This window comes from Onychomys torridus, chromosome 1 (assembly GCF_903995425.1).
Source record: "Onychomys torridus chromosome 1, mOncTor1.1, whole genome shotgun sequence".
Lineage (NCBI taxonomy): Eukaryota > Metazoa > Chordata > Mammalia > Rodentia > Cricetidae > Onychomys > Onychomys torridus.
The window spans coordinates 162,850,375-162,917,133 of NC_050443.1; the positions used below are offsets into that span (position 1 = coordinate 162,850,375).

Below are 66,759 nucleotides of genomic sequence, written 5' to 3' on the forward strand. Positions count from 1 at the left end.
TGGAAGGCACATCACACTACCCAGGCCTGCCTACTTCCACTTGTGACCTCTAGCTTTAAAATGACTGCCTGGCCCATGTTTTTCCCATACCTGAATTATCCCTGTGCCAACTGGTTTATTAAACGGGTAAAAGCAAGAGCAGCGGCAGAGGCAGGCTGAGAGGCGTCGTAATAAAGACCAGAAACTGAGCTGCTACACGCTGAGGAGTCAGTGAAAACAAGGAGATTAAGAGCCTGAAACAGGGACGCCTTAATCCCAGCACCCGGGGAAGGAGCCATCTCTGTGAGACACGACCAGAACGGGTAAGACAGGACTAGAAGGGATCCGAACACTCTGTCTGAGGCCAACCCAGGGCCCAGCTGCCCAACCTTCGAAACCCAACAACTTGGAGGTATTGGTGAGATTACCCTACTAACTTATCTGCTCAGCTGAGATCCATCTGGGAGAGGATTCGGAATCCTACAGTCTGCAGTCTGAGGAAACAAGATCAGCTGAGGAGCTGACGAATGAGCAAAATGTGACCTGAGAACACAAAAGAAGGCGCCGCCCAGCCACCATACTGGATCACCAGAATCATAAAACTACACTACACCGACTGGGGGGAACAGGTAGCCCCCATCTCCGGACCATCAGATCAGGTCTCTAACCCCTAGGCCTTACCCATCAGAGTCCCAGGGACCAGACAGCTACCTCTCCCTGCTCCCCCACCAAAAAAAAAAAAAAAAAACCAAAACCAAAACCAAAAAACCCTACAAACCTAACAACCACTGAAACCATAAGCACACCCTGCACCAACTGGGAACAACTGCTCCCTGAGACAGAACCCACTAACACTGATTGAACTAAGGGGCTCCCGAAGAGACAGAGCCCCACAGCACCGATTTAACCAAGAACTCCTAGTGGACCAAGACTAACAATTAGAACAAGAGAGGCACCTTCAGACACAGACACCGTTTACACCAAGCAGAGGAAGAGATGAGTAGACTCCAGTGCAAAAATACAGGCAACAACATAAAGACCTATATGACAACATCAGAACCTAGTGATTCTACACCTGCAAGATCCGAACATACCAAGGCAGAAGAAGCAGAAGAAATCAATCCTAAAAATGACTTTCAAGAAGATGATAGAGGCCCTTAAAGAGGAAATGAAAAACTCCATTAAAGAGGAAATAAAAAATTCCCTTAAATAAATGGAAGAAAAAACAAACAAAAAATTGGAAGAAATCAAAGAAAGCCAAGAAAAAGTAATTAAACAGGTGAAGAAAACAATTCAAAATTTGAAAATTGAAATTGAGACAATAAAGAAAACACAAACTGAAGGAATGCTGGAAATAGAAATCCTGACTAAATGAACAGGAACGACAGAGGCAACCATAACCAACCGAATCAAGAAATGGAGCAGAGAATCTCTGACACTGAAGACACAATAGAGAAAATAGATTTGTCAAAGAAAACACTAAAGACAAAAAAGTCATAACACAAAACATCCAAGAAATATGGGACACCATGAAAAGACCAAACCTAAGAATAATAGGGATAGAAGGAGAAGAGTACCAACTCAAAGGCACAGAAAATATATTCAACAAAATCATAGAAGAAAACTTTCCTAACCTAAAGAAAGAAATACCTATGAAGATATAAGAAGTTTACAGAACACCAAATAGGCTGAATCCAAAAAAAAAAAAAAAAAAAAAAGTCCCCTAATCAAAACACTAAACATACAGAACAAAGAAAAAATATTAAGAGCCACAAAGGAAAAAGACCAAGTAACATATAAGGGCAGACCCATCAGAATAACACCAGATTTCTCAATAGAGACTATGAGAGCTAGAAGGTCCTGGACAAATGTTATGCAGACACTAAGAGACCACAGACGCCAACCCAGACTATTATACCCAACAAAACTCTCAATCACCATAGACAGAGCAAACAAAATATTGCATGATAACACCAGACTTAAACAATACCTATCTGCAAATCCAGCCCTACAGAAAGATGTAGCATGAATCTTAACAGGTCTTATTAATAAAATCAAACCTGAGGCCAGTTATTGTGGTGAATGCTGGAAGATCAGAGACACAGAACAAGCCACAGTTTCCTCACCTCACCAGTTCCTCAGCTGGTCTTGTTTCCTCAGACTGCAAGCTTCTGTGTCCTCATCCGAATGGGTCTCAGCAGAACTGTGTTGCTCCAAAGCCTTAAAGCTTAACCAGCCAAATGCTTCTAGTTTCTGGTCTTCACGCCTTATATAATCTTTCTCTTTCTGCCCCCACTTCTGGGATTAAAGGTGTGAGTCACCATGCCTGGCTGTTTCCGATGTGGCCTTGAACTCACAGAGATTCTCCTGGCTCTGCCTCCCAGTGCTGGGATTAAAGGCGTGTGCTACCACTGCCTATCCTCTATGTTTAATATTGTGGCTGTCCTATTCTCTGACCCCACATAAGTTTATTTCGGGGAACACACAATATTTCGAGGAACACAATACCACCACAGAAAGCACTAGAAGGAAAAATCCAACCTAAAGAAGTTAAACACACCCATGAAAACTCAGGCAATAGATAATCCCACACCAACAAATACCAAAAAAGGAAAATGCAACACAACCACAAAAAAAGTATCAGGAATTAATAACAACCACTGGTCATTAATATCCATCAACATCAATGGTCTCAACTCACCTATAAAAAGACACAGACTAACAGAATGGATAAGAAAACAGGATCCATCCTTCTGCTGCATACAAGAAACACACCTTAACTTCAAAGATAGACACTACCTCAGAGTAAAGGGCTGGGAAAAGGTTTTCCAAGCAAATGGACCCAGGAAGCAAGCTGGAGTAGCCATCCTAATATCTAATAAAATTGACTTCAAACTAAAATCAATCGAAAGAGATCAGGATGGACATTACATATTTATCACAGGAAAAATCCACCAAGATGAAGTCTTGATTCTGAACATTTATGCCCCAAATACAAAGGCACCCACATTCATAAAAGAAACACTACTAAAGCTTAAAATGCATATTAAACCCCACACATTAGTAATGGGAGATTTCAACACACCACTCTCACCAAAAGACAGATCTACCAGACTGAAACTTAACAAAGAAATAAAGGACCTAACAGATGCTATGACTCAAATGGACTTAACAGATATCTACAGAACATTCCATCCTAACACAAAAGAATATACCTTCTTCTCAGCACCCCATGGAACCTTCTCAAAAATTGACCACATGCTTGGTCATAAAACAAATCTCAACAGATACAAAGACATTAGAATAACTTCCTGTATCTTATAGGACCACCATGCTTTAAAGTTAGATTTCAACAACAAAAATTATAGAAAGCCTACAATCTCATGGAAACTGAATAATGCCCACCTGAAACATCAATGGGTCAAGGGAGAAATAAAGAAAGAACTTAAAGATATACTAGAATTCAATGAAAATGGAAGTACAACATACCGAAACTTATGGGACACTATGAAAGCAGTGCTAAGAGCTAAATTCATAGCTCTAAATGCCCACATAAAGAAGATGGAGAAATCTCACACTAGTGACTTAACAGCACAACTGACATCTCTAGAACAAGAAGAAGCAAACTCACCCAGGAGAAACAGACACCAGGAAATAATCAAATTGAGGGCTGAAATCAATGAAATAGAAATCAAGAGAACAATAAAAAAAATCAATGAAACAAATTAGTTCTTAGAAAATATCAACAAGATAGACAAACCCCTAGCTAAATTAACCAAAACTCTAAGAGAGCACCCAAATTAACAAAATCAGAAATGAAAAGGGAGACATAACAACAGACAATGAGGAAATCCAGAGAATCATCAGGTCATACTTCAAAAACCTCTACTCCACAAAATTGGAAAATCTGGAAGAAATGGACAATTTTCTGGATAGATACCACATACCAAAGGTAAATCAAGACCAGACAAACCATTTAAATAGGGCAATAACCCCTAAAAAAATAGAAACAGTCATCAAAAGTCTCCCAACCAAAAAAAGCCCAGGACCAGATGGTTTCAGTACAGAATCCTACTAGACTTTCAAAGAAGAACTAATTCCAATACTCTTCAAATTGTTCCACACAATAGAAACAGAAGGAACATTACCAAACTCTTTTTATGAAGCTACAATTACCCTGGTACCCAAACCACACAAAGATGCAACAAAGAAAATTACAGACCAATCTCCCTCATGAACATCGATGCAAAAATGCTCATCAAAATATTAGCAAACTGAATCCAAGAATACATCAAAAAAAGTATCCACTATGACCAAGTAGGTTTCATCCCAGGGATGCAAGGATGGTTCAACCTATGAAAATCTGTCAATGTAATACACCATGTAAACAAACTGAAAGAAAAAAACTACATACATGATCATCTCATTAGATGCTGAAAAAGCCTTTGACAAAATCCAACACCCTTTCATGATAAAGGTCTTAGAGAGAACAGGAATACAAGGAACATTCCTAAACATAATAAAGGCAATTTACAGCAAGCCAACAGCCACCACCAAATTAAACGGAGAGAAACTCAAAGCGATTCCATTAAAATCAGGAACAAGACAAGGCTGTACACTCTCCCCATATTTATTCAATATAGTACTTGAAGTTCTAGCTACAGCAATAAAACAACAAAAGGAGATCAAAGGGATACACATTGGAAAGGAAGAAGTCAAACTTTCACTATTGGCAGATGATATGATAGTATATATAAATGACCCCAAAAATTCTACCAGGGAACTCCTACAGCGATAAATTCCTTCAGTAAAGTGGCAGGATATAAGATCAACTGAAAGAACAAATCAGTACCTCTCCTATATATAAATGATAAAAGGGCTGAGAAAGAAGTCAGAGAAACATCACCCTTTACAATAGCCACAAATAATATAAAATACCTTGGGATAACACTAACTAAACAAGTGAAAGACTTTTTTGATAAGAACTTTAAATCTCTAAATAAAGAAATTGAAGAAGATATCAGAAAATGGAAGGATCTCCCATGCTCATGGATAGGTAGGCTTAACATAATAAAAATGGCAATCTTACCAAAAGCAATCTACAGATTCAATGCAATCCCCGTTAAAATCCCAACACAATTCTTCACTGACTTGGAAAGAAAAATACTCAACTTCATATGAAAAAACAAAGACCCAGGATAGCTAAAGAATCCTGTATAATAAAGCAACCTCTGGAGGCATCATGATCTCCAATCTCAAGCTCTACTATAGAGCTATAGTAATAAAAACAGCTTGGTACTGGTATAAAAACCGACAAACAGACCAATGGAATCGAATTGAAGACCCTGACATTAATCCACTTACATATGAACACCTGTTTTTTTTTTTTTACAAAGAAGCCAAAACTGTACAATGGAAAAAAAGAAAGTATCTTCAACAAATGGTGCTGGCATAACTGGATGTCAACATGTAGAAGATTACAAACAGATCCATATCTGTCATCGTGCACAAAACTCAGGTCCAAGTGGATCAAAGACCTCAACATAAATCCAATTACACTGAACTTGATAGAAGAGAAAGTAGGAAGTACACATGAACGCATTGGCACAGGAGACCACTTCCTAAATATAAAACCAGCTGCACAGACAGTGAGCACAACAATTAATAAATGAGACCTCTTGAAACTGAGAAGCTTTTGTAGGGCAAAAGACCCAGTCAATAACACAAAAAGACAGCCTACAGAATGGGAAAAGACCTTTACCAACCCCACATCTGACTAGAGGACTGATCTCCAAAGTATATAAAGAACTCAAGAAACTAGACAGCAAAATACTGAACAATCCAATTTAAAAAATGGGCTAAAGAGCTAAACAGAGAATTCTCAAAAGAAGAATCACAAATGGCTGAAAGACATTTAAAGAAATGCTCAACATTCTTAGTCATCAGAGAAATGCAAATCAGAACGACTCTGAGATACCACCTTACACCTGTCAGAATGGCTATGATCAAAAACACTAATGACAGTCTACGTTGGAGAGGATGCAGAGCAAAGGGAACACTACTTCACTGTTGGTGGGAATGCAAACTTGTACAACACTGTGGAAATCAGTATAGCAGTTTCTCAGAAAATTGGGAATCGATCTACCTCCAGATCCAGCCATACCACTCTTGGGCATATACCCAAGGAATGCTCAATCATACTACAAAGATACATGCTCAACTATGTTCCTAGCAGCATTATTTGTAATAGCCAGAACCTGGAAACAACCTAGGTGCCCATCAACTGAAGAATGGATTAATAAAATTTAGTACACATACACAAGGGAGTACTACTCAGCAGAGAAAAAACAATGACAACATGAAATTTGCAGGCAAATGGATGGAAGTAGAAAATATTATCCTGAGTGAGGTAACCCAAACCCAGAAGGACAAACATGGTATGTACTCACTCATAAGCGGATTCTAGATATAAAGCAAAGAACAATCAGACTGTAACCCACAGAACCAGGGAGGCTATATAGCAAGGGGGACTCTAGGATGACTGTGGCTAATAATAAGTTTTGGTTTTACTCAGTCACTGGGCAAGCCTCAATGAAACATTTCACTATTAGGATAAGAATTTATATTGTATCAAGCTGATAATAGAAAAATAAATAAATAAATAATAATTAAAAAAACATGTAAGAGCAATTTAGAGTGACGTGATAAATGGCCCGGGCTGTTTATTATTTTAGGCATGGTTTCACAATGTAGTCTAGGTTTGTTTTGAACTCAAATTCCTCCTGTCTCAGCCTCCCACGTGTGAACAACGGCACTTAACTCTTTTTTTCTTTTTCTTGCAGGGCTGATAGAAAGGGGCTTTGCTCATGCTGGGCAAGCACTCAACACCGATCTACACCCAGCCCACAGCTTATTCAACGATACACTCTTAATTTATCTCCTAAGAATAATGAGGTGGAAAACAAAAGATACCAAGGCCCTAGCAAAGAGAAGAAACACCCATATATATGGGTTTATAAAGCAAGCTAACTGAACATTTCAACACAATGAGACTAGATTGCTCCTTTTACCTTGACACACTACCTTTCTAAACTTGAAAACTAAGTCTTGAGAAAGAATTCTCAAATGGTTCAGAGTTCTACTGCAGAAAAGAATGAATGGGCAGAGCTGACCTTCAGCCCCTCTCTCTAGCCCCTTCCAGAAGGAGGATTCCCAGAGACTTCGAAAGAGCCCCTTCTTCACCAACCAGTCACCTTCCTCACTGTACTTGGGATCCAACACTCCAAATCAGGCTGCTCCTCCAGGAGTGGGGGTTGGGTGGGGTGAAGTGTCCTTGGCTTTTTCCACTCAGGCTCCAGAACCCAGTGCCAAACAGCATCTTGAACAAGGACTCTTCAGTGGCTTACACAGCAGCACCGAATTCTAGACACTTCTGCACTCCGGAAGCCCAACCACTCAGAGGACAAAAACTTTACTTATCTGATGTCTTTGCATTGGTTGTTCATGAAGGAAAGGAATGGCAGAGGAAGGAAGGGAGGGAGGGAGGGAGGGAGAGAGGGAGGGAGGGAGAGAAAGAAAGAGAGGAAGAAGAGGGGAGGGAAATAGAAGAGCGAATAAAAAGATGACTATTAATTTACATTCCTTATGGACTCATGGGAAGAGCCTGACCTAACTTGGCCTTAGAAAATACTCTGAACATGCTAGGTAATAATAACTGCTTACAGTAATTTTTATTCTTCTCTCTCACTGAGAATAATGAGTTCACACTGTGACAGCCGCTTAACATGGAGAAACTGAAAGGTGTTTCTCCAGCAAGTGCTTTGCTGCACTAGAATGAAGCCAGCTCACAGTCAAGTACGTGGCCCTCTCCTCTTTATTCTCTTTGCCTGGCTAGTTCCTGCCTTTGGCTTAGAAATGAGCGGTAGAAAGCATGCTTCAGTGTGAGACTGACTGCAAGGTCCCAAAGTGATGTAAGACCAAAGCCTCTCCATTCATGTGCCCTACCTCCACTCTCCACTTCTCCATACCTAGAAATTCCTGACTTGTCTTCCTGGTTGAGAAGTAAAGAAACAGTACACACTTGAAGGTGCATCTTTTCAAAACAACCTTTGCTATAATGCTCATCTATTGCTTAAAAGAGAATGGTCCTGGAAGGATAATAAGGAGGTAATATTTCAAATATCTCCTATTTACGATGGATGTAACAAATTCAATGAACAAATGCCCACTGAAAGCCCCTCTTGGGTCAGGCACTCAAGCCTATGTTCTCTGTAAATCTCAGTACAAATGTCAGAAAAGCAGAAGCCACAAAGGCCTTAAAGAGCACATGACATGGAGAGCCAGCCTGGTAAACCATTGGGTGATTTAGAAACAAAACCAAAAAGAACAACCAGGAATCAGTAAGGTGGACAGTGGGTAAAGGCTGAAGGGGCAGAATGCTCTAGGCAAAAGGGAAAGAATGTTCGTAGGTTTTAACAGTGAAATATCAAGGGATGGAAGAGAAATGAGGACATTTAAGGTAAATACATAAGCAGGGAAGGTCCAGGGTCAGGAGGGCCTCCAAAGTCATGGAAAGAAGTACAGGCTATTTGTCTCTGTGCTTTTTCCAATCATGGTCTCGATATCTCTTGCTCATATAACCCCTCTTCTCTCTTGCCATTTGGACTCCTGGAGCTCCACCTGGGGCCTGGCTGAGGATCTCTGCATCTGCTTCCATCAGTCATTGGATGAGAGTTCCAGCATGACAGTTAGGGTGTTTGGCCATCCGATCGATCATCAGACTAGGTCAGTTCCGGCTTTCTCTAGACCATTGCCAGCAGTCTATTGTGGAGGTATCTTTGTGGATTTCTGGGGACCTCTCTAGCACTTTGCTTCTAGTCAAACTAGCAGAAACACATGAACTATGAACCAATAGCTGAGGAGCCCCCATGGAACTGGATCAGACCCTCTGGATAAGTGAGACAGTCGATTAGCTTGAACTATTTAGGAGGCCCCCAGGCAGTGGGACCGGGACCTGTCCTTAGTGCATGAGCTGGCTGTTTGGAACCTAGGGCCTATGCTAGGACATTTTGCTCAGCCTAGGTGAAGGGAGGAGGGGACTGGACCTGCCTCAACTGAATCTACCAGGCTGAGCTGAATCCCCAGGGAGTCCTTGCCTTGGAGGAGGTGGGAATGAGAGGTGGGCTGGGGAGAGGGGGAGCGGGAGGAGGGAGGACATGGGAATATGGTTGATATGTGAAATTTAAAAAAAAGAAGTACAGGATTCATCCCATGACCAATAGGAACTCCCTGTAATTAAAATTAACTTATTTATTTAAGATGCCTAAGTAGGGGGCATATTTTATGATTACTCTCTTGAGTTGAAGGGTCAAAATTAAAAGTGCCATAAGATCGTGTGTCCTGTTTCATAGTGGAATGTTACAGCTCACTTCCTTCTTCCAAGCGTACACTGTGCACTGCTGTACCAAATAGCTCTTGTATCACTGCAAACTCAAGTGTAGACAAATGTTCATCACATACCACCGAGAACTTTCAACTTGATGGCCACTTAATACTTGTTGCCAAGCCTCATACTGCCCCATATCATTCCTACCTCATGGCTTTATTTTGTGCGCAGTCAGGGATTCCTGAAGTTAGTACACATGGGATGAACCAGACAGCGGCCTCTCTAGCTGTTCAACATTGCTTCTCCCTTCTTTCTCCCTGGAGTTCACTCTCCCCATAACTCAGCACTTACCTAGGCTCCCAGGGCTTTCTCCCTAGGGCAGCAACTTGTCTTGGAGAGAAATGTAGGACTCTTGTTCTACACTGCTGTCTTGGCAAGCCTCCCCTAGCTTTCTCTGAAAGATAATGAATGTAATAGCAACTGGCTTAAGTAACCACGGAACCAGCTCTAGGTTATCACTGCCAGCAGCACTGTGGACCGCAGGCTGAGTATGTGCGAGGGCCAGTTTGTCTCAAACGTAATGCTGTCTTCCGCAGCAATCAAAGCATCCCAAAGGAAACCCTGCATCTTCTACCTGAAAGAGTGCAATACTTGGAAATCTGAACTCTTATGGTGAAACCTCATCAGTATTTGGAACAGTGGCTTGGAAGGTGATGCTTCACCCTTATGGATGATATTAGTGTCCTTATAAAAGAAACCCCAAGGGCTGGAGACGTGGCTCAGCAGTTAAGAGCACTTGCTATTCTTCCAGAGGAAGAGAAGTTTGGTTCTCAGAACCCACATTAGACTGCTCAACTCCAGCACTGGGGGATCCACCACCTCTGGCTTTCTCAAGTACCTGCATGCACACATACATCCACACAATTAAAATTAATAAAATCTTTAAAAAAGAGAAACCCCAGAGACAACACTCACTCCCTCCCATTGAAGACAGAGAAAAGATGCCCAGCTATGAATCGGAGGCCTGTTCTTGGCAGATATCAGACGGCTGGTGCTTTGATGTAGATGCCCAACCTACAAAACAGTGAGAAACCGATTTCTCTTGTATATGCCTCACAGTCTAAGGGAGTTTGTTTTAGCAGCCAAGGCACAGCTGATAAAAGAACCAAGCAGATCAGACATCACACAGACAACCAAGGGGTAGCGCTTACAGAAAACTTCACACAGCACTTCTGAGCCACCACAGCCCAACTGCTATTTGCTGAGAACACCTGGTCCCATTCAACATTCCTAGCTAGCACTGGCCTTGAGTTGAGGTGTCCGGTCCCTAGCTAGAGAGCTGGCAAGCCCCAGAGAACCAGAAGGCAAGAGGTCTGTCTTGCTCCTAGGAAATGCCTGCCTGACATCTCTCTTTTGAGCAGCCGGTCACTGCCTCAATCTCTATTGTGCCCTTTTCCTAGAGGAGGTGGGCAATAATGGGGTGACCTGCATACGAAAGAAAGCAGACTCTGAATGCACAGCCTGCGAGGCAACAGGCTCTCTTGATAGCACTAACACAGAACCAAAGAAGATGGGGCCGTGAAGGGGAGGTCTGTGAGATCAGAGCACCTAACAGTCCAAGGCCACGGGGTCCTGAGGAGGGGCTGAGAGCTTGGGCATCAGTTTCACACGGCTGTGCTTTCAGCCAGCTCCACCACTTACTGGCTGAGGAGACCACTAACAAGCTATCTCATCTGTGTATGTCACGTTCCTGTTCCTCCGGTTTAAAAGTAGAAGGATGGAGTACCCACTGCGCGGTCACAGTGAGCCTTAGTCATTCAGCATGCTGTTTCCTGGTCTTTTCCATAAAGAAAACTGCAGAACTCCAGCCTGCCAGAAGAGTCTCCCAAAGGTGCCACGTGCATTTGGAAAGCATGAAGATGGGAGTGGGGTTGGATACTGCCGACTGATCGTGGCTGTGTACAGTGACCTCAGTAACTGCGCCTTGTGTGTATGGGCAGGCCACAGATCTATGGAAACTTGATTAAGGCACCAGAGCTCCGAGTATTATCTGGTAAGCATCCTGGAGCTGGTGGGCGAGGCAGAGCCATTGTTCCAGCAGGGTCTACAGGGGCGCCCGTTGGGGAGGGAGGCGGGCCAGCAGGCCCGGCTCAGCTTTGCTCTCTGTCGGTGGTAGCCATTTCTCCTCCCATGCGCCTCTGGAAATGCCAAGACCGGATGGAGTTATGAGTGGTCGGCGCTATCGTGGCTTCCCCAACTGTGCAACCTTTATGTACCTCGCAGGGTCTTCTTGGCCTGGAAGCCAACCCCCACTGCTGGATTGAGTCTTCTCTCCCAGAGAGAGCGCCGAAGCGCCCCCGTGGCAGGGTGGGGGCTGGGTGGAGGGTCAGCGGGGGATGGGTGAGAAGCCAAGTGGCAGAAAAAGAAGGCAGGAGGGGGAGGAGTTGGAGGCAGAGGGAACAGCAGATTGTGCAGAGCCAATGAGAGCAGCAGACCGAGGTGGTACCAAATTCCCGTCGGCCAATGATGAGCCAGAGTTTACGAAAGCCTCATTAGCATCTCCCCCCTCCGCCTGGCTGGGGATGGGACAATGCGGTGTTGGTGTCTGCAGTATTCCGACTCCTCAACACCGGTGGCTGCAAGCTGCGATTTTGGCGGTCCTCTCATTTCCTATCTTTATCTCCGCCCGCGGCTGCGCTGGCCAGCTAGCTTTTGATTTTGGATCTGGTCATTGATCAATAAAGCAACCTAAGGAAATATAGGACACGATTACCTCACTGCCAGCTCTGGCCCTGGGCTTATATAGTCTCTGCGCCAGTGGGCTGCAGAAACTTAGTCCTAGCACCTTCAGTCCCTGGGGGTCTGAAGCTCGCTGCGCGTTCTCATCCCTGGGAGCGTGACCCCAGCACCCGACGCAGAGATGCCAGCCCACATACTGCAGGAGGTGAGCTCCCCCCAAACGGCCCCTCCCTCTCAGGTTGGTGGGTTCGGATTGGACTTTTGCAGATTAGACACCTAGGTGGGTGGCTGGTTGGGGGTTGGAGAGAGTTCAGAGCATCTGGGAGCATTTAGCCATCATTTCGGAGTTTTTCTACCTTGAATGATTGTTTCTCTACCGGGTGGTAACCAGACTTTTACTCAGGGCAGTCTTTAAAGTAAAACCTGACCCTTTTTCGATACTTGCAAGGTTTCCTTTGTGAGTTGCTAAGGGTGCTGCTAATAAAACATCTGTCCTGCCCCTTGAGCGTAAGGTTTATCGCCTCCACTCTGCACATTTCAGGAAACTTCCCCTTGTTCCATTTCGTGGTACTGTGCAGTCATGCAACCTTGGCACTGGGGTATGGCCGGTATTGCGTCTTTCCCGCAGTTACATTAGAGGAAAGTACCCCCTGCTGCCCCCACGCGTTTGCAGACCTAATTCTCCACCCCCTCTCCTGGCAGATGTCTGGCTCCTACTCAGCCACCACCACTATCACAGCGCCCCCCTCTGGGGGACAGCAGAATGAAGGAGAGAAATTTGAAAAGAATCCTCACCACTGGGGAGCAGATGTTCGCCCCGAAATAAAAGATGACTTATATGACCCCAGCTACCAGGATGAGGAGGGGCCCCCGCCCAAGCTGGAGTACGTCTGGAGGAACATCATCCTCATGGCTCTGCTGCACTTGGGGGCCCTGTATGGGATCACACTGGTTCCCTCCTGCAAGGTCTACACCTGCCTCTTCGGTGAGCAGCTCCCCGTGTTCTGGGCCAGTACCTCAGGTTTCTTCTTGCTCTTTAATGAGGTAGCCTCTGACCCAAGGCAGCAGCCCTTTCTTTTTGGTTCCCTATGGACCAACTGGGCAGGGAAAAGAGCCTAGTGCGATTAGGATTGGGGGTGGGGAGGGCGGCTTGAATTTTAAGAATCTCTTAACAGTGATGCTGAGGCCACTGAATAAGCTTTTCTGTATGATTCACGTGACGGCACCTGTCCCAGCCCTGCCTGCCACAAAAGATGCAGGCCCTGCTTAAGGAACTTTGGAACCAAGAACTAGACCAGGGGCCTCATGGTGGCACCGTGTTGAGCCCAGTGAGGGTAAGAGCCGCTCGATACTATTTAGAAAGAGAGAACAGAAGGGGGTTATAAGCTCAGCTGTTTGGAGCCCTCTGCCTGGCCAGCCAGAGCAGGCCTCCTGTATATCCAAGTGCAAAGGGTGTATGTATGGCTCCAGGTTTTGGCACGAGCCAGGCAACAAACCATTCTTAAAATAAAGTAAGGTTGCAGGAGTGTTTGCCCTTCTATTCTGCCTGCTCATCTGCTGTGCCCACACAGTGCTAGGGACCCTTCCCCACCAAACACCATACCTAACACAGGCCTCCTTGGCAGGGACAGAGCCTTGAGCAGCCCCAACCTTCAGACGGTTGGCATGTATGAGTGTGCCACCATGTCACCGAGCTGCCTAATTCAGCTCCACGGGTACAGGCTGGTGGTGCTGTTGCCTCCTTGATACACACATGTACTTCGCGGGTGGTTCCACCTCTGAACCGGAAAGGAGAGCCTGCTCCCTCTTGCTGCTCTCGGAGGGGCCATGAGCAAGGGGTTCTGAGGTGGGAGGTTTTCTGGAGCACATTGGAGTATGAGCACTAATGGCAGCTCTCTTGGAGGACAGTGTATATACAGAAGGGCTGGTTGTCTGAGTGTTAGCTGCCTCCACCTCAGTCCTCCCAGGTCTTCAAATGTTCAGATATGGTCCTTGAGGGTGTTTCAGGTCCACTCCTGATCTTGACAACACATCTTTGTTGAGAGTAAGAATGGGATCCTTCAGTAGATTATTAGCCTTGTGTCCTGCCAGCCTTGTTCCTGGCTCGGCTGTTTGAAGAGTCTTCTGTACCTTCGTGGACTCTAGAACCCCAGAGCTGAATAGACATCTTTGGCAACACTGAGAGCCTTAATGGGCAAAACTCCCCCCAGCCCATTTCTGAATTGAAAGCTATGAGGTGTTTCCTACCCACTGTTGTGGACACTTTCCTCTGGGAGACAGGAAAGGGATCTAAGTCTCTTCTGTGCTAGACTGGGAGGTATACTAAGGAGGCTTAAGACTGCCTGGGTTCTGTGTGGGCTCCCATGTGTCCTGTGGTCCACCCTCCACCATCACCCCCTGCACCACCATCACCCCCTGTTATAGAATATCTGTGCTTTTGGATTCAATTTGTCTGGGTCATCTGCAGCATGAACCACGTGCACGTGTTTCCTTGGTGTTCCACCGAGGACGTCTGCTTTGCCTAAAGCTCCCCTGTCTGGTTCCCTTAGGATTTTCCAGACATAAGTATGGTCAGAGTTTCCCTTAGTAGGTTGTCTGTTGCTCCCCTGGGATCATGTAGGAGGGACAGGAAGTGAGGAAGGAGAAGAGAGTCTTCTTAGGAAAGTTACTGTGTCTGCAGAAGGGCATAGAGCACTTTGTGCAATGTGTGGTGTCTCCAATAGCAACTAAGTTCTGTAGGCTCCGATGGTCCTTTGTTTCCTGGTGTTCTTTGGGAGGGAACCAGCATTAGCCATTTCTACCAAGGCCCCAGCCTGTTTCCTAGTTGTGCTAATGGAGGGTTCATGTGGATGAACTGCTGCCCTCTTTCCCAGTCGGACTGTGACTGGTACTTCCTCAGGGACAGCGAGGCGGTGCTCATCTGCCAGCCTTGAGCATTTCCCATAGACAGGAGCATGGCCAAGGAGAGACAGGAGCTGGGCACACAGATCTTGGGGGCTGGATAGTAGAACTGAAACAAGGGAGGGAGACAGAAAACCCACCTTCAAACAGTAGACAGACCCTTCCCATCCAGAATCGGCATCTTTAACAGAAATGTATGGTACCAGTAGCACACACCTAGTTCGAGGTATGTGGAGAATATGGGACTTATTATCCTTGGTAATGTTTGAGCCGCTCTGCAAATCTGACTATTCCCTATACTGCCACCGTGTTGAAGTGGCTTTGTGCCCGCTGGAAAAGCCGCGTGTGTACAGTTCACTGATCAGCGTTTCCTCCAACTAGCCGTTGCCCACAAGGCTCTGGCTGTTGTTTCACATATGCCCTTGGTTGTGGGTTCTAGGTTGAGAAATGCAGTTCCCTGACCAGAATACCTTCAAGGACAGCTAGAGGTCAAAGAAGATAGGCCCTAGGAGGATGCCCTGATATACTCGTCACCACCGGTGGCATAAAGTGGTAAAATCACCGAGGTTTCACAGACTAAGGCATCTCAGGGCTTCAGAGAAAACCAGACCTTTACCCAAAGGCTAAACAAGAACCTGACTGGTGCTCAGAAACTGTCTTTGGCATCCTTCCCTTATGGAACTGGTCTGTTGGTGACACCCCACTTTCTCGTCCTACAGCATATTTGTACTATGTCATCAGTGCCTTGGGCATCACAGCCGGGGCTCATCGCCTGTGGAGCCACCGAACTTACAAGGCTCGGCTGCCCCTGCGGCTCTTCCTCATCATTGCCAACACCATGGCTTTCCAGGTGAGAAGCTGTGCTGTTACTGTGGACAGTCATCACCCTTTCTAGTCCCCTGTGGTCACCTAGAGCGCAGACTCAGTGCTGAAATCCATATACCGTAGAGTCACTGAGAAGGGAAATACGAAAGGGTCCCCAAAGTGCTGGGTCAGTTTTCAAGGTCCCTGTGGTGTCACACAGTGTGGCTGTTGTGGGTCTTCAATATAAAGGATGGGGCACAAGAGTCAGGTACTGACCCTGATTTCCTAGACCGTAAGTGAACAGTTCACTCCCCCATTAAGGTCACTGTCTCAGATTATACCACAGTGGGACAGAAGGTGATGTGTCATAGACCCTGGAGCACTGTCATTTTACACCAGACACTAAACATTTAACATAGACTTAAGTCCTTATAGTTTGAGGTAGCAGATACTGTTACTACCCTTTACAGACGAGGAGACGTCCAGAGATGGGTTCCGTCAACACTGCAGTCCTGTGCGAGGCTATGGTGGAAAGTGAAACATCTTGAAGATTGTTCAAACAACAGACTTTAGACTTTAGCTGAATTAGGATAGAGTCTTGGGAGGGGACTCTTGTGGCTACTGAGCTTTAAGGACACAGGATAGCCAGTGGTGGGTTTAATTTGTAGCAAGAGGAAACTAGGAAACCAAATTAATCCCCTCTTACTAAGATTTGAGGTGCTCACCAGATATGCCCAATTGTCTCTGGCCTAGCAACTTTACAAGATTCTTGAGGACAAAGGGAAGGAAGAGACACTGGTGTACTCTTGAAGGTATGGGAGGACCCAGACAAGTGCAGGGGGCCTTTGGAAATGTGCCCATGCTCATGCGTTAACTCTGGCCTTGGTTGGCATTCCTCACCTCTTTTATAGAGTAGCACCCTAGACCCAAGGCCGCTTGCCTCATACTCCAAGCCAGAAGATAAGATATTCCACATGCACTCTGTTCCATAGTCACTGTCTGAAAAGCTGCTATGTGGATCATCAAAATGGCTCAGTGGAAAAAGGTGATTTCTGTGCAATCCTGATGACCTGGGCTTGATCCCTAGAGCCTGCTGTGTGGAAGGAGAGAGTTGATTCCTGAAAGTTATTCTCCGACCACACATGTGCTGTGGTGTATATGCACCTATATTCACACACACACACACATAAAAGGATGAACTTTTAAAAAAAAAAATCCACCATCTTACTTACCAATGAAACATGAGGGCTGCTTATCTGCTCTCTCCCTTCTGTACAGCCTCAGGAAGTAACCATGCTGTTCCTGTTCTGGGACTTTTAAGTTGCTTTTCTGTACGTACTTTTAAGGCAACTGTGAAGCAGAGGAGAGCCCCTCACCTTCGCCCTGTGCATATCTTGAGCCAGAGTCCTGTGGATTTTGTGGTTTAGGCTGAGAGTTCTGGGCCCTTGCATTCCCCCAGGGGGGCATCTCTTCTCAATACTGGGGTCCTCTTTCCTGTCCCTCCAGAATGATGTGTATGAATGGGCCCGAGATCACCGCGCCCACCACAAGTTCTCAGAAACACACGCTGACCCTCACAATTCTCGACGTGGCTTTTTCTTCTCTCACGTGGGCTGGCTGCTCGTGCGCAAACACCCGGCTGTCAAAGAGAAGGGTGGAAAACTGGACATGTCTGACCTCAAAGCTGAGAAGCTGGTCATGTTCCAGAGGAGGTGAGTCAGGGGGATGGCCCCGGGAATGTGGGATTTACACTCTGCCTTTTTTTCTTTAGGAATTGTAAAATTAAAGCCATGACTTAATGGGTTTACATGTTTAGATCATTTTAAAACCTATTTTTTAATGTCCTATGGGCTACAGAAATCAACTAATTTTTCTTTGTATGTGTTATCTGATTGGAACAATTAAATGCAAAACAAAACAAAAAGCCTGTTATTGCCCTAGAGAAAAGGACATAGAACTGAGTGTAATGGAGATCTCATCTTGAAGGGGTAGGTAGCCTACTATGTCTCTACTGGACAGATACGAAGAGCAGGGAGAGTCTCATTGAAGAAGTTCAGGAAAGGGCTTAGGAGAAGTGATGTTGAATCCCCAGCTGCATGGAGACATCACAGGTTTCAGAGGGGGACTATGTAGGCAGAATGCAAAGAGGTTCCAGGAATGTTCCAGGAATGAAGCCCTCTGCTTGAAGTTCAGGGTGTGAGAGATAAGAAGACCGGTCACGACATTGCTGATGCCCTTCCCATTGAGGGGTCCTACATGCAGACTTCGAGTGGTTCCTATCGCAGTAGAGTTCCTAATGGGTCCTTTAGCAGCACGAGGCTGTTGCCCACTCATGGCAGAGGCACAAGTTAGATGGTAGGAGAAGCCTAAGCCAAGGAACCCGAGGTCGGAGCTGACAGAAAGGCGTTTGGTGCAGGAAGCTTACTGTGATGTGAACATGGAAGGCATGACTACAGGAGTCGGTTCCCTTGGAATCTGGCCTTCATGATGGAGAGGGCTAGTGTTGCTGTAGGGCCGGAGGTCTGCAGTTGGTGTGGGACACTCAGAGCTAAGAATGCTCATAGCAGGAAGTAGAGGCATGACACCACACACTACACCTAATAAGACTCCAGTGGTCATGAACGCAAAACACAAAGGCAGGTCAAGTCAACAGCAGCCCAGGAAGCAACTGTGATAGCAGAGTCATTTATTGTATCTGTATTGCCCCATCTACATGGAAAGGTAACAGCATGTGCCCTCAGATTTCCCACCACATCTTGGGGGGCCTGGTTCCTGCTACTCTTTTTTCACTCAAGGTATAAGGAAAGAACAACCCTGCCTGCCAGGAGTGGACAGCCCACGGAAGTGTGAGAGTCCTCTCTCCACGGACTCTAAAATGTACAATCTCATTGTAGATACTACAAGCCTGGCCTCCTGCTGATGTGCTTCATCCTGCCCACGCTGGTGCCCTGGTATTGCTGGGGTGAAACTTTCGTGAACAGCTTATGCGTCAGCACCTTCTTGCGATACGCTGTGGTGCTCAATGCCACCTGGCTGGTGAACAGTGCCGCCCACCTCTATGGATATCGGCCCTACGACAAGAACATTAGCTCTCGGGAGAATATCCTGGTTTCAATGGGAGCTGTGGGTAAGTTGCCAGCATGACCACATCTGGCAGCTTGCTGCTGGAGATGCTTGGCCAGGAGCCAGAGAAGTCAGAATGATCTGATTTTTGTCTATTTCCCACTATAACACTGGGGATAATTTTACTGGGGAAGCCTTTTAAGAGGCTGTAACTTCTGGGGAATGGGTAAAAGTCTGCCATAATGGGCCCTTTTGAGTTTTTTCCATTTCCTAGTTACCTCTGACAGATCTGCAATCTCACTCACTGCTGGGGATCGTACATAGAAAAGGAGGGTCGTGTCCATGAATACAAGTCTCATGTTTTTATTTAGCCATGCTGTATAAAAGGCAAGGCGGTGGTGGCACACACCTTTAATCCCAGCACTCAAGAGCCAGGCAGATCTCTGTGAGTTTGAGGCCAGCCTGGTTTACAGAGCGAGATCCAGGACAGGCTCCAAAGCTACACAGAGAAACCCTGTCTCAAACACACAAACAAACAAAGGCAGAATGATTGCAGTTTAGTGCAATACATTTCAAGTACGTCCCATGGATAGTGCTTTTACCTCTAGTGTACTTGGACTTGACTTATTCATAGTGATGCCTGTGGTGGCCGTTAGCACTCAGTCTTCCCACTCCCCCCCCTCCCCACATGTCTTGTCCTTTGTTTTTGTTTTCTCTGTTTTGTACTAGGGTTCCCCTCCCCCACAACATTGCTTGGGAATCTTACCAGATCAGCTTGATTGTCGTGGATCCGGCCTGTAAATCCAGCCCCAGCTGTCAGGATGAATGAACTCATGCCCCTGTGACCTGTGCCCACATCTTCCTGCCCTTCCCAAGAAGAGTTTGACAAAGGCCTGGAGTTAGTTTTCCCTGCAGTGACCTATGGCTTCTTCTCTTTAGTGAAAGCGACAGTGGTCATCCAATGGCTCTGTTGATGGGTGCAATCTTCCTATAACACTCGTTAACTTAGGCTAGGTTGGCTATTACTAACAGTACCTTTTCTGGGTTGGCATGATGGTCCAGCAGGCAAGGGCATTTGCTCGCCAAGCCTGACCAGCCTGAGTTTGACCCCTGGGACCCACATAGTAGAAAGGAAAGTGCAAGCTGACTACCCCAGGCATGCTATGGCATGTATGCATGTGTATCACACATGCAAAGATTAACAATGAATTTAAAATACTTTCCTTTTTACCATTTGCACATAGCCTTCTTTTCAGAGGCCTACCATTGTTCATGCACTTTAATTCATGTTTGAAATAAATCACCTACCCTCTACAGTGCTAAGATCCTTAGAAATGGAGTGATTTGGTTAAGATGTGTAGATCCCATATTATAAGTGGAACTGTGCCTTTGAGGGTGTCTGTTTGCTCAGAGTAAAAGATAACAGATTTATCTAGTCACCCACCCACCTGCAGTCTGATTCTCCAAGGTCTAAGGAACCCGCTAGGTAAGAGGTGTGGAAAGAGCAGGAGGCAGCAATCACCGAGGCCCTAACTGCTTCTGTTCTCCACGCTTCTGTTCCAGGCGAGGGCTTCCATAACTACCACCACGCCTTCCCCTACGACTACTCTGCCAGTGAGTACCGCTGGCACATCAACTTCACCACGTTCTTCATCGACTGCATGGCTGCCCTGGGCCTGGCTTATGACCGGAAGAGAGTGTCCAGGGCCGCTGTCTTGGCCAGGATCAAAAGAACTGGAGATGGGAGCTGCAAGAGTGGCTGAGTTTGGGGTCTTCCAGTTTCTGTTCCAAAAGCCAGCTTGGCAGAGGCTTAATGTTCTGTTAATTAACTACTGAGTATTGCTACCCAGATGCTAAAATGATGACGTTAACCCATTCTGGTACAGTATTGTAAAATGGACAAGTATCGGAAATCAACAGCTCTTCCCTTCCGATGCTAAGCTGATCTTCTCTTTTCGTTGTCTTTTTCTTTGCTTTGTTCCTGTTGACCTCATTTCTCATCGCCTCCCAAGCCAGCCGCTGCTCCACCGTAGGTCAGTGTTCGCCTTCCAGAGCATACCAACTTTCCAAGGGTCTAAAAGTAATGGTTTCTGCTCCACCCTCAACTCTTAAGCTGTTCTGAGTTAGAGATACAAGAAAATCTGCAGAGATTTCTTCTGATATTTTTAGCCCTGGCCTTGCCAGATGGAATGGAAGGTAAATCTTAAGGGGCCAAATTCGGCATGTAGGCTATGATTCATCAAAGACGTGGGAGAGGGAGTCTTGTGTGGTCAGGCTCAGCTGTTGTCTCGCAGAGGCAGTGGGCCTTTCTACACAGCATGCCTCCTCTCCTAATTCTGAGGAGGTGACAGCCATGGGACTTGGTGACATTGGAGTACAAGTAACACATCAGTATCTCAGTGTAGTTTAGGCTGAAGATTTAAAAAAACAAACAAAAAAAGTAAAAAAGTAACAAAAACTGTAGGGAAGGTGGTCTCTAATGAGAAAGAATTTCTTCTCCTTTAATAATAAGGACTTAGGGCCAGGCGTGGTGGGTGGCATATGCCTTAAATCACAGCACTTGAGAGGAAGAGGCAATTGGATCTCTTGAGTTCAAGGTCATCCAGGGCTAGTTGGTGAGACGTCAAATAAATAAATAAAAAGTGATTATAAGGGCATGAGAGCCAGAGATCTTTGGGTGAGGCATGCTTGGAATTGATGGGGACAGTCACTCATAGTTTTGAGCATTCTGTGAGTTGCACGCCCAACTTTTAATTCCTGCTCTTCCGTCTGGTTGCTCCCATAAATTAAGGATGGCTGTGGCATTTCTATACATTGAACAATGGAAGCATTTTAAGAGTTGAACTTAAGCCACACTTACAACTGAAGAGACATAAAGTCTGTCCCGGAACTTGCAAATACTCAGAGTGCTTCCCTCCGAAAAGGAGATGCTGAACATGTTGTCTGTCCCTCCCACTGTTGGGCAGCAGGTGGAGAAGTTGGAAGGCATTGTAAGGTAGCTCCTCATAACCTTCCAAAGGGAAGCTGCTGGGGACACATTGCCACGGGGCTTCAAAGTTTTGAGGTGTTCTAGTGAAACAGGTTAGATATTAGCTCTTTTCTATCGTAAGCCTTCTCTTACAGTACTGACTCATGCCTCATTGGCGCTCTGGCCATCTAGCCTACATGGAGGACTTTGCCTGTGACACATGGCCCAAACTCTCTTAGTTCTACCGCATCTGCCTCTTTTTCCTACCCATTTTTGTGGTTTGGGTTGTGTGTGGGTTTTTTTGTTGTTGTTTTGGTTTGTTGGGTTTTTTTGTTTGTTTGTTTGTTTTGTTTTTTTTTCTTTCTTCTTTGACATTTAGTCTTGCTCTAGACAGAACTGTCCTGTGTATTTACAGGCAGTAAATGTGCAGTCCCCGTGGCTTCTCGTTCAGAGATAGGACGCTGCATCAGTAGTAAGTAGAGCTGGCTGTCCCCTTTCCGGTGACTTTCAAGTCCTCCACCTCTATCCCTTAGGCTTCTGACACTCTGGGAACTGTAAAGAAAAAGTTTGGCAAACTTTCTAAAAACATCCCTGACTCAGAGAGGCTCTTTTTCTCATGAGTCATTCCAAAACAAATAGTCCTGTTGTGCCAGTGAGCCGGGGAAGGGCGAGACACAGTTCCTGGTTTTTAGCCTCTAGGTGAGTCAGGGCAGAGCATGCTCAGTGCTCTCCGAATGTTCAGCAAAGCTCCCTGGGCTCCTCAGTACTCCTGGGCGACACGTTGGCTAAATGTGAAGCACAAGAACCCAGGTCTGTGTTCTTAAGTGCCTCAGTTGGAATCCCCTATACCTGGAGCCACGGTCTGCTGCAAAGCTTTGGCTAAGATAGGAGATCGAGATGCCATGGACTTTGCAAAAAAAGGTTTTGTTCAGCAAACTAATTGGCGTATTATCCCTGTAGCTCAGTCAGCACTGCAGAAGTGTGGGTCTGCTGTATTGAGACTGGCTGTGTAGTGTACCAAATGCTAAGATACTACTGCGCCCCAGTGGTTAGAGGGAACAGTCTTCCTGTATTGGTGGAATAAAGGCTTCAGGACCTCTATGTGCCCACATGAAAGCAGCCTTATCCTTTAGCTGTTTGCTAAAATAGAATTCTTGGGAGATTGCAGTGTATTTACTGACCTGTGGCCCTATTCCTTGGAAATGCCTTCTGGGTGATTTTAGTTCCGCTGGTTAGCAGGTGCCCACTTAAATAATATGTGAAAAACAAAAGCAATTTTCTCTTCTAAGCCTGCCCCATGGATCTGAACCATGCCGTGGCTGAGAACCCCATTACACATGTAGCTGCCGATAAGGGTGTACCAGCTCACTAAGGAATACTGCTTTCAAGATTCTAAAGCTCAAATCAAGTGATACATTAATAAGAAACTAAGATCGGATTGAATGACTTCCTAACAGTCCTCGCCTTGTGGACATGCTAAAGTCTGACTTGGGTGCCTTACCTCTTTAATCTGTTGCTTGGGAGCTTGCACTCGCTGCCTCTGTGGAGTCCCTTAAAATTGGATGGAGAGCCTGTAAATGTGGCGGTATCAGCTGACCTGGCTGGAGGAGTCACTGTACATCAGTTTGCAGCATTCCCTTGGGGCTTCATTTTGGGAATTTTTCTTAAGGCTGTTTTGATGAAGTGCCCATAGCTGATGGATGGTGGAAGTAATTTGAACGTATGTGATTTGTAGGTTTTGCTCTTTGTTTTGAGATTAAACGCTGGTTGTAGCATTTAAAGTGAAAGCTTTTCTTCACGGTTTGCTAGTATCCTGAGTGTCTTCTTTAGTTGAAATAGGTTAGTAGGAAAGTTAGTTAAGAAAGCGGTGGCCATGTTTTGCTGGTGGTGAAGGCCAGGGCCTCCTACCACGCTCAATTTTTTGGTGACAGTCCCACTGTGACAATGAATTCACTCCTTGGATAAGGGGATGTTAGCGAGGGAAATGCCCTCCCGACCTAATCAGCTCTTAATGGTCCCAGCTGTCAACACTGTTGCATTGGGGATTAAGTTTCCAACCCTTGAACTATGGGACAAACTCAAACCATAGCACTGGACATGTCACTTAACAATAATGTGACTCAGTATTACTTCTGTGAAACTGGGATAATAATCCTGACCTACCTCAGTGGGTAGGTTTGAGCATGGCTAAATGCTCTTTATAAAACATTTGGGGATCCTCAGCAGAGGAATATTTAAGTCCTGCACATTTTTATAGTAACTGTGTCCACCATGGACTTGACACGTGCCTATGTCCCAGATGACATTGTTAATCTACATCATTCTTTTCAGAGATTGAATGGATGCGTTAGATAATGTATACTCATTGCTATGAAAACATGCAGGACTCCATTTCCTTCCTTGGGTGGGATTTTTTTCCTTTATTATGTGCAACAGTAGTTATTTGTAATTAATAATTTTCATTAATACCAACTCTGAAAGTATTTCTACTCATCTGAGGTTGTGTTTGTTCATAATAAAATGAAATGGATCTGACTGCAATATGCCTCAGTGTTTTGACTATGTCTGATTCACCACCCCACCCATGTCCTTCACCTTTAAGAGAGAAAAAGAATTTAGAAGCCACGCGGTTTGAGTCATACCCCAATAACCTGCTCTGCCTTTCTTAGTATATTTTGAGGTTCAGTTCCGGCAACAGGAAACAGGTAGTCAGTTGGCATTAAGTCAGAAACATTACCAGCTGACTACCTTGGCCTGCAGAAGTGCCAGGTTTCCATGGATCTCATGGCCAAATGGATATAACCAACATCCTAAAGAACAGATCTTCCCTTGCAGCTCAGGTTGCACAGTCCAGCTTATCTAGCGAATGTCCTGTCTTGGGTTCTGAGCATGCTAATTCACTGTATTGTTTCCCTCTAGCCTTTTCTACTTTCTCTGAGGCTGCTTATGTACCAAAAATAGGGACACACAAGATTGTAGAAGGCTGGCTTTCCTGCAGGCACTTCCCAGCCGACATCTGGACTTCCAAGAGTACACAGAGGTATTGGCACCAATTCACTTCGGCTGATCTACTTTTACCTTAGACATTCTGAAGGTCTCTTAGAAGGCCAGGGTGCAGGCCTGTAATCAGGCTGCTTGGAGGGTGAAGGAGGAGGACCTCTAAGTTCAAGGCTGCCAGGCAACCCAGTGAGACTGCTTCAAAATTGAAAGAAGTAAAGGGGAGGGCTGGGTGCCGGGGTGGTGGTGGTGTAGCTTAGTAGGGTGTCTAGCATCAAGTCAATGCAGGTTCAATCCCTAGAACTCACTAATTCTGAATACCCAGAGTCAGACTGTATGTGGAGTCTTTGCCAGCCCCTAAGAACCAGGCCAACTATTATTTTCCCTGTCCTTGTTCAAGGGTAAACACTCCCAGAAGACAGTAATAAAGTCTGGTTTTTTGCATGATTTGTATGAGAGGCTAAAAGTAGGATAAGGTCCTAGCAAGATTAAACCATGTCACAAAGTAAATGGAATAGTTTAAGATAATGATGAGGGTAAATGCAAGAGTGAAAGACCTAATGCCCAGTGACTTCCAGTTTCCTCCTTCCACAGGAAAACCAGGGCGTCCTACCAGGGCAAGAAAAGGGAAAGAAACAAAAGTCCTTGTAGATGACACAACTGTATACAACTCTTAAGCCACACATGTAACAACTGAAGGCGGTTAATGTCCTGCCAGAAATAATATGCAAATAAACTTACTGCCAAAATCCAGCAATAAATCATTTTAAAATGACATGGAAGTGAATTATCACAAGATCAAAAGTGGTAGGTGTCATGCTCAGGAAGTGCTCCAGGCTGCTGCACCAAAAATATGAAGTAGCCTACCCGGTTGGGAGGTCACAACTTTGACCCCAGCACTCGGGGGTCGGGGTCGGGGTGTGGGAGGGTGGCAGAGGCAGGTGGATCTCTGTGACCAGCCTGGTCTAAGTGAGACCCCGGCCAGCCAAGGCACATAGTGAGACCCTGTCTCAAAGAAAAGTTCAAAGTACTATTGAAAGAAATCAGAAGATATCTAAATAAGGAAAGAGAACATTATGGGTCAGAAGCCTTAATATTATTAAGATGGTAATATTCTCAAAACAGACCAATAAATCCAAGACAATCCTTATCAAGTGTCAATTTCCTTTTAGGCAGATGAATATATAGATCATAACATTCGCAGGAATGAATATTCAGGAGGCCCAGGATTAGACAAATGAAGAAAAAAAAACCCACAAAGATGGAGGAAATTATTTCCTTATTTCAAACTCTTTTCAAAAGGTGGTAGTGGCGCACACCTTTAACCTCAGCACTCGGGAGGCAGAGGCTGGTGGATCTCTGAGTTCAAGGCCAGCCTGATCTACAGAGTGAGTTCCAAGACACCCAAGGGCTACACAGAGAAACTGTGTCTTGAAAAAGAAGAGGAGGAGGAGGAGGAGAAGGAGAAAGAAGAAAGGAAGGAAGGAAGAGAGAGAGAGAGAGAGAGAGAGAAAGAAAATATAAAACCAGAGAAATTCAGTGGAATAGAATGGAGAATTTAGAAAGAAATCATACATTTACGATTAACTGCTATTTGACAAGCACTCAGATAATTCAGCTGGTAAAGAGAATCTTCCAACAGAGTTAAGCAAGTAGATATATATCCACATGTGGCTGTTGTTATTGTTGGTACACCACCTCATCACATTCAACTATGAGCTCAAAATATATTAGATAAAGCCAAAACTCTCTGAGGAGAAAACATCACTGTACACTTCCCTCCCACCACATAGGATAAGGGAGGGCAATAATTTCCTGGATTTGGTAGAAAAACACAAGCAACAAACATTTTTAAGTATATGAATCAGGTTTCATCAAAACTGAGATTTTGTTCTTCCAAAGGTAGTACCAGGAAATTGAAAAGGCAATTGGGATGAGGACCTAATGCCGAAAGAGTATGAAATGAATGCCTTCAGCAGGGTTGAGCCAGATCCTCCTGCACGGAAGCAAGAGCTATACTACTGAGCTAATTCTCCTAGACCCACAGCAAAGGAACCCTTACAAGTCAACAATAAAAAGACAACAAAGATACAACAACAAATATATAATAACAATAAATACCTGCTATTAAGAATAAGGTATCTGAATAGACATTTATGAAAAGAAGACCCACAGATGGGCAGTAAGTACATGGACCTACCTGGTATCAGTAGCCCTGGAGTATATACCAAGCAGCATAATGAAACACCTCATTTCCAATAAGATAGCTGTAATGAAAAATAAAAGTAAACACCAAGTGCTGCTGAGGATGTGGACAAATCGTTAACACTCATACCTGGACAGAAATCTGAGATTGTACATATCCTTTGGAAAGGGGATTAGCCTTCTCCCAAAGAGTTAACAACACGTAAGTACCAGCTCACCAACCTACTTCTAGGTATCCACCTGAGACGTGGAAAGGTGTCCACACAAAAACGAGAATGTGAATGGTCATACCTTTATTTCATAATAGTGCAAAACAGAAACAATTCAAAATGTCTGTCAGCAGATGTGTAAACTTAATGTGGTATATTCATGCAGTGCAGTATTTCTCAACTATAAGAATTAAGTACAAGATACAGTATTTTTCCAGGTCAAACACAAGAGGCACTGTATGGGTTTATTTATATGAAATGTCAGAAACAGGCACATCTAGAGTCAGAAGGCAGATTGGGATTTACCAGAGGCCAGAGAAGAACGGAAGAAACAAGCCCTCTTTTGTGGCCAGTGACAAACATTTCCAGAAGTTCAATGGCTGGGCTGATGGTTGCCCAGCTCAGCAAATATATGCTAAAAGTAGCTAATCATAAATTTTATTCTTCTATTTTTTTTTTTTTTGAGATAGGGTGTAGCCCTGGCTGTCCTGGAACTATCTCTCTCTCTCTCTCTCTCTCTCTCTCTCTCTCTCTCTCTCTCTCTCTCGACCAGGCTGGCCTAAAACTCAGTGATCCACCTGCCTGTGTCTCCCGAGTGCTGGGGTTAAAGGAGTGAGTCACAATAAAAGCCCTGGCTTACTAATCATAAATTTTTAAAGTATGATTTTATGCCGGGCGGTGGTGGTGCACACCTTTAATCCCAGCACTCGGGAGGCAGAGGCAGGTGGATCTCTGTGAGTTTGAGGCCAGCCTGGTCTACAGATCGAGATTCAAGACATCCAGGGCTACACAGAGAAATCCTGTCTCAAAAAACAAACAAACAAACAAACAAACAAACAAAAGTATAATTTTATGGTTTATAGGTCATGTCTGATAACAAACATTAAAAGAGAAGAGCACGGGGTTGGGGATTTAGCTCAAGCACAAGGCCCTGGGTTCAGTCCTCAGCTCTGGCAAAAAAAAAAAAAAAAAAGAGAGAGAGAGAAGAGCACTTGGTGTTTTATTGGTTTTAGTACTGATAGAGGCTGAGATTCAAATGAAAATGTATTACAACAGCACTGGTGAAATTCAAGTCTTTGATTAAGGACACACTTCGCTGTATTCTATTTAATTCAACAGTGATGTGGTTTCTGATAGCAGACTTCAAAGACACAAAGACTAACCACGCAACAAAAAGCAGCTGCTATAATGTAGACTCTGAGATGACAATCTTGCCACATCAAATTACAGTGGCTGGGAAAAGCCAGATATCATCTTCATAAGTGAAAGGGGCTTGCACCAAACATAAACCCAAACCCAGGATCTTTTGAAGCTGGACAGTCGAGATCTGAGTCTACGAGGCTGGAAGATGCAGTGGTAATGCCAGCAGCATTTCTCTGGTCAGGCACTAAGCTAAAGGCTGGAAGATGCCCCATGTCACATCAGAAGCTGGTGATGGCTCTTTCCCATGTGGTGGCTGGGCTCATTTAGAAGTAGCTAGTGTAGTGGTTGGCTCCACAGAAGCCAGCCACAGTCACCCTGCATGAACTTACTTTGTTCTGAAAAACAAATAAACCCAGCTCACCCTTCCCCTGTGTATTCCACCACACCTGAGTTTTAAGCCTACCTCTCAGACCATAGGAATAGTGCTGACATTTCCTCGTGGCTTTTATGAACTGCAATCTGGTCCCATATAAAGTTCTGAGCATCTCAAGGGCTCTATTGCAAATGTCTCCCGGCACCTCAACAGTGGTACTCAGTGGTAAATGTCACAGGAAGTGGGAGTTCTGTTCTGTGACCTCTACTTAATGTTCTATGCCACAAAGAAAGCACTGACATTTTGAGCAAATGCTACAAACGCCAATGATAAGCTCCCCCAAGGGGCAGAGATTCTATCTGCTGCTGGAGGCAGAAAGAGCCCTCCTCCTCTGGTGACCGCCCCTCCCACACTATCCAGCCCAGCCTGCTCTGCCCAGGCAACAGAGCTCACAAAAGAGCAGTGTGTGCTGTGCTGACTCATGGTGATTTTGGTGCTGGGGACATCCAAGAGCCCATTGGCATCTTGGCCATTTCCCACAAGGAACAATGAGCAGTGAGGGTGAGGCTGCGGCCATCCGTGAACTTGGAGAGGAACTGAGAGGAGAGCGGTGGAGAAAGGCTTGCCCGGTCCAGCACCACACCTGCCTGTGTTCTTACAACTTTTCTTTAGAAATGGGGTTGGGGCGGGGGATAAGAATAATTCTCCTTGAGTCTATTCTTGTTAGTTACACTTGTTAACCGAAGTGCTGTTTCCTCAATATAGAACTTAGGTGCTTTATTTATTTATTTATTCATTAATTTTTAGGGATGATGATGTATGGAGAACTCTTGTCATGCATGCAGGATGCCCTAGACTGCATTCTCAACACTGAAAAACAAAAACAAAAACAAAAACACCTAGCCGAACAAATGATATTATTAATGCGCCATATTAAAGGTCACAAATCCATGACACATAGTATATTCATAATATTGTTTAAGCACCATTATTATTGTTATCATCATTGTCTGGCTTTTTATTTATTTATTTTTTTTCCAAGACAGGGTTTCTGTGTGTAGCTTTGTTCCTTTCCCGGAACTCACTTTGTAGACCAGGCTGGCCTCGAACTCACAGAGATCCTCCTGCCTCTGCCTCCCAAGTGCTGGGATTAAAGGCATGCACCACCACCACCACCTGGCTTGGTTTTTTTTTTTTTTTTTTTTTTTAATTTTTTTAAAATTTTTATTTAGGTGCATTGGTGTTTGGCCTGCATGTATATCTGTATGAGGGTGTTGGGTGCCCTGGAACTGGAGTTACAGACAATTGTGAGCTGCCCTGTGGGTGCTGGGAACTGAACTGGGGTCCTCTGGAAGAGCTAGTGCCCCAATCATTTCAGTTTTTGAGACAAGGTTTTTCTCTGTAGTAGTGCCTGTCCTGGAATTCACTCTGGAGACCAGGCTGGTTCCTGACTCTGCCTCACTAGTGCTGGGATTAAAGGCATTCACCACTGTGTTGGGCCTCATCATCTTCATCATCCTCTCCCAAAAAGGAAACCCCATATCCATTCAGATGACTCCTGTGGCTTTCCCACTGTAGCAACAACCAATCTATTGTGTCTAAGGATCGACTGTTCTGCATATTTCAGAAAAAACCAGTCATACAGCATGTGTCTGACATCATCCCAGCATATTATTCTGTGTTTCTTTGAAATAGACCACCAGACCTTAGTAGGCTCTCAGATCTGTTTTTTTTTTTTTTTTTTTTGAAAGGCAAGGCAAAGTTTTAGTTTTTAAATGATTACAAGCACACCAAATAACGTCTAACATGTTCTTGAGTCCTAGCATGTAGCAATTTGGGTTAAGGTACACTAACAGCAGCTTGAACGAGCATATTCACTGTCCTGAATTAGCCAGAACAGACGACTGTCAGGCTGGCTGCTGCTCCATAGGAGTTACAGATGCTGTTTACTACGTTTTTATAGTAACGCCCCTGACCTTTAAGAAAGTGGAAGGGAAGAATTTACTCCCTTCCTTTCTTCACAGAAATTGGTTTTGTTTTTTTCCTACTAGACTAATAAAAAAGTCATCAGTGATACCTGCTGCTTGTACAAACACACAGGAAACATACACTCCTTAAAGACACACAAGGTAAAAAGATGAAACTTCAGGTATTAACTAAGATGCACAAAAAGCTAGATTTGATACTCTTAACAAGTGAAGGATCTACAACAGTATAGAGAAATTTAATGCCTTCCAGAACAGAATTTGGGCTCTTTGGAGGTTTCATTATTTGGTGAGGGCATCTCCCATGCCAACCCACAGAGGATATGCCCCGTCTCCTATCCATTTATGAGGTAGTTTGCACGTATTTCAGGCCAGATGTCACACTCAAAGGCCAAGAGGATTTCCAGGACTTCATCCTTGTTCTGCTGGAAGAAGTTCTGGAGGACGGTCACCTTCTGCTGGGTCTCCTTCTCCACCTCACTGCTACAACTGCCAAGGGACCCCAGTGCCGCAGCTTCCCTGGCCTTGACCTCCTTCTTCCTCTGCAGGCGGTACTGTTCAGTCTCAGCCTGGGCTTCTTTGGCCTACCTCAGCCTCTGATCGGCTCAAACACACGAAGGAGGCCCTTTGGCTCTCAGGTCTTAACACAACTGACATCATGATGGAAGTACTATACAGGCATGGAACCCAGCACACAGGCAGCATCACCTGCCAAAACGAAAACAAAGACTTAATTCATCAAAGTCCATAATTCTGGAAAAGTCTCTAAATGTACTAACTGTGCTTTTTAATTTCTGTAGTTCCCCTTCAGGCTAACTGTTCTTGCTGAGATGTGTCAACCAAGGACATAGTTTTTGCACTTAAAAGTTCACTCAGAGAAAAGTCCAGGTCTACACTGGGAAATGCCCAGTATGGTCACCAGCCAGCTAATAAAGACTTTCTACTGGCTTAAATCCGTGTCCAGATCATCTCCTCCAGTAGATACCTCACATCTTCACACTGTGGCCTCTTTCAGGTTTCCACTCCTCTTTGTTTAGCATTCCATTGTATTTGTGGAGAAGAGATGAGGTGCTCTCCACCACCACCAACCCCACTTTGGCTACTATGAATAGTGCACTTTGCACATTCATGTGCAAACATTTTAGCACCTACTTTCCGTTGATTTGTGTACACAAGATGAGGTATGTCCTGTGATAATTCTGTTCAATTTTTTGTGGGGTACACAGTTTTCAACAGCGGCTGGCGCACTCTACATTGAAAACCAGCAACGACGGAGTGTCATCCTTGACCCTTCACGATAACATTTGTCCCTTTTCTTTCCCCTTTCGGGAAATGCCAACCCATTTGGGGTTGAGTGGAAGAAGCTGTGCCTGTACTACCAAATTCATTTAGCCAAAGCTTCCAGCCACGCCTCCAGCCTCACCTTTTCCAGAACAGGCAGTGTAGCTACCTCTCTGGATCTCTAATGCATCCCACCTCCACCCCCGAAACACCATAAACTACTGTGCTGGTGACCTCACACGAAGCCCTATTAAACTCCAACACAGGTTAGCTGAGGGCCTGAGACAGAAGGAAGCATGCAATGCTCTTCTTCCGCAGGTGCCTGCTCTCGGAGGTCCAGCCAGGGCGAGGGAAAGCGATCCCGGGGTTACTCTCGGTCAGCACCCGTCCACTCGACCCACAGCGCCTGACCTCGCGCAGCCAATCAGCAGCCGTACCGGCCTCTGTCCCCGCCCTCCCCAATCGCGAAGCGCCGCCCCTACAGCCTGCCGGGAGCAGCGCGTGCACATTGCGGTCGCAGATGGAGCCAATGAAGAGCTTCCTAGGGATGCACCGCCTCGGGCTCTGCAAGGCCAGCGGTGCCCTACCGGTGACCTTGAGTGTGGGCTCTGCTCTCCAGCTATCTCCAAGGAGGGGTGCTCTGGCAAAGCAGCGAGCGTTTTATTGTCGTCTACGCAGTACAAATGCTTATGGCGCAGGAGGCCGAGCGCCAGGAGTTAGCAAACAGACCGCAGATCGGGCCGGGCCTCAGAGGAGAGCACGCTGAAAAGCAAGCACAGCATTAGAGTGTTGAGGAATTTCCCGGGCCGGTGTCACTGGTCGTGAAGGGGCGTGCAGTGGACAGTGGGTGGTAAAAATGCAGGGAAGGTGGTGAGAGTTTGCATTGAGCCTTAAAAGGAGTCAGTCTTCAAATATGTTCTAGCAATTCAAGCAAAACAAAGAAATGTCGATATTTAAGAAAGTTGCTGTGACGGCAGAGGGGACCATATGGGCTGGAAGACCAAATCCAGGCTTTGGGAAACTCTGGAGAGGGGTGATGGACAAGGAAGGACACATGCGAAACGTGGCTTCGGAGCAGAATAGCTGTTCCATGGATCAGTGTGTGAAATGGGTGCCGGGTCGCGGGTATGGGTGATGACAGGATTTACCTTGATTGTCTGCAGAGAAGCCTCTGCACCAACTGCAATAGGAAGCTTGAAACAGAAGCAGGCTTGAACTGGGAATAGGAAGTCAATATTTAACACGGGACCCAACTGGCCTCTGAGAGTCAGGATGTGGGGTTTGAAAGAGATTAGACCTATGCCAGGCGTGCGCACGACTTTAACCCCAGCACTCAAGAGGCAGAGGCAGGTGGATCTCGGTGAGATCCAGGACAGCCAGGGCAGCACAGGGAAAAACTGTCTCAAAAACAGAAGGAGCAAGATCCAGGACAGGCACCAAAACTACACAGAGAAACCCTGTCTCGAAAAACAAACAAACAAACAAACAAACAAAACAAAAAGAAAGAGGGAGAGAGAGAGAAGAGAGAAAAACAAAAGAGTGTGGGGATGAGACCTAGAGTTTATAGTGACAAAGAGGAAAACTGATTACATTACATAGTTTTCAAGGGAGAGATTATAGAACAGAAGCAAACAGTCTGGGGAGCTGGAGGCTGGGGTGTGTGGATAGAGGGCTTGCCTAGTTTATGTGGGGCCCTAGGTCAATGCTGCTTGCGGAAGTAAATGAATAAAATGAAAAGGCACTTGGATACTTGAGATGGTCAGGATAGAGCATTGAGTATGAAAAAAAGATAATGGTTATATTTATAAAAGAATGTGGGAAAGTAGCAACCCTCAAAGAGGACACAGCAAAATGATGGAATGTCAGAAATCTGTGAGCAAAAATGTAATTTCAGGAAGTGGAGGCAAAACCAGGAATAACTTCGGGGCAGGAGAAGTGGGTCAGGCCTTGAGCGCTGGCTTGCTCCTCTTCCAGGGCAGCTCAGTTCCCAGCACCAGCTCCTAACCACCCCTGACTCCTGCTCTAGGGAATCTCACGCCATCTCTAACTTTGTCTTCACCCAGCTCACAAGTGAGCATACACTCACATAGTCGCACATACACAAAAATCTTTTAAAAGTTTAAAACACACACACCTACATCAGGTGTGTGATAGACAGCAGGATACTGACATAGTAAATTAGGTGACATTTGATGGATTACTATGCAGACATTAAAACAGCATTTTTAAAACAGATTGATTGATTGATTTTAGTATACGATGTTCTGCCTGCATGTATGCCTGTACACTAGAAGAGGGCACCAGATCTCATTACAGTTGGTTGTGAGGCAACATGTGGGTGCTTGGAATTGAACTCTGGGCCTCTGCAAGAGCAGCCAGTGCTCTTAACTTCTGAGCCATCTTTCCAGCCCTAAAATAGCACTTTAAAGACCCCCCCACACACACAATGCATGGTCTCACCACGTAGCTTTGGCTATCCTGGAACTCACTATGTAGACCAGGATGGCCTGGAACTCACAGAAATCCACCTGCCTCTGCCTCCCAGTGCTGGGATTAAAGGCGTGCACCACCACTACCACCAGCACCACCAGCACCACCAGCACCACCACCACCCGACCCTACCCTCTTGTATTGTATGAAACAGTTGGAGTGTTTATATTAGTGTTATATCTTCTCTAAGATTTGATAGAATTCAGCAATTGATCCATTTGTCCTAGGTTTTTATTTTTTGGGAGACTTTTGGTTACTGTCTCAATCTTGTTGATTGTTAAGTTGTTTATATCCTTTTGATCTCATTTTGTGAGTCATCTATGGATAGGAGTTTATCCATTTCTTAACAGCCCACTAATATATTGCCAATGATAATAAAACTGAAAGTGTTAAAACTACTTCAGAATGTGTTATGAAGTTAAACCAGGCGGTGGTGGCGCACACCTGTAATCCCAGCACTTGGGAAGCAGAGGCAGGTGGATCTCTGAGTTAGAGGCCAGCCTGGTCTACAGAGCTAGTCCAGGACAGCCAAAGCTATACAGAGAAACCTTGTCTCAGAAACACCAAAATAATAAATAAATAGAATGTGTTATGAAGTTCAAGTGATTTAGGGAATGTGTGGGAATAGTCAGGGAATGAGATGAAGTAAGAGGGCTGAGGAAGGGCAAGAATGAGGAGAAACAAGTTTAAATATAAAGAGGGAGAGGAAAAGGGCAAGAGACTGGAAAAAAATCAAGATAAAGAGCAAACGGAAAGATGTCCCAATAATATAAAAAGATTTTGTTCTTTAAAGATTAAATCATTTTAATTTTATGTATATGGATATTTTGCCTGTGTATGTATCTGTCTGAGCATCGTGTGTGTGCCTGGTGCCAACAGAGGCCAGAAAGGACGTCAGATCCCCTGGAACTGGAGTTACAGATGGTTGTGAGGGGCCATGTGGATGCTGGAGATCAAACCCTGGTCCTCTGCAAAAGAAACAAGGTGCTCTTAACTGTAGCTGGAGAGCTTCTCTCCAGGCATCACCAAGCCCCCGTGGTCCCACAATCCATGTATAAAATAATCACTCAGACGCTTATATTACTTATAAACTGTATGGCCGTGGCAGGCTTTTTGTTATCTACTTCTTCTATCTTATATTAACCCATTTCTATTAATCTATAACTTACCATGTGGCTCGTAGCTTACCAGTACCTTACATCTCACTTGTCATGGCAGTGGCTGGCAGCTCTCTCAACCTCTGCCTTCCACTTCCCAGAATTCTTTTCTGCTTGTCCCACCTATACTTCCTGCCTGGCTACTGGCCAATCAGCATTTTATTTATACAGAGCAATATCCACAGCACTTCCCCTTTTCTTTCTTTTTTTTTAAAGTAAGGTTAACTTTCACATAGTAAAATTACAGATAACAAAACAATTATCAAGCAAGAATTACAGTTATAATATCTAGTCTATTTATAATAACTAGTCTATTTGGCAAAATTAAAGAAGATATCTTATCTATCTTATATTTGTGAGTCTAAGGTTTTATATCTAACTTATCTTTTATCATAACTGAGGAAATTATAACTATCTAGTCTTCAACCACATCAAAGACCTCAGAAGGATATATATAATATTACCTGAGAACCTGAAGAAGGATGTAAGCAACTTTCGGGAGTCTTGCAAGAGTAGACAGAGACAGCTGGCAGCCTGGACAGTCACCTAATGTTCCTTTGTAAAGTTGGGGCATCTGTCTTCAGCCCACGGGGCTAGAGTCTGTCAGTCATTTCTCTCTGTGTCCTGTAGAATGTCTGGTAGTTTCCTCTGCAAAGCAGGAACCTGAAGGACCATTTTGCCAAGCAAAGTTCAGTGGTCACCTTCCTATAGGTCCTGCATGTCCAGTTGTCCAGTTGATCAAGCAGTCCAGGCAAGAACAGTTTTTTGCCCAAATAGATATTTTTGCCAAGGTGAAGATAAACTCTATATAGAGTGTCTTCAATGTCCATCCTCCTCTCTGAAGTAAATTGGTGCTGCCAGGAGCAGGCATGTCTCACTGTCCAGAAAGTCTAAATTTTTAAAAATATTTTAAATGTCATATTCTGTAGGTCTTTGAAATATTTGAAGATTACCTATCTATCTGAAATATATCTATGTATATATACCTAGAAAACTTAACTAACATGGCTATGAGTATGATTATCATAAATGACTAATTATTAATCTGTAGCAGGAATCTTAAAAGTTCTTATTAATAAAATCAAACCTGAAGCCAGTTATTGTGGTGAATGCTGGAAGATCAGAGACACAGAATAAGCCACAGCTTCCTCACCTCGCCAGTTCCTCAGCTGGTCTTGTTTCTTCAGACTGCAAGCTTCTGTGTCCTCATCCAAATGAATCTCAGCTGAACTGCTGCTTGAAAGCCTGAATGCTTAACCAGCCAAATGCTTCTAGTTTCTGGTCTTCATGCCTTATATAATCTTTCTCTTTCTGCCCCCACTCCCTGGGATTAAAGGCATATGTCACCATGCTGGCTGTATCCTTGAACACACAGAGATCCACCTGGCTCTGCCTCCCAAGTCCTGGGATTAAAGGCATGTACCACCACTGCCTAGCAGCTTGCTCTAACCCATTTTCTAGCCACCATTTTTGGTTCTGTATCTAGTGGCTGTCTGTTCTCTGACCCCAGATAAATTTATTAGGGTGCATAATATTTTGGGGAACACAATACCACCACATTAATCTATTTCTTAATTATCCATTACAATTTTAAATGAGCTGTAAAAACATAATACCTTAAACAAGAGTAGAAATATACACACAGTATAACAAAATTAACTTTAAGTTTGTATCAATAGACTAAAATCTATACCAATGTAAAACATTTTAAACAAGTTGTTGCTCTTTAAAAGTAAGTTCATTAATCTACCCTTTCATCCTATTATATCTATATCATATCCCCTTTTTTCTTTAGAAAGAGATTGCATTTATAATCAACCTGATTTAAATAAAATATTGGTTTTTCTCTGTCCCACACTAGAGGCTCTTTTGATTTGGGACATAATCTCTTAACTTTGTTTTTTTTTATCAATATGTCTGAGTTTAGAGATGGAGTGAGCCATTTCCATCTCTAAAGCCAGCTTGATATATTTGGGAGTTTGGTCGTAGTTTTTTTTACTACTTCCTGCTGGAGAGGGGCACTATATCTTATCCGGACACAAAGAAAATTTTAGGATTATGGAGTAGTCCACGAGGGTATATCTTTTGAGCCAGTTGCCTTGAAACCATTTTGGATGTTGGATCATCTGGGCCATGGTGTCATCGGAGACCTTTCAGGGGGTCTTGGCTGGTCAAACCTGATATATCTGGAACAAATCCATAACCTCTTGCTTTCTGTGGAAACAAAAGCAGAGCCTCCTTTCCAAAGCAACATATCCTTATATCCAAATTTTGAAGTCAAGGTGTCTTTAAAATATAGAGATAGGCTTAACTCCAGTGCCTTTAACAATCAAATATCTCTCTTTAGTTAAAAATCCCGAAGACAACACAATCCAGATTTTCTGTGTAATATCCATCTTTACATGGCTTATTTTTTATATTATCTTTACTGTCTTTTTAAAGACTTCATTTTTAAAAATTATCTATTTGTTTATATAACTGTATATATTTTTTCTCTCTTCCAAGCCTATGTACATTTTTACACACATTGTAAAGCATTTAAAGTTTTGTTTCATCTGAATCTGTCTTATTGTGAATCTACTGTTTTAAACTGCAGCATTACTAGGGCTAAAATAGCAGCTTTGGCTGCTGGCTCCGCCCACCTCAGCTTCCCAATATGGCAGTAAGTAAGTTTACCGCCAGCTCTGGAAGCCATCACCTCTTAGGAACAGTGGGTCTATGTTTTCATCAAAGCAGCGTGTAGCCCAGAAACCTTTTTTTTTTAACTAGCAAAGGCTAAATTCACCATGCAGCGTAATGTGCCACTTGCAGATGCCTCATTTCTGCCACACGCCAGGCACCCGCCACTTAAGAGAGACAACTAGGAAGCTGTTTTTAGCTCCATTTTGAATTGGTTATTAAATATTTTCAGATTTAAGGTGGAAACTTGAGCCATTTGGTGCCATTTGTAGCTGGAGAGCTTCTCTCTAGGCGCCACCAAGCTCCTGTGGTCCCACAACCCACATATAAAATAAACACTCAGATGCTTATATTACTTATAAACTGTATGGCCATGGCAGGCTTTTTGTTATCTACTTCTTCTATCTTATATTAACCCCTTTCTATTAATCTATAAGTTACCATGTGGCTTGTGGCTTACCTGTACCTTACATCTTGCTTGTCATGGCAGCAACTGGCAGCTCTCTCCACCTCTGCCTTCCACTTCCCAGAATTCTCTTTTCTGCTTGTCCCACCTATACTACCTGCCTGGCTACTGGCCAATCAGCATTTTATTTATAAAGAGCAATATCCACAGCACTTAACAGCCAACTGATCTCTCCAGCTCCTAAAAAAAGGTTTCTGAAGTACATAAATGTAAAAAAGGGGAAAGAGACTTTTAAAAACAAACAAACAAAACAGCGTCATGGAGCCAGGCGGTGGTGGTGCATGCCTGTAATCCCAGCACTTGGGAAACAGAGGCAGGTGGATCTCTGTGACTTCGAGGCCAGCCTGGGCTACAGAGCTAGTCCAGGACAGGCTCCAAAGCTAAAGAGAAACCCTGTCTCGAAAAACCAAACCAAACCAAACCAAAACAAAACAAAACAGCAGCATGGTGGTGTCTCACACCTTTAATCTCAACACTTGGGAGGCAGAGGCAGGAAGATCTCTGTGAGTTTGAGTCCAGCCTGCTCTACAGAGTGAGTTCCAGGACAAGCCATGGCTACACAAAGAAAACCCCTGTCTGGGAAAACCAAAAACAAAACCAAATGAAAACAAAACCAAACAAACAAATGAAAACCAATAAGGCAAGTCAAAATATTGTAAATTAGAAGAGAAAGGAGGAAACTTAGGCAAACCAAAACTAAGGTAAAAGGAAAAATACTGGGGTTGGGGATTAAGCTCAGTGGTACAGTGCTTGCCTAGCAAGCACAAGGCCCTGAGTTTGATCCTCAGCTCCAAAAAAAAAAAAAAAGGAAAGGAAAAATACTGCCTAATGATGAAAATATGTAAGCAAAATTAGATAGATATATTAAAGGGGATAACAAATAAGTCATTAAAATCCACACACATATGAACATCTAATTTTTGACAAAGAAACCAAAACTGTACAATGGAAAAAAAGAAAGTATCTTCAACAAATGGTGCCGGCATAACTGGATGTCAACATGTAAAAGATTACAAACAGATCCATATCTGTCACCATGCACAAAACTCAAGTCTAAGTGGATCAAAGACCTCAAAATAAATCCAATTACACTAAACTTGATAGAAGAGAAAGTAGGAAGTACACTTGAACACATGGGCACAGGAGATCACTTCCTAAATATAACACCAGTAGCACAGACACTGAGAGCAACAATTAATAAATGAGACCTCTTGAAACTGAGAAGCTTTTGTAGGGCAAAAAATATGGTCAATAAGACAAAAAGACAGCCTACAGAATGGGAAAAGACCTTCACCAACCCCACATTTGACAGAAGGCTGATATCCAAAGTATATAAAGAACTCAAGAAACTAGACAGCAAAATATTGAACAATCCAATTTAAAAAATGGGCTAAAGAGCTAAACAGAGAATTCTCAAAAGAAGAATCTCAAATGGCTGAAAGACATTTAAGGAAATGCTCAACATTCTTAGTCATCAGAGAAATGCAAATCAAAACCACTCTGAGATACCACCTCACACCTGTCAGAATGGCTATGATCAAAAACACTAACGACAGTCAATGTTGGAGAGGATGCAGAGCAAAGGGAACACTCCTCCACTGTTGGTGGGAATGCAAATTTGTACAACCACTGTGGAAATCAGTATGGAGGTTTCTCAGAAAACTGGGAATCAATCTACCTCAAGACACAGCAATACCACTCTTGGGCATATACTCAAGGAATGCTCAATCATACCACAAAGATACATGCTGAACTATATTCATAGCAGCATTATTTGTAATAGCCAGAACCTGGAAACAACCTAGATGCCCCTCAACTGAAGAATGGATTAAGAAAATGTGGTACATATACACAATGGAGTACTACTCAGCAGAGAATAACAATGACATCATGAAATTTGCAGGAAAATGGAAGGAACTAGAAAATATCATCCTGAGTGAGTAACCCAGACTCAGAAGGACAAACATGGTATGTACTCACTCACTAGTGGATACTAGATATAAAGCAAAGGACAATCAGACTGCAACCCACAGATCCAGGGAGGCTACCTAGCAGGGGGGACCCTAGGATGACTGTGGCTTATAAGTTTTGGTTTTACCCAATCACTGGGCAAGCCTCAATGAAACATTTCACTATTAGGATAATAATTTATACTGTATCAAGCTGATGAAAGAAAATGCTTGCCATACTTTCAGGAGGGGAGGCTAAAATATTTTTAGATTATGGATTAGCCTATAGAAAAATGTCTGCCATAAATCAAACAGTGAAGGGGAAGATGAATAGGAATCTCATTTACACAACTTAAGTAAAATATAGTTCTTTAAACAGATGAAGATAGGTTTCTTCTGTATCCTAGAATCTAATCAATATTTATATGTATAATTCAGCTATCATTTGGCTTAAAAGAACTTATTGGGAAATGTTGTCATTTATACTATTTTCTACAGAGAAAATATTTTACTATTTAAAATAACCCTGGACTTTTAAATTATAACTTGTTTTTATGTACAGTCTATCTGAGTATTATTTCTCTTGCAGTTGTATATAGAATTTTTTTTTACATTTTTAAAAAAGGACAAATACTATAGAATTGTATTACATGAAATATATGGAATATACAAATTCATAGAGACAGAAAGATCAGATGTTATCTCAATATGGAGAAGAAAGGAATATAGAACAATGATTTCCCAAGTGCAGAATCTCTGTTTTGTGTGATGGAAAACCCCCACAAATGGACAGTAGTATCAGGACATAATGTCATGAATGTAATAAATCAATACAATTAATGTAATTAATGAATATCATAAATATAATTAAGTGAATACTGCTAATGTAATCAATAATACCACAAATGTAATTAATATCATGAGTGTTATTAATGAATAGCATGAATGTAATTAAAAATAAATTTAAAAAATTAAAAATAAAGCCGGGCAGTGGTGGCACACGTCTTTAATCCCAGCACTCGGTAGGCAGAGGCAGGCGGATCTCTGTGAGTTCGAGGCCAGCCTGGTCTCCAAAGCGAGTTCCAGGAAAGGCGCAAATCTACACAGAGAAACCCTGTCTCGGAGAAAAAAAAAATTAAAAATAATGTAAAATTATAGTAAAAGGGAATCAAGGGGTTAAAAACAAAAGGTAGAGTGTTAGGTCAGCTCTTTTCTGGGCCCTCAAAAATTGAGGGTTATTAGTTATATGGTTGAAGCTGGAGGAGAGCTGCTGAGCTCACAGACTCCTGCCATTCCTGTGGTTAACGCTGTGTGGAGGCTGTTGGGTTAGTTTCCCTCCGTTGCACGTTACCGACCTCTGCTGGCCACACTTATATTTTAGTTTGCGCTGGGCCTGGATTCTCTCACCCTCCCGAGAGTCCCCATGTTGTAACCTGGGGTTGTGTAATGCTTTAGCTGGGAGGTATCTCCCAAGTACCTTGGGAGTGTGGCTACAGACCACAGCATGGACATCGGTGCCTGCCTTCGTGCTTTCAAGACCCCCTGCGTATCGACGACCTCCCCGCCCTCCCATCCCCGGATGGAGGGATGCAGCTGTGGGTATCATGTACACCGGTGGCAGCCAGTGGCAGACCCACCCACTGGCCTCAGGCCCAGAGCCCTCAAACTCCAGGGTCATCCTCAGCCACCCATCTTCCTCTATGCTATTCCAACTGAGCTGAGCTTCCCGCCACCTGTACCCCAGCGTGTCAGCATCTGGCCTTCTCGCTCCCCACAACTGCCTCACTTTCCCGTGGCAGGCCAAACTGAGGTGCCCTGACCCGTGGTGGTGGCTGTCTGATCTCAAGATTCTAGGGTAGCTCAATCTCAAATAAATTAGCTGTAAAAATGGCCCCCGGTTTCTGCTGTCTAGTTCATACAGTGTGATAAAAATGAATTTCTCTTCACCTGACCTGACTGCCAGAGGCATCCAGAGCTGCTACTGGATGGAAGCCTGTGAGGGCCGTTGGTTTGTCTGACTGGGGCCCTGTGAGGGCTGGGGGTTTGTCTGACTGGGGGCCTGTGGGGGTCTTGGGTTTGTCTGATTGGGGCCCTGAGAGGTCTGGGGGTTTGTCTGACTGGGGCCCTGTGAGGGTCTTGGGTTTGTCTGACTGGGGCCTGTGAGGGCTGGGGGTTTGTCTTGAGGGTGAGGCTCTCTGTCTCCCATTGTCAGGGCCACCTGGTTTACCTTTTGGAACCTGCTTCTGCTTTTGCGCCCACTACCAGGGAGCTGTGCAACTGAAGGAGCGTCTGACTGGCTTGGCCTCCGGCCTCCTCTTCCCTGGTAACCTTTTTGCATGGCTGAAGCTTGCCCCCTCCTTCTCTCTTTGGAATAGGGCCTATTTATTCCTACTCTGGCTCTACTTCCCTGGCAGCCGCAGCTAGCTCTCTCTCTCCCTCCCTTCCTCCCTCTCCTGTAAGTGCCCACACTTACTTACCGGGCCAAGGTCAACTGATATGGCAGCGAGGAATGAAATCAGGCCAGGCCGGAGAGGCCACAGTACAACTGAGGCTGTGACTTTTTTTTTTTTTTTTTTTATAGCAATCAGACTTTATACCTTTATCAGAAACAGAATATAATGATATAATGGCAAGGGCCAGGATCTACACAGGTGGAATTGCCAGGATACAATGAAGTTTGCAAGTCATACAGGGTACACAAGATGAATGTCTAAGACCAATTGGCCTGTCAAGTTTCCATGATTCTGTGAGTTCTGAGGGGACACACAGAGAGACACGGAGCAGTCTGAATGCTTCACTGCATGAGGGAGTGCATCAGTCTCTCCAGAACTGACAGGCACATTGTGCCCCAGGAGCCAGGGACTCTAACCTCAAAAACCTATGATGAATGCCTCTCAAGGCAGCCAGGCTAGGCCAACTCCATGGTTCTCTGCAATACGCTCTCTTTCAACAGGTTTTCGCTGTGTATCTCTGTCTGGTCTGGAACAAATTGTGTATACTGGGCTTGCCTCCAACTCACAAAGATCCACCTGCTTCTACATTCCCAAGTGCTTGGACTAATGGCATGTGCCACCATGCCTGGCTTACATCTTTCATTCTTTTTCTCTTTCTTCCTTCTTTCCTCCCTCCCTCCCTCCCCCCTCTCTTTCTTTCTTTCTTTTTTTTTTTTTTTTGAGCCTGTCCTGGAACTCACTCTGTAGCCCAGGCTGGCCTCGAATTCACAGAGCCTGCCTCTGCCTCCCGAGTGCTGGGATTAAAGGCATGTACTACTACCGCCTGGGTTAAATCTCTTCTTTAAAGGAGTAAATTTTTAATGATTTATTTTTTGGTTTATTTGCTTATTTTGACAGAGAGTTTCTTTGTGTAATAGCCCTGACTGTGTCCTGGAACTCATTCTGTAAACCAGGCTGGCCTCAAACTCACAGAGATCTGCCTGCCTCTGCCTTCTGAATGCTGAAATTAAAGGCATGCACCACCACACTGGCTTTATTTATTTTTATTTTATGTGCATTGGTGTTTTACCTGCATGTGTGTCTGTGTGAGGGTGTCAGATTGCCTGGAACTGAAGTTATAGACACTTGTGAGCCACCATGTGGGTGCTGGGAATTGAACTCAGGACCTCTGGAAGAACAGCCAGTGCTCTCAACCACTGAGCCATCTCTCTATCCCTCCCCTCTTTTTCTAGATTTATTTATTTTTATTCTATGTGTATTTTTTGCTTGTATTTGTGTGTATATTTGTGCATGCAATACCCAAGAAGGCCAGCAGAGGACATCTGCTCCTCTGGAAGTGGAGTTTCAGACTTGTTATTCATTCTGTGTGTGTGAGGAACCAACTGGAGTTTTCTGCAAGAATAACAAGTACTCTTAACCACTGAGCAGTCTCTCCAGCCCCACCATCATAGTTTTAAAAAATCTGTTTAAATTGTCTTTATGATCTAGAATCGATAAGTAAGTGTAGACATACTTGATACCTACTAATAGTAGTTTTTTTCTAGCAATACTGTGGATTGAATTCAGGGTCCAACACATTCTATAAGTGCCCAACCCCACACTCCTAGCCTCTATGAATTGTATTTATAACCAGTCCTGCAGTAGCAATTTGTTCATTTTAATATAATTTTCATCATACTTTCCATCCGTATCACTTACTTAATATGTGTCGGACAATGGAGAATCCACAAGACCAAGAATCATTAAAACTTAGTTTTAAGTATTGGTTCCATTCTTTACTATTTTCATGCTTTGGGAAGAAAAAAAGTTAATGCAGAGGTTTTTCAATGAGTTGTAAATCATCCCTAAAATCAACCCAAGATGCTTTAGGACAGCCAAGAGGCCAAACTTCCTTACAATAGTACTAGGCCTTTGTCCGCTCTTGTCATTGTCTTAGGGTTACTATTGCTGTGGTGAAACACCGTGACCAAAGAAGGAAAGGGTTCATTTGATTTACACTTCCTCATCACTGTTCATCATCAAAATAAGTCAGAACAGGAACTCAAACGGGGCAGGAATCTGGAGGCAGGAGCTGATGATGCAGACACCGTAAAGGGATGCTGCTTACTGGCTTGCCCAGCCTGCTTTCTTATAGAACCCAGGAGCCAGCACCTCAACAACTGTTGACATTTGTGTTGATGGTACCGAAGTGATAGTGGGGGCGGGGTCAAGGCCGGGCTGGAGTATTTGCACTGACATACTCCTCGTACCATGCACTGAGGACTCAATTATGCTTCTGATGGTCTGCATTAAAGATGCAAACTTCATTAAGAGACTTCAATCTTGACCCTTTATAGCACATATTTTCAAAGGTCTGTGTCAGGATACAGAGGTGTACATGAGGTTTTCCATTCCAAATCAAGGAAGCATAGTCGTCATGAGTGTAAATGTGATGATTTTAGTCCTGAGCTGAATTAACTTCTTTTTTTCTTCCATAATGTGGTGGTTTGAATAAGAATGATCCCCCATAGGCTCATATATGTGAATGCTGAGTCACCAAGGAACAGAACTGTTTGAAAGGGTTAGAAGGTTTAGGAGGTGTGTCCTTGTTGGAGAAGCATGTCACTGGAGGTGGATTTTGAGGTTTCAGCAGCTCATGACAGGCCCAGTCTCTCCCTCTCCCTCTCCCTCTCCCTCTCTCCCTCTCTCTCTCTCTCCCTCTCTCCCTCTCCCTCTCCCTCTCCCTCTCCCTCTCTCTCCCTCTCCCTCTCCCTCTCTCCCTCTCTTCCTCCTCCCCCTGTAGATCAGGATGTAGCTCTCAGCTACTTCTCCAGCACCATGTCTGCCTGCCTGCCCGCCATGCTTCCCACCATGATGATGATGGACTAACCCTCTGAAACTGTAAGCAAGCCCCCCAACTAAATGCTTTCTTTTATGAGTTCCCTTGGCCATAGTGTTTCCTCACAGTAATAGAGCAGTGACTAAGACACATAACATCCTTGTTAGTTGAAAGAATGACAACCAGTGTGTTAGTCCATCATGAAAGCAAAATCCGCTTACATGATGAAGTTTCATTTGGGACTGTGGTTTCAGAGGTATTGGTCTATAGTCGTCTCCATGGCCTTTCACCCTTGGTAACACAGAACATTATCATGTGTAAGAGCAAAGCTCCTGGCTTCAGTATTCAAATAATAACATTTGAGCTTCCAAGTGAGTTAGAAACATTTTATGTGGTTCTGAGCTTGGCAGCCTCTCAATTATTAAAGACTCCCTGGTAACAGAGAGGATGTTAATGAATGTGGCCTTGCCTGGACCTTTGCAAGAGCAGAGAGTGTTCTTAGCTGCTGAGTCATTTCTCCAGCCCGACACACTCCTTTCAAAGAGATATTCTAAACACTCACTACTGAAGTTTGTGCTTCTTCTTCTTCTTCGGGTGAACACTCACCCCGAGTCTTCTCCATTCCACGGTTTTAAATGAATACTCTGAACACAGTAGTTGAAAAGTATCCCTGGTAAATGTTAGATTCTCACTATGTAGCTCTGGCTGGCTAGGAACTTACTGAGTAAGGCCAGGCTGGCCTCAAAGTCATGGAGATCCAATTGTTTCTGCCTCCCAAGGGCTGAGTAGGATTTAAAGTTTAATTTTTGAAATAGAGTCTGGCTTTGTAGCCCAGGGTGTCCTCAAATTGATGACCCTGCTTCAGTCTCCTGACTGCTGGTATTAAGGCTCTTGCTCACAGAGTTGATGACATGTGAGATTTAATTGTTTGACCTAGTTGCTGGTAATCTCTTTCAATCATGTGTTGGAGTGTTGAACTGCTGCTCTATGCTTTTCCCTTAAAACAATACAAAACAAAACCCATGAAATTCCCAGCTACTCTTGCTGAGGCAGGAGGATTCAATGTTCCAATCTAGCCTGAGGTACATAGTGAAACCCTCTTGAAAACCAGGGGCTGGGGAATGTAGCTCATTGGTAGAACACTTGCCTGGCGAGTGCAAGGCCACAAGTTTGGTCTCTAGTGCAGCAAAAAGTACACACAAACAAAACCCACAAAAATTGCCATAATTAAAGTTACTGAAGAAACTAGTTTCTCAGGAGTGGGGTTTTCTGGATGATGGAGTATGCACACACTTGGCTTTATCGGGTGCTAACAGATTGTTTTTCAGAGCAGTCAGAGAAACTTGCAGGCTCATAAGCAGTGTCCAAGTTTCCATTTCTCTACTTCCTACCAGCACTGGACACCGCCATGTCAACTTTCACAACTACGATAGCAGAGGTTCCTCCAGCCCTCATTCATGAACCATGTTTTGAGCAAATTACAACTCTTCCAGATCTTTCATCATATCCCATAACTCATCTCTCTTCTCTGGGAAGTGTTTATTGAGTAATTAAAGCATGTAAGAAATTCTGTAATGAGCTAGAAACAGCAAGGAAAGGCCAGGGTTCCTGCCATAAAGGAAGCTTATGGTTCATCTATAGGTGAGATGTGCTTGCAAACACAGTGTGTGTGTGAGTGTGTGTGTGTGTGTGTGTGTGTGTGTGTGTGTGTGTGTGTGTGTGAGAGAGAGAGAGAGAGAGAGAGAGAGAGAGAGAGAGAGAGAGAGAGAGAGATTTTTCCAAATAGGCTTTTTCTGTATAGCCCTAACTATCCTGAAACTTACTCTGTAGACCAGGCCGGCCTCACACTCAAGGAGATCCTCCTGCCTCTGCCTTCCTAGTGCTGGGACTAAATGTGTGCACCATCTCACCCAGTGCAAACAATTCTCAATATACCTGTTAAAATAAAATTGTGAAGAAAAGCAAAAGGAACAGTGGAGTCCCCTACCATTTGACAAGAGAGGGAGAGGTCAGGGGTCAGGGAAGCTTTCACAGAATAAGGAGTTGGACATGCTTGCCCTCATACAGTTTCCTTTGCCTAGAAAAAAAGTGTCTGTCTCAGGAGACCCTGTGAGTGCAAAGGACCTGAAGTCTGAGCATCCTTGACCTGCCATGGAGCTGGTGAGGATGGGCTGTGAAGTCTATTTGTCTTGGGGTTCTGGAGCAGCATCGTTCTGAGCAGGGTTTGAGGGCTTGGACCCTGGCATCACACTACTGTGATCAGTCTCTAGCTCTCCTGGGACAATGGCCAAATTATTTGATATTTCCATGTCTCAGTTTGCCCCTCTTTAAAATGGAATCATAGGTCATGGGGAGACTTTAGCAAAAGCTTTTAAGATAGCTTGTAAGAATCACTCAATACCTGCTCACTGTTCTTATTCCACACGCAAATGTTTGGTCCTCTGCTGCTTGTAAACACCTGTCTAGGATTGCTGCCTTTTCCTTATAGAAGACTCCCAAATTCCAACCTGATGGAAGACCCTTCACACCTCCCTGCAGAAGCGGATGTTCTGGAGGAAGGAACATAGAGAAGGGATTGGATACTAATGTCTGGAGGTGGTTGTCCCCTGTGAAACATGTCCTGTGACTGAGCGTGGGCTCAGGCACTCAGCTCTGCGCATGTGACTGTAGGTGTGAGTTGGTCAGAGCATTCTGCATTGCTGGTAACCATCCTGAGAAGGTGGGTGGGGAAGAGCCACTACCGGCCTTTGGTGCTAGGTAATAAGGCTATGCACCTGCTCTTGTCCCGAGATCTGGGGGTGGAGGCCAGTCCGCCCCCCCCACACACACACAATACAGCTGGTGAATGAAAAGAGAAGATGGATTGTGATGGACACACGTTTGCCAAGTCCCTGTGCCAGTCTTGGGTTTTGACTCAGTCTTTCCCCATTTTGGGAACAGTGTGTGTACCCTCTGAAGCTGGAGAACTGGATCCCAGCTTCCCCCAGCCAAGATGCTGGCAGGAACTTGAGGTCCATAGATGTGAAACCAAGGAGAGAGGAGCAAAGGGCTGCCTGCCAGGGGGCAGCAGATTTCTGGGTACCAAAGCTGAGAAGACAAGAAAGCAACAATCCCCCTGGCCAAAGTTTGGCAGAGTGCTGAAAACATCCTATTTCTCTAGGAACTGGGACAAAGGTGGCCCTCTCTTAGTATGTGCAGTATCCCATGGCCTCACCTTAGTTGACTGCAGGCTATGCTGGCTGTCCCCTCCCCTCGCTTGCCTTCAGCCTGCATCTCCTCATGGGTCAGCCTTGACTAGCCAGCTCTGAACACTTTATCCCTTGCTGGCAGCCACGAAGCTTTGTCTGAGTAAATACCAGTCACAGTCACCAACTGCCAGCTCTGCCTACCCTTTAAATCCTGAGCCTGGAGAGATCCGCCACACAGCAGGATTGAGTGGTGATGCCCTTACAGCTAGCCAGGTACACAGCACACAGTATCCTCTGGATTCCGAGTTCCATCATCCTCGTCGCTGCAGACAGACCTGGATCCCAAACTGCACTCGCAACCTTCCGAACAGGATCCAGGATTCCAGGGAGCCAAGATGACAGCTCACATACCACAAGAGGTCAGCTTTTCACCAGTGACCCTCCACAGCACAGGATCTTTGGCACTGGGTGGGATTCTGCTGAGCGGTTTGTAGGGGCCAGAGCTGAGAGCTGCAGAGGCATCTTGGGCATCTTTTGGAATTGTATGACCTTCCAAGTGAGGAATGTGGAGTTTATTTTGGCAGTTGACTTTAGAGAAAAATCCCACCCAGCCAGTACATTTCTACATACATGTGCATTTTCCTTTAAATGTTGCTTGAGGTACAAATATTTCACTCTGGCGCCTGCCCCTCACCCTGAGGTCTGGTTTTATTGTCAACCCATTTTGTATAGTTTTGGGAACGTTTCTCTGTCCCATCTAGGGGTGGACGCTGTTTTCCTATGATCTGGGCACTGGGTCCAGGATCTCTGTGCCTCTACCGTCTTGGCTGTATTACAGGGAAACAGACCCCTTGGTACCCTCATGTACCGGCTCTTGACTTTCCGCTCCCTCTCTTTGAAGATCTCCAGTAGCTGTGGCACCACCCTCATAGAACCTCACCCCTGGGGTCAGCAGAGTGCAGAAGGGAAAGTGGAGAAGACACCCTTCCACTCAGAAGACATCCGCCCCGAAATAAAAGGATGACTTACATGACCCCAGCTACCAGGATGAGGAGGGGCCCCCGCCCAAGCTGGAGTACGTCTGGAGGAACATCATCCTCATGGCTCTGCTGCACTTGGGGGCCCTGTATGGGATCACACTGGCTCCCTCCTGCAAGGTCTACACCTGGCTCATGGGTAATCATCCCCACCCCTTTGTCCTGAGCCTGTACCCCAGCTTTCTCCCTACTCTTTAATGAGGTAGGCTCTGACTCAGAAAAGTAGCTACAATCTGTCCAGATTTTTCAAACCTTCTCTTCATTTTCTGAGATAACTATACTGGGAACAGAGCCTCGTGGGGTTGGGATGCAGAGTGTCAGTTCTGGGAATCCTTTAATATGGGTGTCAAAGCCTACGAAGGGTCGAGGGAGGGACAGACCAATGGCAAAGAATTGGCAGTCTTCGAAAGAGCTTTTCTGTTCAGAAAGATTCCTGTCTCAGCATTGCCAGCCACAAGAAAACTAAGGCCTTTTGCTGGGAGGCATGGGAGCCTGATGAGGGGCCCCACAGACTATTTGCTTAGTCAGGAGACAGAGCAAGGGGAGACTGTTCAGAGGAGACCATTGGAGAGGAAGACATAGAAAGGGTAACCCACAAAAATATCTGTACACGATTCTGGCCAGGCCAAGCTTGTTTGGCCCAGAGAAAGGTGAGGCAGGCTCCCCATACAGCCCAAGTGCACAGGTGTGTGGCTCTGTTGCTTCAAGTAGGTCCTGTCAGTCAACAAGATATTATTATTATTATTATTATTATTATTATTATTATTATTATTATTATTTTCAGTGTTGAGGAGAACAAGATTTTTTTTTTTCAAGACAGGGTTTCTCTGTGTAGCTTTGTGCCTTTCCTGGAACTTGCTCTGTAAACTAGGTTGGCCTCGAACTCACAGAGATCCGCCTGGTTCTGCCTCCCGAGTGCTGGGATTAAAGGTGTGCGCCACCACCGCCCGGCCAAGATATATTCTTTTTTTTTTTTTTTAAGCCGAGGATCGAACCCAGGGCCTTGCTCTTGCTAGGCAAGTGCTCTACCACTGAGCTAAATCCCCAACCCCCAAGATATTCTTAAAACGAAAAAAAGAGTTGAGAAATGGTTCACTTTCCATTCCCTGGGCAGCTAGTTTCTGCCCTGTCTCTGGAGATCATGTAGGACAAAGGGCCAAGAACCTTCTAACACTAGTTCTCTGGTCTCCGATCCACCCCCCCCCCCCCCCCCCCACTTCGCCAACCAAGGACAGCCAGACACAGAGAATAAAGTCTTGAGAAACCCTGGCCATCAGGCTGCTGTAACAAGGAAGATAGTTACCACTGTGTCCGTTGCCCGCTAGCTCAGCCCCTCAGGGATCCATGGGTATGGGTTGGTGCAGGGCTGCCTCTGGACACATATCTGTGCTTTCAGGTGGTTTAACCTCTGACTCCTGATTCCTGGATCAGGAAGAAGGAACAGGACTCTGTGGGACGGGCCCCTTACTGTCTTCTGAGGAATGACAAACCAGGGGTCCATCCCTGGAAGACACAGGACATTTCTGGTAGCTATTTCTAAGAGGGTAGTGATGTAGAAGTTGGCTGCCCCTGCTCTCAGCCTCTTAGTACCTCCAGCAGGTGAACTCTGGCCCTATGAGATTCATCTTAGAAGTCCTGTAGGTGCCAGGGAAATACAAGAGGAGGACCCCTTCCTCGGGACCTCAGTTTTCCTAGGTACCAAATGGGGACAACAATGCTTTGTCATGATTAGGAAGGTCACATTCCTTAGGTTAGTTGTGTGTTTCCCCAGGGTGCCTCCTAACTCACCTACTTAGAGAGCCTTCTGTCCTGAAGGGATGTTAACATGGAGGGCTGAAAGGGGAAAGCCCTGCAGCCCACTTCTTAGAACGATGCTACAAGATGTTGTTTAATAACCAATAGGACCACACGCAGTCCTTCCCTGGGGGGTCACGGAACTAATGTATTTGAACCAAGCTGTCTCTTTGACAGTCAAGGGGTGGAGAAGGACAGGCACACAGTGTCTGGGTTCTTGTCCCGATCCCCTTGTACTTAACTGCTTGTGCTCGCAATCCTAGGGTGTCAGAGACACCTGTGACATAAACACACGGCCACTTCCGGTGCTCCGCAGGGAGCTTGGGCCAAAGCCCTTTCTTTCCTCCCGCAATTGCAGGACTCTGGTTCCTCTGTGGTTCAGGGTCAGATCATGTGTGTGGGAAGAGCTCAATCTAAATACAGCCAGAAGCAGGAAGTCACTTGGGTCTGGTCCCAGTTCAGAGGGACTGTGACCAGAGGCTTCCCTAGCTGCACACTGGCTCTGCGGCCTTTGTGGTAATGTCAAGAAGAAATGGGATGGGGCAGGAGAGGGGAGAGGCAGTTTGGGAAACTGTTATTTCTTGGTCTGGAAGGACACAAGACAGTTTGTACAATGTATTGTGACTTCAACCTGTACTATACTCCTTGGCCTCCAAGGAGACATGGTTTCCAGCTGCCCACAGACTGCTGACAATCTGCTCCAAGCCCTCATGGGTCCAGCCTTAGTCAAGGGACAGAGCAAGGGGAGACTGCTTCCTTCCTTATTAATAATTGTATCTTCTAAGCTTCTGACTTCAAAGACAGTCAGGTAGGACATGGTAACCATCCTTAGTCTACTCTACAAATGTAACAGAGTTAACTTGCCCTAATATAGGCACCACCAGCCGCCAGTTTAAGTGTTACCCAGCAATGTATTGGCAGGCAGCATCCAGACTGACAGAGGAACATGGCAAAGGAGAGATTTGGGATCCTGGGGGGTGGATGACAGAGTTGGAACAGTGTTGATGGTTATGGTGTTGCTATAGTGACAGATTCTGGGTTAACACTTAACCTTTTCTATGACCTGCTTCTTCAAGGTGCACAAGTGATCACACCTACCACCTGAGGTGTGTAGTAATTGTGAAAATATTAAAAATTCTTTTTTAAAAAAAGATTTTATTTACTTATGATGTATAGAGACGAGGGTGCCAGTTCTCATTACAGATGATTGTGAGCCACCATGTAGTTGCTGGGAATTAGACTCAGGACCTCTGGAAGAACAGTTGGTGCTCTTAACCTCTGAGCCATCTCTCCAGCCCTTAAAATTCTTTTTTTTTTTTAAATTTTTAAATTTTTTAATTTTTTTTTTTTTTTTTTTTTTTTTTGGGTTTTTTTGAGACAGGGTTTCTCTGTGTAGCTTTGCGCCTTTTCTGGAACTCACAGAGATCCACCTGACTCTGCCCACTAAGTGCTGGGATTAAAGGAAAATTCTTGATAAAGCTCAGGCCACTGTGAAAATATAACTCTGCAGGGCTGATGCACCCTGATATGGGTATGTTATCTGCCAGCATACTGGAATGCTGTTGTCAAAACTGATGAATTAGCACAGACCTGTGATCTCTCAGTATCTCTTAAAATTTGGGTTTGTTGTAATTGATCCAACCAAATTGCTCTGGTTGCTGTTTTTCAAGGCACAGAGAGACTAATCTGTGGCCCTGAACACCTTAGAGGAAGGTCAGAGTTGACAGGCTCAGGGGTACTGCCCCTGCAGACAGACAGTGACAGTACTGTTGCCTGACTAGACTCCTTTCTTTATTTCTGGAGCCTCTGAGCTTGCCTCCATCTCTAGACAGAGAGGCTGGGGCATAGTGGCATTCCTCAAGTGTTCAAAGCCACAAAATAACAAGGCCAAGGCATTCCAGAGTTTGGCAGAAAGGAACTTCACTAACCTCCTTGCATCCTTGGCCCGATGGAATCTGCAATGGTTGGTGATGTTCCTGCTGTCTCCTGACAGGAATGTTCTACAATTCGGTTGCTGCTTTGGGCATCACAGCAGGGGCTCATCGCCTGTGGAGCCACCGAACCTATAAAGCACGGCTGCCGCTGAGACTCTTCCTCATCATAGCCAACACCATGGCTTTCCAGGTGAGAAGCTGTTGACAGAGGCTCTGTGTCTACCGTGAAGGCTCGGGGAGTGTACAGTGAGTTAGCACCTCAAGAGGAGCCAACAGGACAGACATTACCCTTCTCATTTTCCTGCAGTCCTCACAAGCGCATGCTCAGTACCGAGGTCCACACAGCATGGGACGCCTCAGAGCCAGCAGGATGGGAAATTAGGAGTTAACTAGAAGACTCTCCAGTTGTAGGGTCACTGTTCTCCCCAAGTTCCCCATGTAACATATTGTGTGGGCTGCTCTGCTGTGGTTGCTTAGCTTGACTTATCAGCCAATCACTGACCCCGGTTCTTTGTTTTTGTCGTCCCCCTCCCCCCCAGACAGGGTTTCTCTGTGTAGCCCTGGCTATCCTGGAGCTCACTATGTAGACCAAGATGGACTTGAACCAGGAGATCCACCTACCTCTGCCTCCCAAGTGTTGGGATTAAAGGCATGCATCTCCACCACCAAGCTCGACTCTGGTTTCTTTAACATTCGGTGAACAATAGACTCACGCTGTAAGGTGTCTATCTCTAGAGTCCCAATGGGATCAGAAGTAATATGGCACAGACTTGGGGACTCTGCTGCAGATAATAAGAACATTTCAATGGCAAGCAGAATGCTAGCATTTGTGACATAAATGAACTTATTAAATCATCAAATGTCTTAGGAGATTGAACCCCATTTTACACTTGGTCACTAAGAGACCGGACAGGTAAACACTCTGGCCCTATGAGTGACTGTCTTGCTGGGTAAGCAACTATTGAAGTTTGCTGAGGCAAAGCCATAACAGAAACAAATGAAAGGAATCGGGGCCTGGTTTGGCTATTAGACTTTAGCCGTGGGCTCAGGATAGCTGGAGTATGGGGCTTAATCTCAACAAGAGGAAATCAAATCAGCTGTCTTGGCGAGATTTGAGGTTCTCACCTTGTGTATCTAGTCATTTCTACTATAACAAATTACCCCTCAAGGCTCCTCATGTCCTGGTGGAACAAAACCAAAATAGAGACCTTGACGCATTTTTGAAAGAGTAGAAAGTCACAGATAAGCCAGAGGGCGTTTGGGAAAGGGCTAAGACTCATGAGTTACACACTGGTCCTGACACTGAGTAGGGTGAGCTGTCACTTGTCACTCATAAAGGCATCAGGATGCATATCCCTGTACCTTTATGGCAGAGCAGCATCCCGGGATGCCAGGACACTTGCCTCATAGTCTCTGAACCCAATGATTAGGTATTCCATGAGAAGGCTGTCTCACATTTCTTTCTTCAAGAACTAGTATCCTTGCCTTCCTCTCTGGGCTTGTGGACCTCATTGCCGCCACCCCACCCCCATCTCCCCATCACACAACCAAAGAAGCAACAGTGTGATTCCTGGGTCTGGAACTGCAAGTTGCTTTCCTACATGAGCTTTAGGGGCAAGTGTGCAGAGGAGGGCTCCGCGAGGTCTCCTTCGGGCCGGAGTCCTGACAACTCTGTGAGATGAGGTCTCGTATCCTTGCAACAAATGGGCCCTTGCATTCCCCCACCGGGAGGGCATCTCTTCTCAGTACTGGGGTCCTCTTTCCCGTCCCTCCAGAATGATGTGTATGAATGGGCCCGAGATCACCGCGTCCACCACAAGTTCACAGAAACACATGCTGACCCTCACGATTCTCGACGTGGCTTTTTCTTCTCTCACGTGGGCTGGCTGCTCGTGCGCAAACACCCGGCTGTCAAAGAGAAGGGTGGAAAACTGGACATGTCTGACCTCAAAGCTGAGAAGCTGATCATGTTCCAGAGGAGGTGAGTCAGGGTTGGGGGCATGGAGCTCAGGGCACATGGGGTTTAGGGACCCTACTTTTTTCTGATAGAACACATTAAATAAGAGCTGAAGGATTTTACTCAGTTTGCATACTTACAATCCTTCTAAAACACACTTCACTAACGTCTTACAGGCCCACAAGCATGGATTATTGCTTTTTCCTTTCTCTCTGAGACATTTCCATGAAACAAATTGAATGTGACAAATATTCATTGACCTAGAATAGTCACGGGCACAATTGTAGAGTGATGGCATCTTTTTTTTCTAAAGGCCTGTAGCATAGTCAGGTATGAAAATAAATAACTAGAAGCAAGGCAAAAAACTGTATATACTGTGAAAGGTTCATGGAGACCAAGACTACTTAGTAGGAATACAAGGAAAGAATTGTTGAAAACAGCAGCCTCAGAAGCAACAATGATTCTGATGTTTGTGTGTGGACAGGGACAACATAAACACAGTGCACAAGACTAGCTAAAGCCTTACACTAGAAACATAGTCCTTCTCCTTGAAGGAGAGAGATCTTGTGGTATTGTTGGGCAGAGAGATGCTTCAGAGAGGCTTCCCCAATACAGGTGAAAGTAGCCCTTGATTGACAGGTAAAGGTCAGGGAAACAATTAGATATGGAAGACCTAGGCCAGGGAAGCAGACCTAAGGGAGGAAAGGGAAGGAGCAGGATGCAGACAATGTAGTACAAGTTGAATATGAGACTGCTTAACAGCTATCAGTCAATTCCCTTGGAATGTCAGTGGTTAACCTCCAAAGGGACAGAGAGCTGTAGGTGGTCAAGGGCCTTCAGTATGCCTCCTGGAAAGCAGAGCAAAGATCTGGGGGGTGGTAGCAGGAAACGAACACTCGCCACACATTCTGTGTCAAAGATGGAAGTGGACTCAAGAAGAGATCTCAAAGGCACCCAGACAAGGGCCCAGGCAGTAGGACTAGGCAGATGAGTTTGTGACTGGTTTGACCAGCATGGCCTTACACTTTGTGAAAATAAACAACACATTTCGAGTCAGCAGACCCATGGTCTATTGATAAGGCTGGAGAGATGACTGGGTGGATGGAAGACACCCACAGGCCCACCTGGCACCTCAAGTTCCGGCTGGCTGAAGACATCCACAGGCCCATGTAATGAGTCTTTTTCTGTCCACCAGCCAGCTCCCAAATGAAGACACAGAGACTTCTTACTAATCGTGAAAGCTCAGCCTATAGCTTAGGCTTGTTCCTGGCCAGCTCTTCTAACTTAAATTAACCCATTTATATTAATCTATGTTCTATCACATGGCGTTACCTCTCTTCCATCTTGCACCTCCTGTTTCCTCTCCACGTCTCCTGGTGTCTCCTGCACACCTAGATTCCTCCTCCTCTTTCTTTCTCTCCCCAGAAATTCTGCCTATACCTCCTGCCAAGTTATTGCCATTCGGCTTCTTATTAAACCAATCAGAAGGTGCCTTAGGCAGAGAGACACATCGTTATGGTGTATAAACTAATATTCCACAACAGGCCCACCTGGCCCTGCTCGACCTGGGTGGGTGGAAGACTGGAGAGATGTCTCAATGGCTTGGGTCCTTCCAGATGACCCAAGTTCAATTTCCAGCACCCACATGGTGGCTCACAACTTTTTAAAACCAGTTCCAGGAGATCCAATGCCTTCTTCTGACCTCTTTGGGTACCTGTGCATATGTGATACACATACATGCAATGCAGGCAAAACACTCATATACATTGTGTGTGTGTGTGTGTGTGTGTGTGTGTGTATAAAGAGTGAGATAACACATACCCCTTCTGTATTCCTAGTGTAAGAGAAAAGACAGCCCAGCCCAGTGAGTGTGGACCTCTCAAGTGTGCTTGTGGCCCCTCTCTACAGACTCATATTATAACTATAATTCTTGCTTGATAACTCTTTTGTTATATGTGATTTTACTGTATTAAAATGAAAACCTTCCTTTTTGATCAGACAGAAAAGGGGAAGTGCTGTGGTGTGGGATGGTCTTTCTATATGCTGTGAATATGTGTTGTTACCATTGGTTAATAAAGAAGCTGCTTGGCCTATGGCCAGGGTGTTTATTTGGGACTAAATGGCTGCAGGACTGGGAGAACAGAAACTTCTGTTTACAGACTCAGCGTGTGATCTCTCCACACAGGTACTACAAGCCAGCTGTCGTGCTCATCTGCATCGTCCTGCCCACGCTGGTACCCTGGTACTTCTGGGGTGAAACTTTTCAACACAGCTTTTATGCTGCTACTCTCCTGCGGTATGCTTTAGTCCTCAATTTCACCTGGCTGGTGAACAGTGCCGCCCACCTCTATGGATATCGGCCGTATGACAGGAACATTGGTGCCCGAGAGAATGCCCTGGTTTCAGTGGCATCTTTTGGTAAGTGATCAGTTCACATGGAGACTGCATGAGGTGGGTTATTGATGAGAGCACAAAGACTGGATCCTAACCTGTGTGACTGCCTTGGGTCTTAGGTTTCCACTCTAAAATGAGGGCTACTCCATTGATTTTAATTTCCCAAACCATCACCAGGCGTGACTGAGTCCTTTGATTGAACACTTCCTTTTCCAGTCGTTTCTGAGTTAGGTTGTGTCTTACTGGGGAGACAGCAAATGCATCAACAGAACAGAAATATCCACGGAGAGGCCAGGAAAGCAGACTGCTTTACATATGTAAGCCTGTGGCATATGTAGGAAACAATAAAGGTGACCTAGTTCAGCCAACCTCGACTGCCACACCACATGTCCTCAATCCCCTGCTAGCTTTCAGGTGCTTCCCACCATTGTGTGTAGTCTTAATTTGAGCCTGTGTTTGTAAACAAAAACCAAAATCACCTACTCTGTAAAATTCGGAGACTTTCGTAGGAACGGCATACCATAGGCTGATGTGTGTCCTGTTCCTGTAAGCAGGGTCTATTCAATGAGTTTCCCCAACTCCAGAGTCCTTATGAGCTCAAAGTGGTTGCCAGCCTCTTGCTTTGTCTCTGCTGTGACTCTGCTCTATGACCTGCTCCTCTACCCCTCTCAGCTCATCCTTGACTGCCCTAATCGTTTTCTTTTATTTAATTAACCCATCTCCTCATAGCCACAGTTCTATGACAAAGGTCATCATTCTCCGTAGCTTTCCTGGGCTGTCTCCTCCTGTCCCGGTGTTACCCACACAGCCTGATCTCCCTCCTCCCCCCCCCCCCCTCTGTGTGTGTGTGTGTGTGTGTGTGTGTGTGTGTGTGTGTGTGTGTGAGAGAGAGAGAGAGAGAGAGAGAGAGAGAGAGAGAGAGAGAGAGAGAGAGAGACTCCGTTTTAAATGCCAGTGAGGTCTAAGGTCTCCTTTAGAGTCTCCTTGTGTGGAAGGCACGTGTGGATGTCAGCAAGCTTGCATCAGCCCCTTAGCCATACCAGGCACAGCCCAGTGCACAGGAGTAACCCCTGAGAAGTCCTGCTTGGAGTCACTTGCTTGGCAGGAATTCTTCACCGTTTTTGTTTTCTAGATAACTCCCATTATCTAAGGGAGTGTTTTGGTGTCTTATTTTTTAGCCAGGGTCTCAACAGGGTCTTAGGTGGCAGCTCTGGTTGTCCTGGAACTCACTATGTAGACCCTGCTGGCCTCAAACTCACAGAGATCCGCTTAACTCTGCCTCATGAGTGCTGGGATTAAAGGCGTGCACCACTATGCTCTGCTTTGGGAGGTTTTTGGGTGTTTTTTGTTTTGTTTTGTTTTGTTTTGCCAGAGCTGAGGACCGAACCCAGGGCCTTGCGCTTGCTGGGCAAGCGCTCTACCACTGAGCTAAATCCCCAACCCCTGGGAGGTATTTTTTAAAAGATTTATTTATTTTTATGTGCATGATCGTTTTGCCTGTGTGTATATGGTGCACGCCATGTGCACGTGCTGCTTGTAGAACCTAGAAGAGGGTGTTAGACCCTTTGGACCTGGAGTTACAGAAGGTTTTGAGTTACCGTGTGAGTGCCAAGAACTATATCCAGGCCCTCAGCTAGACGAGCAAGTGCCCTTCACTGCTGAGCATCTCTCTCCAGAAAAATGTGTTAATTCGCGTATATTAATTATATATAGTGACGGGTGACATTTTCATGCATGTGCAGGATTTCAATCATTCTTACCTCTTCCCCCTCTCTTGTCCCTTCGCCTTTCTGCTAATTCTCTTCCTCTTTCTAAGTCAACCTCCTACTTTCTATCTTTTTGTGGCTCTGTGGCCTGATGATGCACCACACACAGGTGCACAGGCTGAAAGTGTATTCCCAGAAGCATGGCACTGGTGAATGGCTGACCTGCTACACCTCCTCAACCATTGGCTGTGTAGAAATCCTCACGGAGGGTGCAAAGAGCAGGAGGCAGCAATCACCGAGGCCCTAACTGCTCTCCATGCTTCTGTTCCAGGCGAGGGCTTCCACAACTACCACCACACCTTCCCCTACGACTACTCTGTCAGTGAGTACCGCTGGCACATCAACTTCACCACATTCTTCATCGACTGCATGGCTGCCCTGGGCCTGGCTTATGACCGGAAGAAAGTGTCCAAGGCCGCTGTCTTGTCCAGGATCAAAAGAACTGGAGATGGGAGCCACAAGAGTGGTTGAGTTTGGGGTCATATGGGTCTCTGTTCCATAAACCATCTGGGCCAACATTTAATGTTCTGTTAACTACTGAATAATGCTACCAAAGCCCATTCCTAAACAATGGTTGTTTTTTTTTGGGGGGGGGGTTAGGGTCTCTCTCTGATCTATTGAGCTCCATAGACCAGGCTGGGCTCGAACTCACGGAGATCCTCCTGCCTCTGCCTCCCAGTTGCTGGGATTAAAGGTGTGCACCACCTTGCCCAGCTCTGCAAAGTATTCTTGTCAAATGTTCAAGGCGATTCTCCTTTATGATGCTAAAGCTAAACTGCAGCTCTCTCTCTCTCTCTCTCTCTCTCTCTCTCTCTTTCTCTCTCTCTCCTCCCTCCCTCTCCTAGTCGCATCCCTTATGCTTTGTTCCTATTATGCTTGTCCTTCTCTTCTCCTTCATTGCTTCCCTGAGAAGCAGCTGGTGAGTTTGCTCCACCTTCTGTCACCATCTCTCTGATGTCTCAGGGTAAGGCCCCTTATCACAGGCACTTCTGTCTAGGTATCTGCCCAAAGCTAGCGATACAACAAGACCTTTCAGGAAGTGTCTTGTTAATTGTTTTCAGTTCACGCTTCGCTAAGGGAAAGGGAAAAAATAATATGTGTTGTCATGGGGGAGAGCATGCAGAGTATGACTCAGAAGCAGGGGTAGGGCAAGGTGGGAAGTAAAGCGATAGGAAGTACTTGCCAAAATCACACCCTGCTCCCCAGCTCCCATAGTCAGGACCCTGAGCAGGTAACAGTCATAAATGTGGCCGTGCTAGGATTCGATGGAATGTCTCTGCACGGCACAATAGTTCAGGCTGAGGAGAAGTAAAGAAAAGTCATTGTTAGTAGGAAAAGAGGGATCCCCTGAGATAGAATTTCTTTTTGTTAGTGACAAGGAGCTTTGTTACATTGTAGAACAATCTTCAGATGAGATGTGTCTGACTTGGTGAAGCAGCAACTCGTAGATGGTTTTCATGATTCCGTCAGCTGCTCATTCAGCTTGTTTCATCTTCTCTTCTGCCTTCCTTGGGGTAGTACTATTACTACTATTACTACTATTACTACTATTACTACTATTACTACTATTACTACTATTACTACTATTACTACTATTACTACTATTACTACTACTACTACTACTACTACTACTACTATTACTATTATTATTATTATTATTATTATTATTTATTTTCTGCCCTCCCAGTGATCAGATAACTATAGTCATTCCAAACACCCAAAACAGGAAGGACTGTAGGCAAAGCTGGGTCAAACACAAAAATATAGAGACACAAGATTATTGTATAGAACATGGAGATGTAGACACACATGATCGTTGTGCAGAACTTTGTATTTGATCATGTGTTCATTGTACGGAGCATGGAGATGTCTCACCGAGATGCCCCCTCTGAGAATGTTACAGAGGCTTATAGAGCAGAGGATTATATAGGGTACCTGCTCCTCCCATCACTGACAAGAGATGGGAAATTTGATGGGCAGCTTTGCAAAGTGGAGGCTTCGAGAGCACGTTGCCGGGGATCCAGAAGTTGCTGAGTTACTGAGTACCAGAATGAATGCTAGGAGATCTATTCATTAGTCTAAACTCCTCCTCGGAGGTGAGTGCTCACCAGGCTTTTCTCCATTCTGTGCCCCTTGCACATTCTTGCTCTCTGGCCGCCCAGCCGACATCTAGGACTGGCTGGGGAAGACAACCAACCTCTCCGCCTCCTAATGCTTGATTCTTGATTTCCCCCATCTTTTCCTTTCCTCCTGTTGATCTCTCTGTTCCCTTACCTTCCTCCTTTCCCTTAACAGGAACCTCCTGTGTACATTCAGGGTGGTCCCCTTCCAGATACCATGCACATGAGCTTAGACTTTCTATGTCTCTAGCAAGGAAAGTTGTTGGATACTGGTGTGGCTTCTGTAGCCACTCTCCCTCTCTCTGTGTGTACCTTGGTCACATGAATGACTTTAGAAAAGTTCAGCAAACCTTCTAGAAAAGTCTCTGGCTCAGAAGGGCTTTTGAACTCATAAGTTGCAGAATATTCACATTGTGCCAGTGAACCACTGAACACGAGATTTTGTAACCAATCCTTTCTGTGTGGACCAGAGCAGAGGGCATGGTCAGTGCCCCCTGCCTATCCAACAATGTGGTCCACATGTACCAGTGCTCCCAGATAACAGTGCAATGCTTGTGGGATGAGCAGTTGTTGGGAGGAGTTGGGTACTCACCCAGAAACACTAGAATGAAGGGCAGAGAGCTGAGTGCCTCGCTCCAAGAAAAAGTCTCAACCCTCGAAGCCAACATGTACTGCAAAGCTTTGAGGTGGGTGCAGAAATGCGTGAGCTTTGCTGAATAGAGTGTCTCTCACCAAACTAAGCGGCATCCCTGCCATACAGCCTATGGAAGACAGCAGGATGGAAAAGTTCAGAAGAATCAGAACATCAGTATTGTGAAGACCACGGGCCTCTCCTGCCCCTGTCGCTCAGTAGGTAGGAGTAGGCGTGGCCTTTCTGAGTAGAGACTATGGGGAGCAAGCTGCTCTAAGGTAGCCTTGCCTTTGAGGTCTCAGTCTCATAGAAAAGAACCCACAGAGGATCCTTGTGGGCCGGCTCAGCTAACATGCACACCCTTTGCAAATGTCTGTTGCAAGATTGTAATTCCACAGGTCATCAAATGCCTGCTTAATAACATATGGATGAGACAGGCATGGTGCTGCATTAATCTCAATGCTCAGAAGACACAGGCAGGCAGATCTTTATGAGTTTGAGGACAGCCTGGTCTACATAGAGAATTCCAAGCCAGCCAAGGCTACACAGTGAGACCCCATCTCAAGCAAGCCCCACTAAAAAACAAACAAACAAACCACCACCATCAACAAAAAAAACCTATGGACAGTAAATGCAATTTTCTCTTCTTTCCCTTCCAGATCTGTTCCATAGATCTGATCCTTGCATGTCCCTCTACAAGTCTAGATGAATATTTCTGGCCCGTGTATATTTCAGATTCACATAGGAGAGTGACATCTCAATAAGGAACACTATTTTTGAGACACCCCCCCCCCAACCATCACCTCCCCACCCCAGACAGGTTTTCTTTGTGTAACAGCCCTGAATGTCCTGGAACTCACAGAGATCCTCCTGCCTCTGCCTCCTGCCACCATGCCCAGCTTGTTCTCAAGAATCTAAAGCTCGGTTCAAGTGACGTGTTAATCAGAAACTCAGGCCTGACTGTGTGGTTCTCTGATAGTCATTTCCTTGTGAGTGTTCTAACAATACACTTAGGTACTGTGCCCTTTCTTACTTACAGTGGCTGTGAGCCTGCCTTCACCCCCTCCACAGAGTCCTACTATACCTGAGATCCTGCTACACTGTACCTGGTGTAAAACGGAGTCTGGCTGAAGGGTTATCAGTACAGTGAGTTGCAGGATTCCCTTCTGGGTTTCAGTTTAGAAACTTGCTTAGAGTTGTTTTTATTAAGTAGCCATATTTGGTGGATGGTGGAAATAATTTGAATATATTCCTTTTTTTCTTTTCTTTTTCTTTTAGATCAAAAAATAGTAGTAGCATTGTTGGCCCTGATTTGGTCTCTCAAACCCACCAGACTACATGGAGAAAAGCCCACTACCTCATCTTCTTTGTTCTCTTCCTAGCCAATTGGAGACAGCCACCCCAACCCTCTCTGGGGGACACCCCCCTTTCTTCTTTTCCAGTGCCCTTAAAATGGCCAGGTGCCAGTCAGCCATTGCTGTCTTTGCCTGGTCCAGAGCTTATCCTTCTAGGGTAAATAAAATCTCATTTGTGCTGAGAAGTTGGTGTCTGGGTGTGTTCTATGCTGATTGGGGCCCCTTCAAGCATAGAGAGCCATCTCTCTCATCCCTGGCTTCGGTAGCCTGAGTGTCCTCTCTGTGGTTGGTAATACTCAGACGAGGTCCTGTCAAGCCTCTAAAGCTAGCATGCCAGGCTCCATCCCAGGGCCAGGGCTTGGCCTTCCACAGAGCACAGACTTGCTTAGTCTTAGTCATTGCTCTGTTGCTGTGAAGAGATACATGGCCATGGCAACTCTAATAAAGGAAAACATTTCACTGGCTGACAGTTTCAGAGGTTTAGTCCATGATCATCATGGTAGGGAGCATGGCATCATTCAGACAGACAGTGCTGGAGAAGGACCTGAGAGTTCTACATCTGGATCGGCAGGCAGCAGGAAGAGAGGGTTACCGGGCCTGGCTTGGGCTTTTAAAAACCTCAAAGCCCATCCCCAGTGACACACTTCCTCCAACAAGGCCACGTGTTCTAATCCTTTCAAATAATATCACTCCCTGGTGAGCAAGCATTCAAACCTATGAACCTATGGGGGCCTGGTTCTCATTCAAAACATCACAGTGACCTCTGCTTTTACAATAAACTCACTTGTGACAATGAATCCATATCTGCCAAGAACATCAGTCCATTCATGAGGACGATGTGCACCTAACAGTGCTCTCAGGGTCTCTCATCTAATGCTACACTGGGAGTGACACTTGTGAAGAATGAACTTTGGGAACAAGTTGAAGCTGTTCCACTGGACATGTTGTTTAACTGTATTGCACTTCAAGTCCTTCTATGGAAACATGGACAATAATTTTTATCTACCTCAATGGGCACAGTAGAGGCATGACTAGGGTCTTTTTTTATAAAGCATTTTGGAATCCTTCAGCAAAGGGTTCTCAAGTCCTGTATATATTTTTTTATAGTATCAGAGTTTGCCATGAATTTAACATCCATACATCCTGGATGTTATCATTAGGCAATATGGTTCCCTAGCAAGATCAAAGGCATGCATGGTATAAGTGGTGTATAAGTAGCCAGATGGAATCTGAGATTGCCTACCCACTGCCACAAAGAGTAGACAGCATGCCCTTCCACTTCTTCCTCCCTCCACCTCTCTCTGGGCTAGGGACAGGGTTAGTATTAGGAGTCAGGCCAGACATAGCAGGAAGAGGGGAGGTTTCACAAGAGTCTGCAGCCAAGATGCCCTTTGTTCTTGGCAGAGAAGGGAAGGGAATTGGAGGGAAGTGAGGAGAGACACATTTAGTCAAGGTGAATTCATTGAGCAGGGCATGGTGGCATCACGCCTTTAATCCCAGCACTCAGGAGGCAGAAGCAGGTGGATCTCTGTGAGTTTGAGGCAAGCCTGGTCTACAGAGTGAATTGCAGGACAGCTAGAGCTACACAGTGAGACCTGTGGTGATATTTTATTTGTGCTCTAACAAATAAAGCTTGCCTGGAGATCAGAGGAAAAAGCCAGCCACTATATTAAACATAGAGTGCAGACAGTGGTAGCGCACGCCTTTAATCCTAGCATTCAGGAGGCAGAGATCCCTGTGGATCTCTGTGAGTTCAAAGCCACACTGGGAACAAAGTCAGGTGTGGTAGCACATGCCTTTAATCCCAGCACTGGGGAGGCAGAGGCAGGCGGATCTCTGTGAGCCTGGTCTACCAAATGAGATCCAGGAAAGGTGCAAAGCTACACAGAGAAACCCTGTCTCGAAAAACAAAACAAACAAACAAAACCCAAAGAAGTGTATTGACTGGATGGTGTGTGTATGTGTAGGTGGGGTGGGGTGCCATAGCCCTCTGAACCTCAGAGTCTGACAACCGAGGTCAGCAGGCTCCCTGGGGGAAGTGAAAGTGACACATGCCACCCTCCTGGGACCTGACTGGGCACCCAGGAACTCTCTTTGCCTATTTATAAACTCCCAGGTGGGGGGGGGGGCAGGGCAGCTGCTATTTCTTCTGTAGTAGCCGCACGAAAGAGGCTGGGCTGCCACGGGTGAGCTCGTCCATCACCCTGTAGCCTCAAATCGAACAACGCCTTGTAGAATCTTTAATATAGGTGAAGCTTGTTCCCCACCACCACCCCAGAAATGCAGTTCACACTCCATCTCCTCTAGCTCAGAAAGTTCGCCATAGCCTCACCCTGGCTATTCATCCCTCCTTGTAAGAAATGACTTGAAAGGTATACAATTCTCTGAACCTTTCCAAAAGCAGCTTCACCTGAGGAAAGATCTACCGTTAACCAGCGTGGGACATACCGAAATGAATGATAAACAGCGCTAAACAGTGCTGGTTGCAGCCTTGGTTACCACACGAAAAGGTCATGAGTCACGAGCCATGGCTGCCTAG

At 45.2% G+C, this 66,759-nt stretch overlaps 2 protein-coding genes across 2 annotated transcripts; both read left to right on the forward strand.

Moving 5' to 3' along the window:
• Positions 1-11,942: 11,942 nt before the first annotated feature.
• Positions 11,943-20,805, forward strand: LOC118571203 (stearoyl-CoA desaturase 2). The gene is made up of 6 exons (XM_036170163.1): positions 11,943-12,308; positions 12,806-13,088; positions 15,724-15,854; positions 17,315-17,520; positions 18,703-18,935; positions 20,435-20,805. Exons 1-6 carry the CDS (start codon positions 12,285-12,287, stop codon positions 20,632-20,634), a joined length of 1,077 nt encoding a protein of 358 aa, XP_036026056.1. The 5' UTR covers positions 11,943-12,284; the 3' UTR covers positions 20,635-20,805.
• Positions 20,806-50,094: 29,289 nt separating this feature from the next.
• On the forward strand, positions 50,095-60,585 carry LOC118578337 (stearoyl-CoA desaturase 4-like). Its single transcript, XM_036179205.1, is given in 6 exon segments — positions 50,095-50,247; positions 50,249-50,408; positions 54,057-54,187; positions 55,773-55,978; positions 58,140-58,372; positions 60,386-60,585. Coding segments are annotated over 6 exon segments (1,083 nt in total).
• Positions 60,586-66,759: the final 6,174 nt, after the last annotated feature.

What these genes read in the sequence shown, in the direction of transcription:
- LOC118571203 (XM_036170163.1), top strand. Translation starts at nt 12,285, where the DNA reads ATGCCAGCCCACATACTGCAGGAG. An exon ending in CCAACACCATGGCTTTCCAG is followed by an intron (nt 15,855 to 17,314) that starts GTGAGAAGCTGT and finishes CTGTCCCTCCAG; the next exon opens with AATGATGTGTATGAATGGGC. An exon ending in CTGGTCATGTTCCAGAGGAG is followed by an intron (nt 17,521 to 18,702) that starts GTGAGTCAGGGG and finishes ATCTCATTGTAG; the next exon opens with ATACTACAAGCCTGGCCTCC.